Source organism: Esox lucius, chromosome 11 (genome assembly GCF_011004845.1).
Source record: "Esox lucius isolate fEsoLuc1 chromosome 11, fEsoLuc1.pri, whole genome shotgun sequence".
Taxonomy (NCBI): Eukaryota; Metazoa; Chordata; class Actinopteri; order Esociformes; family Esocidae; genus Esox; species Esox lucius.
The window spans coordinates 18,210,884-18,282,972 of record NC_047579.1 but is presented as its reverse complement, the minus strand read 5'-3'; the positions used below and the strand labels follow the sequence as shown (position 1 = coordinate 18,282,972).

The 72,089-nt window shown below is 40.1% G+C and overlaps 2 protein-coding genes across 5 annotated transcripts; one reads left to right on the top strand and one right to left on the bottom strand.

The window, feature by feature from the left end:
- Positions 1–6,179: 6,179 nt before the first annotated feature.
- On the top strand, positions 6,180–10,425 carry LOC114840392. Its single transcript, XM_034294954.1, has 7 exons — positions 6,180–6,219; positions 6,603–7,104; positions 7,190–7,275; positions 7,366–7,408; positions 7,545–7,664; positions 7,775–7,906; positions 10,302–10,425. Exons 1-7 carry the CDS (start codon positions 6,180–6,182, stop codon positions 10,423–10,425), a joined length of 1,047 nt encoding a protein of 348 aa, XP_034150845.1.
- A 5,592-nt stretch (positions 10,426–16,017) lies between these two features.
- LOC117595337 (nuclear GTPase SLIP-GC-like) lies at positions 16,018–66,702 on the bottom strand. 4 transcript variants are annotated; one of them, XM_034295621.1, is made up of 24 exons: positions 66,632–66,702; positions 65,090–65,635; positions 64,684–65,006; positions 58,328–58,364; positions 53,493–53,570; positions 51,606–51,699; positions 51,288–51,504; positions 41,703–41,927; positions 41,240–41,440; positions 38,553–38,813; positions 38,235–38,343; positions 33,360–33,511; positions 33,091–33,261; positions 31,332–31,495; positions 31,107–31,221; positions 30,814–30,922; positions 25,719–25,846; positions 25,445–25,529; positions 19,999–20,135; positions 19,842–19,888; positions 19,507–19,706; positions 19,079–19,329; positions 16,844–16,960; positions 16,018–16,609 (listed from the first exon to the last, which is right to left on the bottom strand). In XM_034295621.1, the coding sequence occupies exons 4-24, from the start codon at positions 58,359–58,361 to the stop codon at positions 16,454–16,456; spliced, it is 3,051 nt and encodes a 1,016-aa protein (XP_034151512.1). In that variant the 5' UTR covers positions 58,362–58,364; positions 64,684–65,006; positions 65,090–65,635; positions 66,632–66,702; the 3' UTR covers positions 16,018–16,453. The 4 variants fall into 4 exon arrangements, with proteins under 4 accessions (XP_034151512.1, XP_034151511.1, XP_034151510.1 ...); XM_034295620.1 differs by having other exon boundaries at positions 66,614–66,668; XM_034295619.1 differs by lacking the exons at positions 64,684–65,006; positions 65,090–65,635; positions 66,632–66,702 and adding an exon at positions 61,539–61,618.
- Positions 66,703–72,089: the final 5,387 nt, after the last annotated feature.

Here is a 72,089-nt window from a genome sequence, read left to right as displayed (position 1 = left end):
GGTAACCTATAAGGAGACAGACAGGGAGGACCAGAGGGAGGGGCGTATATGTCTCTCAATGCCTATTAGCTTCTAAGATGGGCTTCAAAAACATAAAAATTGCTGACAATGTTATCTTATATCCTGTTCACCCTGTTGGAGTTTTCCACATTTTTTATGTTAAAACATGAAATTAAAATGGATTTATTTAAAAGAAAAAATCCATGATGTCATAATGAAAAATACCAACTGCAAATTGTTTAATTGTAAATGGATTTTCCAAGAAGTCATCAAAACAAATATTGCTATGAGTTATTGTGTTGGACAGACAGCATGTCGGAGACTCTGAAACCAAGTGAAAGACGATTCTATGGTCTGATGACACTAAAATAAATATCAATAATTGAAACACTTCAGTACTGTTTAATGCTTGATGCTCTTATCTCAGCTTTATGTCTGACAAGAACAGTATAACATTGATGAATGAATGTCAAGCATATTTAGGCTTTTTATAAAAGTCTACTATTTTATCATTCATTAAGGTTTGTTAATTGCACTTACAGAAGTTCTTTAGTAGGTGTGGTTTACTGTGGTTTACATAGTGGAAATAAAACACATAATTTACATGAAGCTATAAATAATAGGGGAGGGGAAACAGGTGGGTTCTGGGAGACAACACTATTAGAATTAGAACATGTCCCTGGTGAATGACTCTGATAACTACAGATAGAAATCTGAAACCATCAGTTGGTCTTTGGTTGTGGGGTGAAACCAGTGGTATAGACAGCTGGGTTGTTGTAAAGTACATCATTATTGGTAGTCCTATGTGGACCTCTGGTGGACGTTCAGAGAACTGCAGTCTTTGGTCTGATCTTTTATGTCCTTCATGGTCTTTGCTTTTACGTTAGCTAGCTTATTTGAGCTAGCGGGTATGTAGATAGCTATCTTAAATGTTTGTTGCTGAACTGGCGTGCTTTTGCTATGATATATGTTGTTTATTTTTTAGTTCAAGAGGTGAAGAGATTGTGGAAAAATCTCTGCAACACTTACAGTGGGGAGAATAAGTATTTTGATACACGGCCGATTATGCAGGTTTTCCTGCTTACAAAGCATGTAAAGGTCTGTAATTTTTATCATAGGTACACTTCAACTGTGAGAAATGGAATCTAAAACAAAAATCCAGAAAATAACATTGTATGGTTTTTAAATAATTAATTTGCATTTTATTGCATGACATAAGTATTTGATCACCTACCAACCAGTAAGAATTCCGGCTCTCACAGACCTGTTAGTTTTTCTTTAAGAAGCCCCCCTGTTCTCCACTCATTACATGTATTAACTGCACCTGTTTGAATTTGTTACCTGTAAAAAGACACCTGTCAACACACACAATCAAACAGACTCCAACCTCTCCACAATGGCCAAGACCAGAGAGCTGTGTAAGGACATCAGGGATAAAATTGTAGACCTGCACAAGGCTGGGATGGGCTACAGGACAATAGGCAAGCAGCTTGGTGAAAAGGCAACAACTGTGGGCGCAATTATTAGAAAATGGAATAAGTTTCAGATGACGGTCAATCTCCCTCGGTCTGGGGCTCCATGCAAGATTTCACCTCGTGGGGCATCAATGATCATGAGGAAAGTGAGGGCTCAGCCCAGAACTACACGGCAGGACCTGGTCAATGACCTGAAGAGAGCTAGGACCACAGTCTCAAAGAAAACCATTAGTAACACACTATGCCGCCATGGATTAAAATCCTGCAGCGCAACGCAAGGTCTCACCGCTCAAGGCAGCACATGTCCAGGCCCATCTGAAGTTTGCCAATGACCATCTGGATGATCCAGAGGAGGAATGGGAGAAGGTCATGTGGTCTGATGAGACAAAAATAGAGCTTTTTGGTCTAAACTCCACTCGTCGTGTTTGGAGGAAAAAGAAGGATGAGTACAACCCCAAGAACACCATCCCAGGAGGTGGAAACATCATTCTTTGGGGATGCTTGTCTGCAAAGGGGACAGGACGACTGCACCGTATTGAGGAGAGGATGGATGGGGCCACGTATCGCGAGATCTTGGCCAACAACCTCCTTCCCTCAGTAAGAGCATTGAAGATGGGTCATGGCTGGGTATTCCAGCATGACAACGACCCGAAACACACAGCCAGGGCAACTAAAGAGTGGCTCCGTAAGAAGCATCTCAAGGTCCTGGAGTGGCCTAGCCAGTCTCCAGACCTGAACCCAATAGAAAATCTTTGGAGGGAGCTGAATGTCTGTATTGCCCAGCGACAGCCCTGAAACCTGAAGGATCTGGAGAAGGTCTGTATGGCCAAAATCCCTGCTGCAGTGTGTGAAAAGCTGGTCAAGAACTACAGGAAACGTATGACCTCTGTAATTGCAAACAAAGGTTTCTGTACCAAATAATAAGTTCTGCTTTTCTGATGTATCAAATAATTATGTTGTGCAATAAAATGCAAATAAATAACTTAAAAATCCTACAATGTGATTTTCTGGATTTTTGTTTTGGATTCCGTCACTCACAGATGAAGTGTACCTATAAAAATAATTACAGACGTCTACATGCTTTGTAAGTAGGAAAATCTGCACAATCGGCAGTGTATCAAATACTTGTTCTCCCCACTGTATGCATGTATTGAGTTGATGTAAATCGTTTTATTACACATACTCATACTATCTTTTTGATTTCAGAAAAAACAGCAAACCTTGAGAGGCTTCTTCATGAGAAATGCATCATGTACACCACAGCAAGCCACTGTCTTGACAGATAGTATCCTCAACATGCTCGTCATGAGGCCTCTGAATATGGCTGAAGATGACGGCTTCACTAAAATGATCCATACCTTGAACCCTGATTACACTCTGCCCTCCAGGACCCACCTCACAAAGCTCATGGAGAGAAAATATGAAGAAACATTCAAGGAAGTGAAATCTGCAATAAACACCAACAACAGCAAACTAGCTCTCACCTCTGATGTATGGACAAGTGTAGCAACTGAAGCCTACCTTGGCGTTACACGTTACATCACAGATGACTGGGTCATGCAGTCAATCTGCCTCACCACCATGCCACTGCAGGACAGACATACTGCATATAACATTGCAGAGTGGTTGGAGCAGGTAGTGGCCAGATTTCAAATTCTTCCTAGCAAAATCATTGCCATCGTCCATGACAACGGTGCTAATATTGTGGCTGCGGCAAATATCCTGAGGAGAAGCATGGGTGGTCCTCTGTCTGTTACACTGGCCATACTTTGCAACTTGTGATCAATGCTGCGTTGAAGCATCCAAGCATTGAAAAAGCTGTTGGGCTGCAAGATGTCTGGTAGAAAATTTTAAGTAAAGCGAGCTAGCCAGCAGTAAACTCAGAGAGAAACAACAACAAATGGCCACACCAGAGCAACGCCTTGTTCAAGACATAAGCACAAGGTGGAATAACACATTCTAAATGATAAGCCGACTGCTTGAGCAAAGGTGACCTGTAACAGCAACACTGTCCGACAGTTGAAGTCCACCCAGAGTGCTGCCTATGAGTCAGCCCCGCTGCAGGCTTTCCAAATCACTGCTGTGCAGCAGTTGCAGGAGAGATGGGAAAGGGAGACTGCTTTCTCAGATAGAGACCAAACACAGTGATTCTTACGATGGTCCTTGACCCAAGGTTTAGGAAACTGAACTGTCATTCACCTGATGTTCAAACAATGGCACTTGAAGTGAGAAGGAAGATGGATGTGTGACAGCATGGCATTTGCAGTGTTAACTCCACCAATACTACAGCTACTGAATCAACACCTCTAGCCACTCTACTTGACTCACTCCTTGGTTCTGATGGTAAAGAAGAAGATACAGTAGGCGAAGCTGAGGATGTCCACACCCAAGTGAGGAATGAAGTCCTCACATACTTTGGAAAAAAGAGCCTTGCCAAGGAAGAACCTCAACACCATCTGTGTGGCTGTTTTCTGAAGCAGGAAGCATAGCCTTAAAGAAAAGACCGAGCCTGAGCATGTGGACATGCTCACATATTCCGATTGAGGAGAAGAAATTGATTAGGTAACGAAAAAAAAATAAGTACTTTTAAAAAAAGAAAGGGGAATTGAATTTGTCTTCAAACAATAAGCAGCTTTGGTAAGTTTGATGGATTTTTATGGATTTTTACTAGCAGGGCCGGCGCCATGAGGGGTCTTAAGGGGGCTTTGTATTCAGTTGTGTTTAGAACTGAAACACAGCAGGAGGAGATCATTAAACAATTTCCATGTCAATTAAGTATTGAAAGGTTCCCCAGTTAAAGCCCCGTATTTTAATGATTACACATTAACTATAGTTAGGTTGGTAGTCGTTGTAGCCTCGTTTGAACGCAGCAGTTGGGGTAAATCTGTCTGGAACACGGTGAGTGTACTGTACATTCTGGATGGTTTCTGTCACTGTGTATTTATGTCTGGGCCTAGTGTTAAATCAGTTTATTCCACTCCAAAAAGGTCATTGTCACTTAATAAGGGGTGGATATGTTGAATGGCAATAGCCTATAGCCCTATAGTGTCATATGGTGAAATTATTAGAAAACGGTTTAATTACGTGAAAATAGTGCTGAAGGCCTAAGTGTAAAATGTACGGCCGCCACTGCTTATGGGTTATGTTGGAAAGGGTTTGTAAACCATGCTTTCAACATCAATAAGATTGTGATACATCTCTACAATACACCAGATATTCAGTCATTCCAATTAATCCAATAACCCTTGATCTTGGAGAATCTGTCTTTTTATCTGAACATAACCCAAAATCTAGGGATTTGTTTACCTATTTAGCTATTTGCGTTTTATTCATGTTTGTTATTGCTTCAATACATTGGAAAATGAACAGGAAAGGGGTATTGCCATTATTGTAAATAAAATCCAAGATATCCGTAGCTTTTCGCGCCTACACTAAATCTGCTGTAGTCTGATGTTTTGATCCACAACCACCAACATTGTCAAAACGTTGCAGAAACCCGAGCACGCGAATGCAAGTAACTTTATTAGAGTCACCATGTGGTGGATTTTCAAAACGCTAATTAAAGAAACAAACGGTGGTTATACACCTGCACTCCTAGCTTAAATTAGATGTCAATAGCCATGTGATAACCAATGAACGCAATTTTCTGAGATGCAAAGCAAGCAGAATCACATGGCCTACCTATGGAGTTGAAGTGGCTGCATCAAATACAAATAATCATCCTTAGGCAGAGTGCTTCCCGACACACCCTTTCTTCTCAAATATCGTGATGAATTCCATAGCCTATGTTTTATCTTGAAGGCACCGCCATGTTACAGCTAATCTAACAAATAGTTGCCAAATATTCTAAACAATACCTGGTGAAATTATATAAATTCAGGTAGGCATATTGCCTATCATTGTTCTGAGAAAGATGCATTGATAGTAGATAACTTAATCACATTTTATATGGATCGGCTAATATCGTAGATTATTTTTATCCAACAAAACCGGAGAAAATTAAACTAGCGCTCCATCGGTCTCTGATCTGGTTATGCGCGCCCACTTTTGCGCATGATGATCACATGCACACACAACTGAGGCGCGCAGTTGTTATTTGGGTTCAAATGACGATGTTTTTAAAACAATTTTGAATGTATGTAAAAAAATACATACATGTCGATGTACACGCTAGCGGCGTACACGTCTACATTTTCGTAATGCGCGATCGGAATTATATATGAATAGATCAGGAGCAATCTCTTTATTTTATTTGTATTTCTTTTTGTCAATTTTAGTTTCGGGGATATTCATAAAAATATCCCTGGACTAGCCCAGTCTTAAGGACGCCACTGATCTCAATTAACACATAAATAGCAAATACAAATAAATTCCAGCCTCTGTTAAATGTTCACAATCATGCAAGCAGAATGACCAGCAAGTTGGAGCTTGGGAAAGTTAAAACCATGGCTTTTATCAAATAAAACATTTTATGAAATAGCACAAACTATAAATACATATGAATTGATTACTTTCAAATTGTAGGTATGTAGTTGTTACCTGGTTACAGGCCACCCATGATGAATTCAACTTTGCCCAAATGGAACCAAAGGCATTATTATGTCAGATGACATCACAAAGTCAAATAAGCTATACGATGTTCAAAACAACCCATATTCTACAGAAACACTAAAATGGGAGGATTGTGCTGTTGTATGAAGGTACATGTCTAACTTGGACTTCAAGTATAGTTCTTACCTCAAAAGTAAACCTTGTTTTTTTGATTATGCATATTTGTGTCCCAACTGTTATGGTATCTTATACCCTTAACTCATGGGCACCACTTTTGACCAGAAATCTAGTGGCTAATAGTGTGCAATGGGACATAAGGTTGTAACTGTGGTGTTTGAATGGTTTCATTTGAGTTAATCTGTCTATTTGATATGTGTTTGCTGGTAAGGAAGAATGAAATAGTATCAGGCTATTAGTTATCAGGCTGTTAGTTATAAGTTCAGATCATAGTTTGACATTTGCTGTAAAGTAAAGTTAAAAAATATATATATATATATTTTGTAATATTCTACAATGTTTTCAAAACAGAAAAAGAAGAAACTTGTTTACCAATTCCACCTGAAGTGCTGCCATCAGATGCAAGTTTGGTGCCTGCACCCATTTTGGGAAACCAGAAGAAGAAAGACAGGAATCAAATCCAATGTGATTTGGTTTTCCTTCCTTCTTCCTCTTTGACACCACTTGCCCTGCTATCTGGCGGAACTCCACCCCTCTCAAACCCTGGATCCCCTGCCAAATCACACTCCAATCTGTCCTCCAGAGTCATCTCAATCTCCTCCTTCCACCTGTCTTCAGAGGAAGGATCACAACCCTCTCCCCCTGTGAGAGAGTTTTGTGTTTCCCTGACTGACTCCACCCTGTCATCTTCTGACTCCACCCAGACATCTTCTAATCCCACCCAGTCTTCCTCTGATCCCCCCTTTTCATCATCTGACTCCACCCACTCATGTCCTGCCACTCCCCCTGGTCTTCCCTGCCCTTCCTCCCCAGTACACCTATCTCCTTCTGCCCCCCGGTGCTGTTCTCCCAAGCCCCTGGACCACCATGGAGAGACCTTGAAAGACATTGAGAACACCAGGTACTGTCTGATATAACACTACCTGTCAATATTTAAATGAGAGTCAATTATAAGGATTAGTTAATACATGTCTGTGTCTTTACAGCCATCTGAAGAGCTTCCCAGTTAAAGAGGTGGGAGCAGTTCTTCCACAGGAGAAGACAGTGGTGCCTCAAATTGTTGCACCTGCTGGTCTGTAAACAGTTGACATTTGCTGGTGTTATTTTCCTCCAATTTTACAAAACAACTCTGTTACCACAGTGTCTCTGTCTCTCTCTGTAGAGGCCTCCATTGACCAGAGAGCCTCCTCTGTCTCCCTGGAAAGGTGAGTACTGTAGACAAGAACATTCTCAGAGATCCTATGTAGAAAAATAACTGCTGGTAATACTGTGGGGCTCAAGAGATATACTAAGGTTGAGCTACTTCTCATGCAATCTTTGGCTTTTCCATCTTTTCTTTAGGCTGTATGTCAGATCTGGGGGCCCCCTGGCCCATCTCTCCATCCTCTTCAACAGGAGGGGCACCCAGATAGAGAGGCAAAGATGCAAAGGCGATGTCAAAGACAACACCAAGCTTCTTGGGTAAAATAAACCACACACATTTATCTGTACGCCAAAAAAATGTATCCAAATATTTCTGTGGTTTTTAGAGGTATTGTGGTTTCATGCCTCACATACATTTTTTCTTCCAGGTTGCCCAACATCGGAAACACCTGTTTTATGAACTCTGCTCTGCAGTGCCTGTTGGAACTGCCTGCATTCTGCAGAGTCACCCTAAGACAGCAGGACATCCGGAGTTCCTACCCCTCTTCTAAACTGCTCCGGTACACTACAGAACAAAGTCCCTCCTCAAATATCATTACTGCAACTGTTTCTTGGACACCTTGGACACCTCAGCCAATTTCTGCAACACTTTTATGGAGTCTGCATGGCATTACTCTAACGTAGGAGCACATATCAACGAGTCGTCTACATACTGGATTAATGTTCCCTCTAAGGCAAGTTCCTCCAAATCTGCCTTCAGCACCTGGTTGAAAATGTGAGGCGAATGTTTGAAACCCTGGGGTAGGCATGTATATCTATATTGCTTCCCATTATAAGTGAAAGCAAACAGGTGTCTACACTCTTCTGCCAAGGGGACACAGATAAAGGCGCCACACAAATCTATCACTGTAAAGTACTTCGATTGGGATGTTTGTCAGTAGCGTGTGTGTTTGGAACATCCGCCTGGCAATCCTGCACAATCTAATTTATTAGTTGTAAATCGTGGACTGGCCTCCACTTCTTCTTATCTGCTTTCAGTCGGGTATTACAGTTACTTACTGTCTCTTCTAACACACTGGCTTCCGCCAGGCCTTCAATGGTTGGCTTAATGCCTGCTTCTGCTTCTGGCTTCATATAATACTGTTTTTTCCACACAGGCTTAGACCCTGACGTCACCTGGATATACACTGGATTTGCCGATTTAACCAATCCAACATCTGTGTCATGTTGTGACCATCCCTGCTCTGAAATCACCTGTTCCATCTCTTTCCATAACATGTCTTGTCTATTTATAGTTTCTCCTACTTGTATTTGCTGGCCTGTAGTGATCTCCACTTCCTGCGGTTCTTCAATCATTTCTCAAAAACAGAGAACCTTGATTAAATATTTTTCGGGGAGCAAAGGATGTGAGGGTTGTCTGTTTTTTCCCACTGTACCTGCTTTGCTCGTTTCATAATTGGACCCAGATCTTTAGGTTTGAAACCTTTATTTACCAATAGAGTGACGTGCGGGTCTGACCCAGGCGTATCAAACCATTTGGCTATCAATTCCGATCCCGTGCATAACATACTTCCATCGCTGCCCCTGGTTTCCCTATCACAAAATACTGTGATGTAATAAGAGCTGGTTTCCTATTTATGTTCATCAACCACAACTGTTCAAAAAATATGTCTTGGTATGGGTCATATCTTTATGTACAATGGTAATCCATTGAGGGCCGGCATCTTTGCTTCAATATACTTCCCCTATTTGGAAGTAACTTTTCTGACTACCTCCTCTATGTCTGCTAGAGATGCCTGTTGCATCATCATCTGCCTTTTGATCCCTGTTTCCTCTATTATTATTCCATCTGGTGAGCATTGAATCTGTAGTCCTAATTGACAAAATGGTTCTCTTCCCAGTAAGTTCATTGGGGTGTGTTCTGAAACTAATATGGGAAGTTCAGCCGAGCGTCCGCTTATGGCTAGATGTACTGGAGCGGTCATGGATATCAGCTGCGTTTGTCCCAAAAATCCTACTGTCTTAGCATATTTTCCTGACATAAGGAGGTGTGAGGCATAATTTGGACTTACACATGTGTAAGCGGCTCCAGTATCTACCATCATCGGTGTCCCTCTATTATTTACTTGAACCTGCAGCATTGGTTCCTTATCAGTTTGCAACATTATTGCTGTAAACTGACCATCCGCTTTAATGCTCTATACCAATTATTTTGGCCTTGGTTCGGCCCCGTTCTATCAGGCCATGGGTTTGTGGGACAGCTTCTTCCGGTGTGCTCTGCCTGGTTACATCCCCAGCACACATCAACTGGGCCCCTCCGCCCTCTATACTGATTTCTTAGCCCATTTTCTCATCCCAACCCTGCCCTGGGGGCTGAGTGAACACATTCACTACTGGTGTGGTGGGTGACCGGGGGGCCTGCAACTGTTGTGTTGGTTGTTGACCTTCCTGGAGGACGGGTGCCATGGTGCTTTCCTCTGTGCCCATTACCGTGGTCACTGGGGCTTAAGTCTTTTTCTTTTTTGTCATTTCACCCAGTTGCAGTTGGGTAAGCTTTCTCTGGATTTCTTTCCCCTGTTCAGCCATCTTCTTTTCATTTTTCCTGTATCATTCCACAGCGTGGATAAAATAGTCTCTGAATTCCTTGTGTGGCTTAGATTTCATCAGCGCCACTTCGTCTTGTAATTTAGTCTTTACTGGTCTGGACAGTGCATCTACCAGTGCCTTCCTGAACATGTAGATCATCAATCTCTGGGTCTCTCTCAGTCTCCACCTCTCCAACTGCTTCTTTAAATATACAGCTGGGTTTTCTGTCTCCCCCAGTGGTGTTCCTTTCAACACATCAGAGTTTATTACAGCCAGGTACTCTTCCCTTAAGGCCCTCTGCATCTGTTGTCGGGAATGTGTCTAAGGACTGTCCATCCCCCATGACTGTCCCTATCCGCCATCTCTCAGCACGGCCTCCATTTTGGTCGTTCCCACCACTCTGGCCAACTTGGCCTTTAGGTCCCCCACCGCCAGCAGTTTTCCCAAGGTCCATTCTTCCAGCATCCTTATCCATTTCCCAGCACCATTGTGAAGGATGGGTAATTTAGCAACCAACCCTTCCGGGTCCTGTGTAGCCCAAGGCAGATACTGTGGGTTTATCAGAATTGGGTGCATCTGTGAGGGCTGTTTATCTTCTAGGGCCTGTGCTTGTGTTTGACTTTGCAATCCATATCCTTTTGAGGCCACCTCTATTCCTTTCGCCCATGCTTCTCCTGCCTCTATTTCTTGATCCACCCTTAATAGCCGCTTCTTTACCCATTCTGTCATCCTTTGTCTTTCTTCACCCCTCAGTGCTCACGTGTTTCTTCTACTTCATTATTTTCTCATAGTGCTGACACTCCTCATCCCTTTGCTGCTGCAGCCTTGCAGCCTTTTCTCTCAATTCCTGTTCTTTACTCTGATGAAACCAATCTGCTTCTACCACCTCCTTTCCTGCCTTCCACTGATCCCCTTTTCCTTGCGCTCTTGGTTTCAATATCCCGATACACCCTTTATAACAATTCACATCTAGTGTAGGTTTTCCCTTCTCTTCTCTGTTTTTGACTGCCATGGAGGTCTTTGCAAGCCTATTTCCCTCATCTATCTCAACTTCTCCCTTGACTTTCCCTGTCCCTGTCACCATTGGATATTGTATCCCTTTATATGGCGGGGGGTTGTCAGGCCATTTTACCTTTTCCTCTGTCTTCTCCTCGTCTTTAGCATGCTCCTGGCTTTAGCTACACTAGCCTAGTGAGAGGTTCATCTAGGTTTGGGTGACTGGACCACACTCACCTACACAGCCACGACAACCAAATCACCTCAAATCACCTCTTGATCTTGCTTGCACTTCCTTGTGTCCTAATACCGTTGTTCATACACCTATTCCTTATATATTCTTGTCATAAACAGAGTAACCAAAAATGTTTCTCTTCAAGTCTGGTACGTTCTTTGAACCCATCTATCTTGGAGCGTCCTCCTTTCCAACACCTTTCTACACTCACCTAAAGGTTATTAGGAACACCTGTTCAATTTCTCATGAATGCAATTATCTAATCAACCAATTACATGGCAGTTGCTTCAATGCATTTAGGGGTGTGGTCCTGGTCAAAACAATCTCCTGAACTCCAAACTGAATGTCAGAATGGGAAAGAAAGGTGATTTAAGCAATTTTGAGCGTGGCATGGTTGTTGGTGCCAGACGGGCTGGTCTGAGTATTTCACAATCTGCTCAGTTACTGGGATTTTCACGCACAACCATTTCTAGGGTTTACAAAGAATGGTGTGAAAAGGGAAAACCATCCAGTATGCAGCAGTCCTGTGGGCGAAAATGCCTTGTTGATGCTAGAATGCTCCAAGAATATGTTGTGGAAAAATGTATCTTCTTGCCAAAAAGATGCTATGAATTAGGTATCAAAATAGACTTTTAATGAGCAATCATAAAAGCCGAGTTGACCTGCAGGAACAACTGTCTTGTCAACTACGGACTCACACATTTATACAGTGTTATCTTGCATAACCTTTCTGGCCATCCCCTTATGCTAATTCTTGGGCGGATCTTTCTCCCCATCCGCCACAATTGTTTCGCAAACTTCAAAGAGCCGTTCATTGTGAAATATTGGTGGCACAGACTCTAGAGACTTGAATTAAATAATAGAGCCATTAGGGCCCTTTACATTCATTGTTACTTGATTGTCCCCAGACAGTGATTGTTCTAATATACAATACTTTATATTTATCCTGATACATTGATTACATTCATACATTATTTGATTATACTGTTACCATATTAATTAATTGTGTTCTCAGGTGCTTGATCATACTAATATATTCTTAAAGGGTGATAGTCCAGAAACACTCCTATTTCAAACCTCTGTATATGAAAAAGACTGTATACTTCTATAGGCTCCACCAACTTCAGCACCACATTCTCTCCAAGGGTTTGCGTGGGTGGTCTGCTTTCATCCTTGCTGAAGTATGAGGTGCCGTTCAACAGGTACTTGCTGTCAACATCTGCTGCTAGCCAAAACTTTATGCCAAATGTATCCGCCTCGTTAGGCATATACTGCGTGAACCGGCACCTTGTTTGGGTCGGAAACATCTGATCGTCCACGGTAATGTCCGGCCCTGGTTTGTAGCATGCAATGCAGTTATGTCTGAATCTCTCCGACACTTGTCAGTTGTCAACAGGCATTGCCGGGTCTCCTTCCTATCAAAGCACAAGAAGTGCATGATCTCCTGAAATCGATTCCTCGACAACGTTGAGAGGAAAAATGAGTTGCTCCACTGCTCAGACCAGAAACTATCCATCACACAGACGTAAAAACTGACTGTTTTTCCCAAATGTTACACCTTGCATGTGGTGTGGCCTACTAACTCTGTGATAATATTTGGGACTTGATGTCGCCCTGTTCCTCTGCTAGACTCGATGGTAGTCCAGGCTGTACTCTCTTTCCCAATGTCTGGTAGGCCTAATGATGGCTCCGCAGCACACGCTAAGGAATAATAATAGAGAATTACTTTAGACTGAACCTATTAACTTCTCATTGTCATGTAAGCAAAGCTATATATATATATATACTTCTGCAAGTGCTGTCGTTGACCTGTCTTGAAGTGGAGGGTCGGTCCGCCTCACCTGTCAGATGAACAGTCATCCCAGGACACATCACTCAGTCCTGATATCTCTCCACCATCAGATGACCTGTCAGATGAAGAGCCATCCCAGGACACATCACTCAGTCCTGATATCTCTCCACCATCAGATGACCTGTCATATGAAGAGCCATCCCAGGACACATCACTCAGTCCTGATATCTCTCCACCATCAGATGACCTGTCAGATGAACAGTCATCCCAGGACACATCACTCAGTCCTGATATCTCTCCACCATCAGATGACCTGTCAGATGAAGAGCCATCCCAGGACACATCACTCAGTCCTGATATCTCTCCACCATCAGATTAACTTTCAGATGAACAGTCATCCCAGGACACATCACTCAGTCCTGATATCTCTCCAACATCAAATGAACTTTCAGATGAAGAGACATCCCAGGACACATCACTCAGTCCTGATATCTCTCCACCATCAGACTCACCATCCCTCATTTCCATTAGTAACTCTAATGCCATTTTGGCATCCATAAATCTCTGTCTCTTATCCATTGTAAATAGCTGTTAGGAATTACCTCAGATCACACACTAACTGTTAGACCATATATATAAATTAATTTCCGCACAGTTTATGATTAAACATAATAATTTTATGCCGTTGTCTAGTTAATTAGAATGTTTAAGCATAAACCGTGAAAATATATATTTTTTTATACAGGTAAAATTTACCCTGTGGCGGTTATAGGTATAAATGCCCATATTTTTTATCTGGATTAATCTTGACTATATTTAACAATAGGGAGTGCAACATAACACAATTTCAAGAAAAGTCAAAGGCTGGACGACTTCAATATTTTATTAAAACTTAGTTATGTACAATTGAAAAATGGCAACAGGTAAAATGTACCCCATGGCGGTTCTAGTGTTAAATATAATTGTTCCTATATTTTGTTTTTCAGTTATAGGGCTCAAAGGGCTTCCACTGGTTCATGGTGCTGAACTTTGTGAAGCTAAGTCTGTATGATCTCAGAATTGTAACATCTCAATGTATTTTATGTGAAAACCATGCTTCTCTGATCAACTTTGTCCAGGTTGCATGCTGTCACCCTTTATTTAGGTGGCCTCAAATCGATGATGGCAGATGGTTTTAATGTCGGCTATCAAAAAACTGCATTTGAAACTTTAGTTAAACCTTGTTATACTTCCTAAGCGCTCCACACCATTTACCCTCTCCTTAGAGCAGGAAAGTGTGTGGTTCTGCATGCTAAAGTTCCAGTTAGGGTTACGTTTAGAAGAAGGGTTTAGAATTAGGGCCCAATTTGGGGCTCGTTACAGGTTAGGGTCAGGGCTAGTTAGGTTTGGTCAATAATTAAAGCTGTTGTTGACAGTAAACAGCTAGAACCCATGTATAAACCATCTACTTTGGGTAATCTAATTGAAGTGCTGCAGCCCCTACCATGAATAACATACAATAAAGTAGCAGCCTTTCAATAACATGACATTACTTGCATTATTGGTTGGTTGAATTTGGAAACCTGGGAAAACATGAAAAAAAAGAACAAAGTATCTCATCTGTGTAAGTAGTGTGGAGAGAATCAAACAAAATGAAATCATGACATAAAATGTTAATTGCTATAGTCATTTTTTATTAAAAGTTTTGGCCTTCTGCAGGGGGATTTTGTGGTTCAAAATTCTTAACATACCATGAAATACATATTAAACATCCCATACTTTTTAATTAAAACTAAAAATAATAATGAAAGATATATTTCAATCACATTTTCGGTACAATCACCCCATGATTTGAATGAGAAATAAACCAATGAAGAGTACATGATTTTTAAATGTCCTACAAAATGTTTTAAAACGCTAACCTATAGTTGGTTAAAACAGTTATAACCTATAAAATTATAATCTACAGTAGACCTACAACATGATTGTTCACCCTTTGGTTAAATGGCTTTATTCTTTCTTTATTTAACCAACATAAATTTGGCCAACTACAGTAGCTATCTGACTAAAACACTGCCACCATGCAACCAAAACAAAGAACACAGAAATGTGTTTACAAATCAAAAAGAGAATATCAAAATATGCGTAGCAGTTAAGTAATGGCTGATTTTGACCTATTAGGTTATGAACTGAAAATATGTGACATAATGAATTACCTGTGTTGAAAACAAAGGGGTTCGAATGTGGCCTAGTTTCGAAATAAAACGTTAAACAATAAAACATTTATGACCTGCATTTCTACAGTAATCTCATTACTATTTATTTTTGGCCCGTGTTTATGTCCTAAATGTAAAATTCTGTCCCTGGCCCTTGGATTCCTGTCCGCGTCCCTTCCCAGAGATGATGCAGCCACCCCTGGAGAGTGGTTTACCGTCTCTTCTAGACCTTTGAACATTTCCAATGTGCGTGTCCCTTGTCTCTCCCTTTTACAAAAGAACAAAGCACATCTAACAATGTTCTTATTGTCACGATGCTGGCTCAAACAAGAACTGTATGCTGGACTCCATAAGTTTCTAAAGAACGCATTCCCTGGCCAACAACCATGACTCACATTTCCGTATTCATGACCCGTATTTGATGACTAACCCCTCAATCCCGGAAGGTGCCTTCCAATTTCTTTATCCTCAATGCGACCTAAGCTAATCTGCTAGCAGGAGATCTAGTTGGTCTTGCAGTTATTTTTTGTTTCTACTAGAAAACACAAATAACAGTGTGCAGACAAGTGTGTAGTACCTCACCTCTGCCCTCCCACAACCATCCTGCCCACCAACAAACAGGACAAGTGAAAGAGAAAGTGAATGAGAAATAAAGCAATGAAGAGTACATGATGTCCCCATCCTCAAAAAAACACAGAACAAAATGTTTTAAAACGCTAACCTATAGTTGTTTAAAACAGTTATAACCTATAACATTATAATCTACAGTAGACCTACAACACAAAATTTTCACCTTTTGGTTAAATGGTAAATTGAAAAGAAACACATCCAGATCCAAAATCATGTATAAAAATGTTAAGCCTTGAATTCATAAAATAAACCCTCAATACATGATTACTACAAGAGAAAAAGTAATAAAAAAGTAATATTCATTTAATAGCGTAACAATTTTGTAAATGTCAGTGTAATAAAGGACTATGAAATAAACAAGAGTAACTATACATCTAAAATGTAATATAATTTGCTACACTGATTTGATTTAATTAAATTCAAATAAAAAAAGTAAAGTACAGGAACAAACTAATGGAAACTTTGGTAAACAGCAATAACCAGAGTTTAACATAGAAGATTTTACCTCAGGATATGATGGCTGGACCAGAAAACAGTACAATGTGCAACTGTCTATCTGCATTTTAAATGTGCTTTACATGTTAAAGTTGAGAAGAAAGTTTAATCAGATGAATTTATCCCATGAGTTGAAAACAGTGGAAGGGGGCAACTTTCGTAACCAGCTGGCATTTTACTAACCGGTTTGAACTACACACTCCCAGACTTTCTGGTCATTATTCTCTCTGTCTATAAGAGTCAGGTTCATGTTCTTGGCATCTGAAATACATTCCAAATACACCTGAAATGTAGGTAGAAAGTTTGGGCTGTAGTCACCATCATACTGCACCCTCTGAAACATGACATGAAATAATATGTTAGCCCAATATAGACAGCCTCAGATTAAAACAAATACTGAAATTGGCCATTTCTTAAAAATTCCTTTTGTAACTTAGCGATATTAGAAACATGTAAATAAAACATTGTATCAATTTGAACAGACAAGCAATAACAATAAATATTCTATAAGCTAAATCACTCAAAAAATTTAAGTATGTACGGTTGTGTCTGTGATGTCCATGCTTACTTTTAGACTTATGTTATAGTCCACTAGCTCACAACAGAGACCATATTTTCTTCCAGTAATCAAAGTGCATTCAGAACTGGTTTTAATGACAGTACTCCCCTTCTGTTGATGTTCCACCTTCAAGGAAAATATAGGTGCATTAGTTTGAGGCAATCCTAGATTCGTTCTGAAACATTAACATGCCTTGGCAAAATTACTAAACTCCTGAGTAATTATTTTATACATAATACTGAATAAAACATTTGTACATTCACATTTCTTATTTTTTATTTAAAAACTCTGAAACCAAACTTAATATGAGGTGACATCTCTTGCTGCAAGTATTTTGTTGTAACTCCGGATTAGCTACACACACTGTGTCTAAGGTGTTTTTGGCCATTCTTCTTGGCAGATTTGCTCCAGGTTGTTCAAGTTGTTTCAACATGTGGACAACCAAAGGGTGCCACAGATCATCAGTGGGATTGAGATCAAGATTTTAACTGGGCCGCTGTAGGACATTCAACTTTTTGTACTTGAGGCACTTCAATGTTGCTTTGGGCTTGTGCTTGGAATCATTGTTCAGCAGAAAAAAACATCAGTTCTATTCAAGGCCATAATTACAATATATATTTGGCGGGGGTGACATATATTATTCGTAACGTCATAGTTGATTGTTTTCTTCAGTTGCACTACCAAGGACTGAAATGCTTCAGGAAAAGCTTGTTTCATGCTGAGCTAATCAAAATGACCACAGCTGATCACAGCTGAAAGTCAATTGGCTTTGTGTGCTATTGAGAAGGTGATTAGCTACACCTAGTCATTTTTAGGAGGGGGAGGATTCTACTCAGTGATTCTGTTTTTGAATTTGTAAAAAAAAATATTCTGACAAGTTGGTATTATATCTTTCACTTGGATGTTATAAGTTGTAAATACTGCTTAATAAAACAAAAATAGTTTTTGTCCGTTTTCATTTCAGGCTGCAAAGCAACAAAATGTGATTATTTTAAAGAGGGGTGTTCTTTTCTATACCCACTGTAGATCAGAATATCAATATTACATTGTGAAAAAAAGTTGTATTGGCACAGCACTAGTGATGAGGTGCGCATTTTCCTGACTGAGTCTGGGTCCCAACTCGCAGACCACCTGACAGATCCCAAATGGATGGTAAATCGTGTGTATATTCGACTAACTTAATGTACTTAACTCATCACTACAAGGCACAAATACAGTTTTGTCATTTTGGTTGTTTACCAAAATATATTAAAGTTACAGATAAATACTGAATGAGCAGTATCTCAGCTTTAATTTTAGGTGTGATGGAATTTTGGAGGTGAAGACCAGAATTTTGTTTTAATATTATTGCTACTTTATTAAATTGGCAGTTTTGTGTTTTTGTGTTCTACTGTCTTTTATATTCATTAATATACGGGTATATTTAGTATGCTGTGAAATGTTTACAAGTTACAATGAAAGAATAAGGGGTGGGTCTTAAGTGGCAGAAGAATGTATGTTTTGTTATTATAAGGTAATGAGTAGGGGGTTGCAAAGGAGAGGGTACTATAAAACTTGGTAGTAGGACTGGGGTAACTTAGATTTTTGCTCAATTTCCAACCACGTGTATGTGGTTGTATTTTCATGATAATCCCATGCATGTAAAAATAAAATAACAAAAGATAGAACTTGCGACTCAAGTATTTTGCATTTACAGAGGGTATTCACATCCAAATTGGATTTAGGAACTTTGCCAACTGCTACCTAGTTTTATAGATAGGCTTAAAGAACCACTCAGAACATCTAGAAAACATCTGATTTCCCCTGAAGAGAAATTCACATCACTAATTGCACTAAAGCCACACATAACAAGAGGATAGACGTGATCTGCCTATTTTAGTGGTACATTTTTTGTCAGAGAAGGACCTTAAGTGGAGCATTTGCGGAAGTCGAGTAGAAAAATGCTGTTTTAAAATTATTATAATAGTTTTATTTATGCCAAGTGTACAAAGCCCCTAATAACGTGAGGCCTTAGGCAGTTGCCTCATTTGCCTGATTATAATTCCAGCCCTGGCTGCAGAACAGTGATGCTGGTGTCATGAAGCCATACTTTTCTGGTATTGCTAAAACTCCATAATCAGGGTAAACTACAAAAATATTCAGTACCCGTTCAAAAGGCTGTGCGCCAGTTAAGACAATTGCGTAGTAATTAGCATTTGACCCTTGAAATAAACAAATTAATTCCTTCAAACTGTAGAATATTACCTCAAAGATCGGCACATTCTTGGGCAACAAAAAAACATTCAGTATCCCCTTTTGGTTTGTGTTCCCTTGCGGACAGAGGAACAGCAGCACCTGGCTTTGGACAGGGAGTGTAGACACACCACATCTGATGAGGCCAACTAGGGAAGGGTTTGGGATGTTTACAACCACATGTGAGGCAGTTGTCTTGAGTGGCTTCACAATCTCCATTGTGCCGCCAGTAAAATGAGCCACTGACAAGACTTCTTCCTCATCTGCAGAATAAAAAAAATGCTGTTATTGACTAGAAATAAATGTAATTTCTGGAAATGTGTATGTATTACTACTGAATGCATTATTCATTGGTAGGATCAGTCATTTTTCACTATATCATTAAAATTATATTTTATTTAATAAAAACAGTGAGTAAAATTAATTGATTCATCACGTACCGTCACACATACAGTGTGGGAGATGCAGTTGGGGGACTGCAGGGCAGTTGATGCTGAATAGGGGTCCCGCTGGAGTCATGGAGCCCATGTGGCTGGTGTACCATTGACTCATCTGGTAAAGCACATCTCCCTTCCCAGTCATCTCAAACACCAGTCCAGTTGAATCACACTGGAAAAGACCTGCCTCGGGGCATTGGAGGCTTCAAGGCAGATGTAGGGCAATGAAGATGGTTGCACACTTTTTTAAATAAAAATATGCTTGACAAAGTGTTTTAGTAAAATATGTCTGGTTAGTATGGCAATCCTGCAAAGCAGGTTATGTGATCAATGATTACCTATAGGTAGGCCTGAAGGTAGGTTGACTAGTTAAACCTCTTGACCCCTGTATGAGAAAAGGGATTTCAAGGCAAGTCGGGAACATGGGATGAAATGCTCTTAGCCTGAATTTCTATGATTTAGATGTGAAGGTTAATCCCCTCCCAACAAACGTACCTGCACATGCTTCTGTCCCTTTTCAGGCTGAGACTGAAATCCTGTGTTTTTTGTGTGAGGATCCAATATTGTGGGCACATGTCTTGTACTAAGGCAAACCATCAGCTCTTTAATCTTGTTAAAATCCTCAGTAACATCTGCATTATAGAAAAAAATCAGGACAAGCATAAGCTTTCAAAGGCAAAGTTCAAGGTTTTATAGTGATGTGTTATAGTCAAATCACTTGAAATCTACTTAATTCAACAATTTGGCTTCATATCACTTACAGGGGATTCTTCCATTTTGAGTTTGTACAGGCTGTTTATAGAAAACCAAACATGGATTGCAGTTTTCTTCAATATAGACTAATACAATATTGGGACCTTGAGGTTAGAAGGTTCTTGCTTTGCAGAGTGTACTGTAGTTCTGAGACATTGAGCATGAACGATGTCCCATCCCAGATCTCAAAAACGTTTTTCTTTAGGGATATCTTCTTTCATAACCGAATAAAGCTCTTACAGGACTAATCTCAAAATCCTGCAAAATTACTTAATGAGTACACTTGTAAATAGAACATTGTTGTTTTGGAATAAGGTTACAGTTAAATTTCAGCATGGGTTCAGCCATAATTTTCTACCGCACAGAATTGTATTTCAATAGATAGTGCAGCGCAAACATGCCTGCTGCATCAGCGTCACACCAAGTATCCCACTGGAGAAAGCTAGCAGGCTCAGCAAACCTGCTGAATGATGCCCCAGTAGAGCATGCTGGGAGAGAAGGGTTTATAAATGCCAAGGAGTATGTCGCCGAACCATGCTACCCTCAATAATGCACTATCCCAACAATGCATGAGATGGGGAGGAAGGATGAAGACAACAAGTAGAAGGGTGGAGAGACCACCGAGTATACAACCGCTCACGGCCATTCCTCCCAAACCACCACAGGGAGGCCGCCCCAGAGCAGTGACGCCGACAGGGGGGGACAACCATGAACGTTGCCCACGCCTGGGGGGCCCATTTGGTTGACTAAAATATAATTTAATACCGTTTTTTTATTGGGGGTGTGCAATTTTATTAGTGTTTGTGTTTTGCACTTCTGGGCCACCGTTATGAAGGGATTCATGCTGTTGCTGTTAGAGTGATATCCTAACACCAACAGCCAATCAGAGTGATACCCTAACACCAGCACCAACACAAATCTGTCAAAGCTGCACTAGGTAGGATCTCTTCAGTAAAAAACAGAAGTTCAGTGCCAGTGGAATGTCAATATATCATTTTTGGAGCATGCCGGAACTGTACTTCCCAGCCATTACAATTCCAGCAATCCTGTTCCAGCCAATCGCCTTCTGCAAGGCGAGCTTTCCTCCTTTGCTTATTTTGTGAATGTGCATTTTATCTGGATTATGTATATATAGCATAAGTACACCATAGGGAGCAAAGTTAACTTACTGTAAAAAACTATATTGGCAGCTTGAGACCAGGACGACAAACTGTAAATTCCTCCCTTGTCTACTACGGCATACACCACGAAATTGGCAAAGAAGCAAAAGAAGACTTAGACCAACTCTCTATAGCTATCTACCAGGAACTCAAAGATCGTCAAACTCTGAGTTTGGAACAGGTGAATATATTTGTATTCGTAATGTCATTCTCTATTGGGTATTGGTGCGGAACAGCTTTCTGACCGGAGAGTAATTGCAAAATTATGTAATTGTTTTTTTTTCTGAAAAAAGTCTACGTAGTGCAGCTTTATTTTGTCTTTATTTAACCAACATAAATTTGTCCAACTACAGTAGCTATCTGGCTAAAATACTGCACCATGCAACCAAAACAAAGAACACAGAAATGGAGGGACAAATCTAAAAGAGGATATCAAAATATGCGTAGCAGTTAAGTAATGGCTGATTTTGACCTATTAGGTTATGAACTGAAAATATGTGACATAATGAATTACCTGTGTTGAAAACAAAGGGGTTTGAATGTGGCCTAGTTTCGAAATAAAACATTAAACAATAAAACATTTATGACCTGCATTTCTACAGTAATCTCATAACTATTTATTTTTGGCCCGTGTTTATGTCCTAAATGTAAAATTCTGTCCCTGGCCCTTGGATTCCTGTCTGCGTCCCTGCCCAGAGATGATGCAGCCACCCCTGGAGAGTGGTTTACCGTCTCTTCTAGACCTTTGAACATTTCCAATGTGCATGTCCCTTGTCTCTCCCTTTTACAAAAGAACAAAGCACATCTAACAATGTTCTTATTGTCACGATGCTGGCTCAAACAAGAACTGTATGCTGGACTCCATAAGTGTCTAAAGAACGCATTCCCTGGCCAACAACCATGACTCACATTTCCGTATTCATGACCCGTATTTGATGACTAACCCCCCAATCCCGGAAGGTGCCTTCAAATTTCTTTATCCTCAATGCGACCTAAGCCAATCTGCTAGCAGGAGATCTAGTTGGTCTTGCAGTTATTTTTTGTTTCTACTAGAAAACACAAATAACAATGTGCAGACAAGTGTGTAGTACCTCACCTCTGCCCTCCCACAACCATACTGCCCACCAACAAACAGGACAAGTGAAAGTGAATAAGTAGGTTTGACAGTAGATCATTGCCGCATGCCCGAGCTTCTCACCCTATCTCTAAGGGATCGCCCGGCCACCCTGCGGAGAAAGCTCATTTCGGCCGCCTGTATCCGGGATCTTGTCCTTTCGGTCATGACCCAAAGCTCATGACCATAGGTGAGAGTAGGAACGTAGATTGACTGGTAAATCGAGAGCTTCGCCTTGAGGCTCAGCTCTTTCTTCACCACGACAGACCGATACATCGACCGCATTACTGCAGAAGCTGCACCGATCCGTCTGTCAATCTCCCGTTCCATCCTTCCCTCACTCGTGAACAAGATTCCTAGATACTTAAACTCCTCCACTTGAGGCAAGCACTCTCCACCAACCTGAAGTGGGCAAGCCACCCTTTTCCGACTGAGGACCATGGCCTCGGATTTGGAGGTACTGATTCTCATCCCCACCGCTTCACACTCGGCTGCAAACCGTCCCAGCGCATGCTGAAGGTCCTGGTTTGAAGGGGCCAACACGACAACATCATCCGCAAAGAGCAAAGACGAAATCGTGTGGTCCCCAAACCTGACACCCTCCGGCCCCTGGCTGCGCCTAGAAATTCTGTCCATAAAAATTATGAACAGAACCGGTGACAAAGGGCAGCCCTGCCGGAGTCCAACATGCACTGGGAACAAGTCTGACTTACTGCCGGCAATGCGGACCAAGCTCCTGCTTCGGTCGTATAGGGACCTGACAGCCCTTAGCAAAGGACCCAGGACCCCATATTCCCGAAGCACCCTCCACAGGACGCCGCGAGGGACACAGTCGAATGCCTTCTCCAAATCCACAAAACACATGTGGACTGGTTGGGCATACTCCCATGAACCCTCCAACACCCCGTAGAGGGTATAGAGCTGGTCCAGTGTTCCACGGCCCGGACGAAAACCACACTGTTCCTCCTGAATCCGAGGTTCAACTATCGGCCGTATTCTCCTCTCCAGAACCCTGGCATAGACTTTCCCGGGGAGGCTGAGAAGTGTGATCCCCCTATAGTTGGAACACACCCTCCGGTCCCCCTTCTTAAAAAGAGGGACCACCACCCCGGTCTGCCATCCCAAAGGCACTGTCCCCGACCGCCACGCGATGTTGAACAGGCGTGTCAACCAAGACAGCCCCACAACATCCAGAGACTTGAGGTACTCAGGGCGGATCTCATCCACCCCCGGTGCCTTGCCACCGAGGAGTTTCTTGACCACCTCAGTGACTTCAGCCCGGGTGATGGACGAGTCCACCTCTGAGCCATCATCCTCTGCTTCCTCAATGGAAGACGTGACTGCGGGATTGACTGCCGCCCGATCCTCTCTGCACCGACCCCTTATGGTCCCTCCTGTGGGTGGTGAGCCCACGGGAAGGCGGCCCCACGTCGCTCGTTCGGGCTGAGCCCGGCCAGGCCCCATGGGGAAAGGCCCGGCCACCAGGCGCTCGCGTACGAGCCCCAACCCCGGGCCTGGCTCCAGGGTGGGGCCCCGGCTGCGCCATACCGGGCGACGTCACGGAACTCAAGAACATTTTCATCATTAAGGGGTGTTTTGAACCGCTCTTAGTCTGACCCGTCGCCTAGGACCTGTTTGCCCTGGGAGACCCTACCAGGGGCATATAGCCCCAGACAACATAGCTCCTAGGGTCACTCGGGTACTCAAACCCCTCCACCACGTTAAGGTGGCAGTTCAAGGAGGGGAGAGTCTATTCATGTTTGAAAAACTTCTAAGTCAATGAAGTACTGACTATTTTTATTCACAAGATTCCCTGTGCCTTTAGAGCTCACACACCCCCAGAACATCAATGAGCAACCACCATGCTTCACAGTGGGGATGGTATTCTGTTACCTATAGGCCTTGTTGAACCCTCTCCAAACATAGCGCTTATGGTTGTGACCATAAAGCACTATTTTGGTCTCGTCACTCCAAATTACAGTGTGCCAGAAGCTGTGAGGTGTGTCAAGGTGTTGTCGGGCATATTGTAACCAGGCTTTTTTGTGGCCTTGGCGCAGTAAAGGCTTCTTTCTGGCAACTTGACCTTGCAGCTATTTTTTTTCCAATTGTCGTTGTATTGTGCTCCTTGAAATAACCAAACCATCTTTTTCCAGAGCATCATGTATTTCTCCTGAGGTTACCTGTGGGTTTTTCTTTATATCCCAAACAATTCTTCTGGCAGTTTTATCTGAAATGTTTCTTGGTCTACCTGACTTTGCCTTGGTATCAAGTGATCCCAGAATTTGACACTTCTTAATTAGTGATTGAACAGTACTGACTGGCATTTGCGAGGCTTTGGATATCTTTTTATATCCTTTTCCATCTTTATAAAGTTCCATTACCTTGTTACGTAGGTCTTTTGACAGTTCTTTTCTGCTCCCCATGGCTCAGTATCTAGCCTGCTCAGTGCATGCACGTGAGAGCTAACAAACCCATTGATGATTTACACACAGACAGTAATTGCAATTTAAAAAGCCACAGGTGTGGAAAATTCACCCTTAATTGCCATTTTCACCTGTGTGTCACACAGGTGAAACATTCAAGTGTATGTAAACTTTTGATCAGGGTCATTTGGGTGACATCTGTTATCATTATGATTTTAAAAGGAGCCAAACAACTATGTGATAATATATGGCTTCATATGATCACTATCCTTAAATACTGTATACATATTAACATTTTCGGAGCGCACAGCAACCAAATTGTATTACTTACACCCAGTTCTAGCCAATTGCAACACCTTCCGCGGGACTCTACAACTACACGGCAGTATTTGAACCCTGGTCTCCCAGTGATACACAACTGTAATGATGTGACTTGTACTTTAGTTAAACAATATTAGAATATGCAATGAAATGAAGTTCCCTTTATTTACCTGGGAGGAGCGAGCTGTCGGGAGTCTTCAATGAGATGTTGATTGATTCTTCTAATTTACGCTCCAGTTCTTCCCTAATGTGCTCCTAATACAGGAAAAAATATTTAGTCCACTTTTGTCAGAAATTTGCATTTACTGTGTTAGGGGTTCATACAGTAAGATCTATGCTTTTTAAATGTATTGTGGTGTAGAAAGTGACATTTAGGAGTTTACTGAATACATGCATAACACTGTACATCCTTTCAATGCCAACACACTACTGTATGTGTCAAACCTTCAGGTCAGTTAATCCTTTGAGCATCTCTTTCTTGGCCTTCTGGAAAATATTCGCTTTCTCCAAGTGCTGATGTAGCTCATTTTTCATATTTTTCAGAGAATCTTCTCCTGTATATTTTGATGCACCTAAAACAAAGTCATATCTTTTCAATAACCATTCAAATGCTATTTATACATTCCACATTTATAAGAAAATATGTTCTCCAAATATTCGTTTAAAGGGCTACTTGATGGCATGTATAATGCCATATTTAACTGTTATTCTTGTTGGATTTTTATATTTTGTTGTTAGGGGTCCTGGCCACAAAGGGGCTCAAGCAGCCCTATTATTCTTTGTTAGGGTTATTATTATTATTCCTTTTTTGGACGCATACTCCAGTGAGATGGCATGCGCTACAGACACACCACTTGGCCCATAGGTGTTTACCATCTGCCAAATTAATCTATTAGACTATGGGTCCAATTGAAGCCTAGGTGGCGCTATCTAACTCTCTCCAAAAGCTCCACTGGCATTTCCACCCCGTTTGACCTATCGGCCCCTCTGTCCACAGGTCACTCTTCACCTAAGGAACAAATCTGCCTCAAGAACCCATAATGTCTGCCATCTTGGATTTTCCGCCATTTTTTATTTTGTCAAAAATGTCTGCCGCTTATCCACTGCATAGTACTGGCTCGACTCTACTCCCCTCTACTTGCTTTGGGAGATTTTTCCCCCGCCTAGTATAAGCTCGACTCGGCTCTACATGCCTCACCTCAGTTTGTTTTCCACTGCAGATTTCAGTTTCTGTACACGCCCATAGTGACATCACAGGAAAACTGCCGTGACGGCACCTCCAATGTAGACAGTCATCACACACGGGAACAACAATGGAGATATCGTACACCTGATACCGGCTAAAAGCCAGCATTTAAAAAAACCTACATAACCCCTCTAACTCGATTAAAAGGTATAAATAATTGCCTTATTATTTGCCAGCTATAATACCACGCCGACTGACTCAAGAGTAGCCTACTGTAGACAGGGCGCCGTTTATACCCGTAGTAACGAGGAAGCACGCGTGTGCAGTAACTTTTGTCGTAATACATTGCAGACTGCAAAAATGGTTAGAGAGCTTGGTAGGCTGCTTCTGTTTGTCTTGACATTACTACTTTGACCAGTGGAATGTATGCCAGTTAACCTATAGAAAAACCAAGAGGAAAAAGACAACCCTAAGTGGTCCGAGGGAATTTCAGACGGATTTTACTACTTGGACATTTTGGGTCCTAGATTCATTTCTGTAACAGATATAACAGATTCAAACCTATTATGATGTATCCTGGTAATCACAACCCCCTTGGCTACAATAAAACACATAAAAAGACTTCTGGGTCACCATTTAGAAAACTCATCTATTGGAAAGGCAAAAAAATATTTTTCAGAAAACATTTCTGCCATTCAGCATAATGTATTTTTTTTGAAAGCATCATAATGTTTTGTGTCAATGGTATTCCCTCATATTTTCATGCCTTTACTGTCAAATTACACTGTATTGGGTTGAAACTAATGAAAAAATAAAATAATAGAAGGTAAAAAATATAGGCACCCCAAAAAAATGTGGTTCTTCTACCTAGAAATAAAACACAATAAAATAAATAAGAATGAATTTATATCACTTCTTTTTGGGTGTAATGACGCAGCACTAGATCGCTAGTGAAGTTTGGACGTTCTTCTATAATATATAAACTCAGAAAAATTACCAACTTCTTCCCAAAAACTCAAGAACACCCCCATACTATGTTGACAGATTTTTTTATATCATATTTATAATACAAACGATGTATTACGGTTTAAAACATCATAGATAGTGATGTATACCCTTGTAATCCCTACAGTCTTGTCTACACATAGCCTTTTTATAAGATGCATGGTCAATGTCGTTGCCTGGTATAACGTTTTCTTCCTGCAGGCTGTGGTTCCCAAAGCAACCCAAATTATACACAGACAACCCAAATTATACGCGGAACACTTCACGAAGGTGGCTACAAGAAATATACCATTGAAACCTGACGATTTTGGCATAAATATTTTTGCAAATGAGCACAGTCCGCGGATCCGCGGATTGAGACCTGGGAGGGTTTTAACTACACAACAGCGGGTCTTTGTGGGTCTCATGGGGATAAGTTAATTTCAACGCCAGTGCATAGGTCCAAACCGAGAGGGGTTTTGGGAAAATATGATTAAATTACGAGTCTGGTCCTATAAACTGGCACTGAAATTAACCCATTTCAATGCAAGGAGTTCTGGGACAGACCCACAAAGACGCGCCGTTCTCGTCTCATAAAACCATTCTCTGAAATTGGATGGCTAACAGCAGAACAGCTTGTTTGCTTTGATGCACGCTTTAATTCACTCTAGTCCAATCAGAAGTCTTCCATGTTTTCACATCACCTTTTGGTATTGCCTCAACTCGCTTGGAACCTTGACGGAGCAAGTACTAAAAAAAAGTATCTGGTACTAGGTACTAACCTAGCTTTTGTCCAGTGGAAAAGCAAAAAAGGCAAGGTGTGTAGAGCCGAGTCGAGCTGGTACTATGCAGTGGAAAAGCACCACAGTATTAAGAACTAAGGTTATGCAGACTTTTGAACAGGGGTCAGGGGTTTCTTTGTTGCCAATTTTTGTTTTATGATTGTACGATTCTGTTATAACCTACAGTTGAATATGAATCCCATAAGAAATAAAAGAAACGTGTTTTGCCTGCTCACTCATGTTTTCTTTACAAATGGTACATACAGTATCTCACAAAAGTGAGTACACCCCTCACATTTTTGCAAATATTTCATTATATCTTTTCATGCGACAACACTTCAGAAATGACACTTTGCTACAGTGTAAATAAGTGAGTGTACAGCTTGTATAACTGTGTAAATTTGCTATCCCCTCAAAATAACACACAGTCTAAACCGCTGGCAATAAAAGTGAGTATGCCAGTCCATCACCTTAACTCTCAGCTTCTTTAGCAAGGCAGTGGAGATGTGTTTGGGGTCGTTATCATGTTGGAATACTGCCCTGCGGCCCAGGCTCTGAAGGGAGGGGTTCATGCTCCGCGTCAGTATGTCACAGTACCTGTTGGCATTCATGTCTTTGTACTCCTCACCTGGTTGCCGCCACACACGCTTGACACCATCTGAACCAAATATGTTTATCTTGGTCTCATCAGACCACAGGACATGGTTCCAGTAATCCATGTCCTTAGTCTGCTTGTCTTAAGCAAACTGTTTGAGGGCTTTCTTGTGTGAGCATGTGCACTCAACTTCTTTGGTCTACCATGGCGAGGCCTGTTCTGCGTGGAACCTGTCCTGTTAAACAGTTGTATTGTCTTGGCCACTGTGCTGCAGCTCAGATTCAGGGTCTTGGCAATCTTCTTATAGCCTAGACTATCTTTATGTAGAGCAACAATACTTTTTTTCAGAACCTCAGAGAGTTCTTTGCCATGAGATGCCATGTTGAACTTCCAGTGACCAGAGTGTGAGAGCGATAACACCAAATTTAACACACCTGCTTCCCATTCACACCTGAGACCTTGTAACACTTGCCTTCATTGCATATCTATACATTCCACTCGTAATATGCATATACTCAATACCTGAAATAAATGTTCTGCCCTCTTCTATTAAACCTCTGGTTAGATGCTAACTGCATTTTGTTGTACTGTACTTGTACTGTACAATGACAAAGTTGAATCTAATTTTAAAAAAACTACCAACAGTTCCAAAGAGTGTAGAAAAGGGGTATATGGACAATATGAAATAAATATTACATTTGTGTAATAGTGCCTATGAACAGAACATTAAAATATGATAATGTACATTGAATATGCATAGAAAGTCATAGCAATACTGTAGAAGGGTGTGTCATGTTGCCATATTGAAATAAAGATATTCAAAATGTAGGCCAAATGTCACTGATTAAACATGAAACCAGTAATAATTGACTGACTAGTCAAGATATGTTCAGCTAATTGTCATCCTTCTTCATGTCTGGCAGCTCGTAAAAAAATGTGCGTTCATCTCTCGATGGTACAATAATTCATGCAATCGTGTCCCATCTATAGCACCAACTACACAAGCTATGGCCATGAAGTTGGCTTTGTTTCTTTGTAGTTGGCAAAGATCATGAGGAAACCGAATGATTTGTCTCAGGATATTGGGTCTCAGGAGGGCATTTATTGTTTGATGTAATATTCTACTGACAGAGGACTGAGATATACATAGTTCATCTGCACTGCATGCCTGCATTTTCCCTGTAGCCAAGTAGCATAGTGTTGTCACAACCTTGATCTCTGATGTAATTGGGTTGTTTCTGTTTGTTGATGAAGTGATTGCATCCCTGACTGGCTCTAATATGATCATAATACCCTCTCGATTAAGGCAATACCTTGTTAAAAGCTCAATAGGCGGGGCTATAAATGTTTTTATCTAAAACTATAACCTGATTACGAGGTGGATTGCCGGCAGCAATTGTGACTTGGTCTTAGTGACTTAGGAGTCCTCTTGACTACCCCTACATTTCACAGATTTAGGAGCTGGGTTTAGCGCTAAAATGCTTTTTGAAATCCTCTTAGACCAAAAAGTCCAAAAATTAGGAATAACACAACCATTTTTCTAAAACCTAGGAATGACACACCCATTTAGCCATAAAATGTTTTGTGAATACAGCCCCTGAATTGTAAATGAGATCTGTCTGAGTTGACACATTTTCAATGGAAAGAAAATGAGTATTTCTTTTTTTCTTTAACTCTGTGATTTCTAATTTGTTAGTATGACCATACCTTGTGGAAAAAATACCACTGCAGGTGCAGGATAACGAAATAAGACGATTCCTCCAAGCACATCTGGCCAAACATTCTGATTCTAATCACACTGGTCATCTAATCAAAATAAAATTCCCTAGTACACGTGCTTAAGGGGTCAAGCGTTCTGCTGCTGTATGCTGATACCAGGATTCAAACATGGCAATGACGTTGCTGTACTGCAAGGCAGTCTCTTAGACTACTGCATCTAGGGCCCTACATTGTCACTTTATATTCAAAAATACATTTGAACAAAATCCTTACTTTCATAGGCCACATGCATGGAGTCCTTGATTGACTCGGTTAGAGTCAAGTAGATCTCCTTCTTTCTCTTAAGGAGGTCACAGATTAGTTGTGTCTTCAACTCATTTTCCTTTAAGACACAAAGCATTTTTCAAAAAGCCCACTTATAATTCAGTTAATGCTTCAGTTCACCCAAAATAATAAATAACCCAGTAAACCGTACTTGCATAAGATATTACTGTAATCCATTATTTTAGGTTCTGTTTATATGCATTCAAATGCTAACTATTTCAATTATTTTGTGAAAACTGTACCTCTGTCTTAAGGAATGTCAGATGCAGAGACACACTCATGTTCTTCTCAACCAAGTTGTTTGTGTCAAGTGTGAAGTTCTCAATCATCTTCTTGATTGGGCCACTTTTGTCATTTCTGAAACAATAGGGATACAACATATGGTTAAGACTTAACTGTGACTTGTCATTCCACATTGATTGACCTTTAGTGCTTTTTATTGGATTTATTTTAATTAAATAACTTACGGGAAGTAATGTGTAAATGTTTTACCAATACAACTTCTCATGCATGAGCTTAAACTCTCATTAATGTTCTTTTCCTTTTTATTTTTCCCTTTTGGTCTGTGAATGCCATCATTCTGGCATAAACACTTCACTACTCTATGATATCCACGACCTGTTTTCCCGACCTGAAAAAAATTGTAAAATAAGAAGTTATTTTAGGGCACAGAAAAGAAAATACAGTAAGGTCCGGAAATATTTGGACACTTACACAATTTACATTGTTTTAGTTCTGTACACAACCACAATGGATTTGAAATGAAACAACCGAGATGCAATTGAAATGCAGACCTTCAGCTTTAATTCTAGGTGTTTAACAAAAATATTGTATGAAAGGTTTAGGAATTGCAACCATCTGCATGTCCCCATATTTCAGGGCTGAAATGTAATTGGACAAATTAACACAATCATGAATAAAATGTTTATTTTTAAAACTTTGTTGAGAGTCCTTTGCAGGCACTGATTGTTTGAAGTTTAGAACGCATGGACATCACCAAATGCTGGGTTTCTTCATTTGGGATGCTTTGCCAGGCTTTTACTTCAGCTGTCTTTGGTTGTTTGTGGGTCTTTCTGCCTTAAGTTTTGTCTTCAGCAAGTGAAATGCTTGCTCAATCGGATTGAGATAAGGTGATTGACCCGGCCATTGCAGAAAATTCTACTTCTTAGCCTTAAAAAGCTCCTGGGTTGCTTTCACAAAATGTTTTGGGTCATTGTCCATTTGTAAAGTGAAGCCCCATCCAATCAACTTTCACTTTTCACAATTTGGCTGAATCTGAGCAGACAATATATCCCTATAAACTTCAGAATTCATCTGGCTGCTTCACATGATCAATAAACACATTGGCAGCCATGCAGGCCAAGCTATCACACTTTCTCCACCGTGTATAACAGATGATGTGGTATGCTTCGAATCATGAGCCGTTCCAAACCTTCTCCATACTTTTTTCTTCCCATCATTCTGGTACAGGTTGATCTCAGTTTCATCTGTCCAAAGAATGCTGTTCCAGAATCATTTTAAGATGTTTTTTTGGTGAAGACTAATCTGTCCTTTCTTGAAAGGCCAGATTAGAATGATTTGCACCTTGTAGTGAACCCCTCGGTATTTACTCTCATATAGTCTTCTCTTTATAGTAGACTTGGGTAATGATATAGACTGGAGAGTGTTCTTCACATGGCTGGATGTTGTGAAGGGGTTTTTCTTTACCATGGAAAGTATACTACGATAATCCACCACTGTTGTTTTACGTGGATATCCAGGCCTTTTTGCGTTGCAGAGCTCATTAGTGCGTTCCTTTTTTCTCAGAATGTACCAAACTGTTGATTTGGCCACTCCTAATGTTCCTGCTATCTCCCTAATGGAAATTGTTTTTGCAGCCTAAAGATGCCCTGTTTCACTGGCATTGAGGGCTTCTTTGACCGCATTTTGTTGGTTCACAGCGACAGCTTTCAAATGTGAATGCCTCACCTGGAATCAACTCCAGGGCTTTTACCTGCTTAACTGATGAAGAAATAATGAAGGAATAGCCCACACCTGTCCATGAAACAGCTTTTCAGTCAATTGTCCAATTACTTTTGGTCCCTTGAAAAAGAGGGTGCTACATTTTTAAGAGCTGTAATTCCTCAACCCTTTTTCCAATTTGGATGTAAATACCCTCACATTAAACCCGAGAGACTGCACTTCAAGCCCATACTCATTATTATATATATCTTTTGATCAGCTTACTGGTTGGATTTCATTATTCAATAGTTTCTTGCAGGACTTTTCTGAAACTTCAACTCCATCAGTGAGGCATTTATCAAAAGCCTCATAAGTCTTGTCCATGTATTTAACAATGGAATTAAGGTTTTCCTCCAGCCTCTCTTCCAAAAGCAGGCACACTTTTTTGTTGTCCGTCTGAAATCCAACTCAACAGAGTCAGTATAATACACACTTTTTTACATAAAGTAGTATGTTGTTTAGGAGGACAGTTGATATTCTGAAAGGTACAATACCTTGTCGCTGTTTCTGGCTGCCTGTATCAGAGAGAGAATCCCATCCACTCTACAAATATAATCTGATGTCCTTTTGTGATGATCATTGAGATTTCTAAGAACATCCTGAAGGCGAGGTATTTCTGTATCATTAAGAGCCTTCGTCCACTGTTCTAGAATATAATGAAAAAGAGGGTGCTCAAAACATAGTTGTCTTTGTCTTGTATTACATCCAATATCACATCATTATTAATATGATTTTTTTATTTACAATATTATAACATTAACTGACTTACTCATTTACTTTTTGGATGAAATAATAATATACATTTAAATAAATGTATTGTGACCGTTGCTGGCTTAGACTGATCCTTTCTCTTGGTTGTATCTCTCGCATATTTGTTAACTTTAAATATTTTCCTTATTGTTTTCATTTACTTTAACCCTACCCTATCTCGTTACATTTCTTAAATGCATGGACACACAGAAATGTTTTGTAAAATTAGACCTACAGTTTGTTTGTTATCCTTAAAAATATAAAAGATTACAGTGATAGTACAATGGCCAGTTTTGAAATTTGGTAAACCTAGTTTGGCATTTGAGGGTCTAAGTAGAAACATTTCTGGCATTACAGCAATAGCAGACCACACAAGAAATTACTTGTAGTATTAGCACTGTGATTGTTTGGTACCACCAAACTACTATGTTACTAGTTATAGGGGATCATGTCAGCAGACCAACACCTGGGCAGAAGGTCCCTTGCTCTTACAAGCATGAGGAAAATTCGAGGAAAATTCTGTAACTAATGTTAGTCATGGCGGCTTAGTAATGACCGATGTAGAATTTGAGGACAATACCTACAACATACAGCTTCGGAAAAAATTAAGAGACCACTGCACCTTTTTCTTTCCTTTCCAAAAAATTCAAAAAGGAAGTTTTTGAGTGAGGAACAGAAGGGTTAAAGTTAAGAGACCAATGCAAATTGAACGCTTCTGTTCCTCACTCAAAACCTTCCTTTTCGACTTTTTTGGAAAGGAAAGAAAAAGGTGCAGTAGTCTCTTAATTTTTTCAGGAGCTGTATTTAATTTTGATTTGTTTGTAATTATGGACAGTGACATCAACTAAAATACATCTCTAATACTTAATGGATAAAAATTTACAGTTTAAGTCGGATGTTTACACACTTAGGTTGAAGTCATTTCTCAACCACTCCAGAGATTTAATGTTAACTTTTACAGTTTTGACAAGTCAGTTAGGACATCTACTTTGTGTGTGACACAAGACATTTTTCCAACAACTGTTTGCAGACTGATTATATCAATTAAAATTCACAATATCACAATTCCTATGGGCCAGAAGTTTACATAAACACACATACAGTCAAGCTGACTGTGTGGTTAAACAGCATGTAACATTTCAGAAAATTATGACATGGCTTTCGTTTCTGAAAGGCTAATTGACATAATTTGAGTCAATTGGAAGTATACCTGTGGATTTATTTCATGGCCTACCTCCAAACTCAATGCCTATTTGCTTGGCATCATGGGAAAATAAAAATTGTAGACCTTCATAAGTCTGGTTGAGACGCGTTGCACATGGAGACAAAGATCATAGTTCTTGGAGAAATCTCCTCTGGTCTGATGAACAAACATTTTACTCTTTGGCCATAATGACCATTGTTATGTTTGGAGGAAAAAGGGGGAGGCTTGCAAGCCAAAGAACACCATCCCAACCGTGAAGCACCATGTTGTGGGGGTGCGTTGCTGCAGGAGGGACTAGTGCACTTCACAAAATAAATGGCATGATGAGGAAGGAAAATTAGGTGGATACAGTTGTGCTAAAAATTTGCATACCTTTGGAGAATTGGTAAAATATAGTTCTGGAAAAAATTAAGAGACCACTAATTATACTTAAATCAGCATCTGTACATGTATGGCAGCCATTCCATTCCAGTGTCTGTTCAATTCCAACACATGCACACCTAATTTGACTTAATGAGGTACTGATTAGGTGATTACCTGAACCAAATCTAATTAAATGAGGAAAGGTATAAAAACCACTGCTGTGGTCATTACTATCCTCTTGCATTAGGACCAACTGGATGGCAAAAACAGTGCAAGTAGTATCTCAAAGGTAATAATAATTAAAAAAAAACTATTCATCATGACAAAAAAGTTGAAATGAAAAGCTTTGAGTGATGAAAAGAAGGGTTAAATTCGGGCTTTACTGGCAGAGGGATACAGTGAGCGTCAGGTTGCTTCCATCCTGAACATTTCAATGACAGCAGTTCATAAGAACAAGGTGAAGAAACAGACATTGGAGACAACAAAGCTACAGAGTGACAGAGGGCAAAAACTGTCCACTGACCGAGATGTGACCGTCAACTCTTTTGAATGTTACTCAACAACCGTAGGATAACATCAAGTGACCTGCAAAAAGAATGGCAAACAGCAGCTGGGGTGAAGTGCACGGCGAGGACTGGTCGATACAGGCTCCTATGGGTAGGGCTGAAGTCGTGCAATGCTAGAAAAAGCCCTTTATCAATGAGAAGCAAAGAAGCGCCAGGCTAAAGTTTGCAAAAGACCATAAGGATTGGACCATAGAGCAATGGAGTAAGGTCATTTTCTCTGATGAGTCAAATTCTCAGCTTTGCCCAACACCTGGTTGTCAAATGGTTAGACGGAGACCTGGAGAGGCCTACAAGCCACAATGTCTCACACCCACTGTGAAATTTGGTGGAGGATCGGTGATGATCTGGGGATGCTTCAGCAAGGCTGGAATAGGGCAGATTTGTCTTTGTGAAGGACAAATTAATCAAGCCAAGTACCAGGTTATCCTAGAAGAACACCTGCTTCTTTCTGCTCTGACAATGTCCCACAACTCAGAGAATAGTTTTTTTCCAGCAGGACAAAATCCTCCTGCTGGAATTGTGCAAGTTTTCCAACTTAAAAAGATGAGAGAGGCCTGTAATTTTCATCATAGGTACACTTCAACTATGAGAGACAAAATGAGAAAAAAAAAATCCAGAAATTCACATTGGAGGATTTTTAATGAATGTATTGGTAAATTCCTTGGTAAAATAAGTATTTGGTCACCTACAAACAAGCAAGATTTCTGTCTCCCACAGGACTGTAACTTATTTAAGAGGCTCCTCTGTTACCTGTATTAATGGCACCTGTTTGAACTTATCAGTATACAACCTCAAACAGTCACACTCCAAACTCCACTATGGCCAAGACCAAAGGTCAAAGGACATCAGAAACAAAATTGTAGACCTGCACCAGGCTGGGAAGACTGAATCTGCCATAGCTAAGCAGCTTGGTGTGAAGAAATCAACTGTGGGAGCAATTATAAGAAAATGGAAGACATACAAGACCACTGATAATCTCCCTCGCTCCGGGGCTCCACACAAGATCTCACCCTGTGGGGTCAAAATGATCACAAGAAAGGTGAGCAAAAATCCCAGAACCACACGGGGGGACCTAGTGAATGACCTTGCAGAGAGCTGGGACCAAAGTAACAAAGGCTACCATCAGGTAACACTACGCCGCCAGGGACTCAAATCCTGCAGTTCCAGACGTGTCCCCCTGCTTAAGCCAGTATATGTCCAGGCCTGTCTGAGATTTGCTAGAGAGCATTTGGATGATCCAGAAGAGGATGGAGAGAATGTCATATGGTCAGATGAAACCAAAATATAATAACTTTTTGGTAAAAACTCAACTTGTCATGTTTGGAGGAGAAAGAATGCTGAGTTGCATCCAAAGAACCCCATACCTACTATGAAGGGGCATTGAAGATGAACGTGGGTGGGTCTTTCAGCATGACAATGACCCCAAAAACAGGAAGGAGTGGCTTCGTAAGAAGCATTTCAAGATCCTGGAGTGGCCTAGCCAGTCAACAGATCTCAACCCCATAGAAAATCTTTGGAGGGAGTTGAAAGTCCATGTTGCCCAGCAACTAGCCCACCAGCATTTGTTTTAGAAATGTATGGAGGTTAAAAAAAATAATTTGAGATCTTAAAAATGTCTTGTCTGGAAATTGTTTAGACAAGTTGCAATTTGTGAAAGAAGTCATGTAATATTAAAGGGATTAGCCTTTTTTTTCTTTACCGGAAGGCAAGAAAGCTAAATTCAACTTTCTAGTGGACACTTCAGAGAAGACTAAAATGTCTCAATTGTAATACAAATTAAAAGCAATTATAATGTAATTCAACAAAATAGTAAGGTGGCCAACAATTGGGCATGGTGGCCGATAATAAGGGCTCATCTTTTTTTAGCTATGTCACTAACCAACTACTGAAAATATTAATTTCCCCAGATATTTCAAAAATGAACATTGATGACATGCTAGCTAAAATTTGTATGTCACTAATAATCATAATAAAATGTCGGACAGCTGAAATCCTATATCAATCAAGAATAGAAAAACCTTTCCCTTTCAAAACTACAGCAGTTGGTATCCTCAGTTCCTAGACACTAACAGAGTTTTGTTAAAAGAATAGGAGATGCAACACAACAATAAACATGCCATCAACTTATTTCAAAAAAAGTTGGAACAGGGGCATCAAATTCAAAATAGGCATATATTTTTCCAAAAACAGCATTTCTCTGGATCAACACTTGACAAGTTGTCTTTGTACTATTTTCAATTAAATATGGGGATTAAATTATTTGCATTATACACAGCGTCACAACATTATTAAGAAATATGATAACCTGCCTATAATGTGCACTACATCATCATCCTCGTTTTCATAAGTCTGGTGGGAAAATATGTATACTGCTTGTTATTGACGATAATTTTAGAATATTCTCCTAAAGCTGTTTTTAAAACCGGACGGACCATCATAACCTTGAATATGTTGTAGAATTAAAAAAACATGTTCACTTATTGCACCTGTTTTTGCACCTGCTTTTTCATCTGGTTCACTCTGCTTTTCCATGTTGTATTTCTTGGAACTTACAGTAAACACCTTAAAGACACCCTCTGCGTCACTGAAGTGATTCTGAAACATGATCATAAAACAGAGGAAATGAAGTCCAGGCACCTTTTGCAATTAGAAATATAATTTTTCTTCATGCAAATGTTTGTACTTTGACTAATGTTAAAACTGTCTTACATACATAAAAATGACATATTAAACAACTATTGTTTGTTTATAAAACAATAAATACTTCCAAAGAGTTTAGGATTCCAACATCTCTCCAGACTTACCTTTATATTTGTTTGTTTTTTGAAAATTTCTTTAACCTTTTTTTTGGTTCTTATATTTCTGGCCAAAATACGGGTGCATGCATCATCCTTTTGACTCTCCTCAATGTCGTCTGTCTTGGTGCAGATGAAGTTGATGCTTCTGCCTTCTCCTCCTGGTCCAAAGAGGCTAACAGTGCTGTTTAAAATCTCCCAAGGTTCCTTTTCTGAAGTTGCTCGTGAAATGTCGCTCAAAATCCAAACAGCAGAGCATTTTCCTATAAACTGAAATGTCAAGCAAACGGTTCAACTGAAAATATTTACATAGCGGGTATAGAAAGTCACCACGCCCTTGCAAAATGTACACCCTACAGTATGTTGCCTTACAGTCTGAAATTAAACTACAATAAATCAGACCTTTTACTTTTATTTACACAAAGTCACCCACAATATCACAATAAGTGAAAATACAATTCTAATAAAGTCTGAAAATGTAATAATAATAAAATAATACATTTAATTAGTAATTAAATTAAAACAGAAAAATACCCAATTTGAAAAAATATTAACCCCCCTTAGAATTGCAATTGCAAACTGGCTGAGGTATAACCACCCACCTTCTAGATTACAAACCACTTACTAATGTAATTTAAAGCAAAGAAATCCTTAATGACGAAACGGTACTTTAAAAAGATCTATGAGATAAAGGCAGGGGATGGATATGAAAAGATTTCAGATGCTTTGTTTATCCCTTGAAGCCCAATAAAGATCATTATTAAGAACTGGAAGGCCTATGGCACCACCCAGACCCTGCATAGATCAGGCCACCCTCTGAACTGGATGACCAGGCTAGGAGGAGTCTGATCAGATATGCTACCAAAAAGCCAGTGGCAACTTTGAAGGAGCTTAAGGCCTGGTCATTGTGTGCATGTGACCACAATTTGGCAGGGTGGCAAGAAAAAAACAGGCAGGCATTGTTCAGATCCAGGATTAGAAGGGATGCATGTTGTTGCCCTGGCTGGACTTGATCGGCTGTGTCCTATGTGACAGACTGTGTCTTTAAACACTATGCTATTTAAACAGCAGATGTTGTTTCATGTGATACTTGTGTAGAGATCTGGGGTCTGTTTACTTCCTGCATTGCCAAACCAATTAGTAAAAAATCCACGGTTCTCAAACTAGTTCCCTGCATTTAGTGTTAACAGGGTTACTAAACTAGCTTTTGTGTTGAATGACTGATTACACATTCTGACATAGCACAGTGGTTGGAGATGTATGACTGTGACATGGTAGACTAGAAATCAAATCGGACTGGGGACACAATTCTGTTGCTAAGGATAAGCTGGCTCTGTATGCCACCACAATGGATTTGAAATTAAACAACTGAGATGCAATTGAAGTAAAGACTTTCAAATTAAATTCAAGGGGTTGAACAAAAATATCATATGAAAAGTTTAGGAATTGCAACCATTTTCACACACAGTCCCATTTTTTCAGAAGCTCAAATGTAATTGGACAAATTAACACAATCATAAATAAAAAAAATTATATGTTGTCGAGAATCCTGCGAGGCAGTGACTGCTTGAAGTCTAGAACGCATGGACATCACCAAACGCTGGGTTTCCTCCTTTGTGATGCTTTGCCAGGCCTTTACTGCAGCTCTCTTCAGTTGTTTTTTTTCGTGGGTCTTTTTGTTTTGTCTTCAGCAAGTGAAATGCATGCTCGATCGTGTTGAGATCAGGTAATTGACTCGGCCATTGCAGAATCTTCCACTTCTTAGCCTTAAAAAACTCCTGAGTTGCTTTCACAGTGTTTTTGCATTTGGGTCATTTTCCATCTGTAAAGTGAAGCGCCGTCCAATTAACATCGCTGAATTTGGCTGAATCTGAGCAGATATTAAATCCTTATACACTTCAGAATTCATCCGGTGGCTTCTGTCTTCTGTCACATCATCTCTAAACAATAGTGACCCAGTGTCATTGGAAGCCATGCATGCCCATGCCATCACACTGCCTCAACCGTGTTTTACCAGATCCAGTCCTTCGGTTCATGAGCCGTTCCGAGCCTTCTCTGCCCTGTAAGGACAGCTTGTTAACTGTTGTTACCAGACAGATTGCTGGTGATATTTGGATCCAGTCCATTCAACAAATGCTGCTAGGTTATAGCTGCTATCAACATTCACTAGCTTTTGAGCAACAGGGTTACTAGACTAGCTTTTGTGTTATACTGTTATTGAAGTAATCTTTTTGCCGGGCCGCGTAACGGAGACCACCAAGAAAAACGAATGTCTCCCCTAACATTCTCTGTTCCCATTTTTTCATTTGAAATCTTGCAGTTCTTAACATTCTTTGGAAATTGGTTTTCACCGGAGTGGGCAAAAAACATTTTTGAATGACTGATTACACATTCTGACATAGCACAGTGGTTGGAGATGTATGACTGTGACATGGTAGACTAGAAATCAAATCGGACTGGGGACACAATTTTGTTGCTAAGGATAAGCTTGCTACAACCATCCGTATAGTGGCTTGTTTTTTTTTTTTAAGTAAATTCTAGTCAAGGCTGATGAGAATTTCCACCAAAGCTGTGGCCAGATAATTAAACCTATGTGTACCTGTGAAGTGGATATAACATCAATCAAATAGAATATAGCATGAATACAATGCTAATCAGTACATTGGATCATCATGAAAATAATTGTAAATAATTACCGATTTCCACATCAAGTCTCTGCTTTTGTTACAGTCTCCATTGCCTGGCAGATCCACCAGCACAACATGCTCCAGTAGGTCTTTAGAGTTTGGCACCTTGATTGTTAAACATTTCACAAGTGGCCAATACATTTGTTCAAATGTATCACTGTTTGAGTCACTCAATGTGAAACAAGCTATCTTTTTAGAGAGTTCTTCAGCCTGCAATTGTAACAAGGCATCACATTACATGCATCAACACAAAGAAATATCCCTCTCAAAATAATAATAGGTCGTGCTGGGTCTGCTGAAAATATTTTAAAGACTGGTAAAGGTTGATAAAATACTGTGAAGTATCAGAAAATGTTGGCCAGAAAGATTAAAACAACTGAAAGTAATATGTATAATTTAAAGGTCTGTGAGGTTTAATAAAATGCTGCTGAAATATTTTTATAGCTAGTGCAGTTTGTAAAAAGTAACTTACTGTGTCATAATTAAAAGTTTTTTTACGTGATAAATTAAATTCTGGAATTTCTCGGAAATACTTTTTATCCATTAGTTGATCTAAATCTTTTCCATGTCCGTCTTTTCCATAAAAAGCATTTATCTTTTCATCATCATCATCCTTGTCATCCATTTCCTTGTCTTCATCGTCTTTCTCCTGAAAAGATCTGCGTTCTATGATGTACGATAGCTCATCTTTCCAATCCTAAAAAATAGAAAAACATTACAAATGCTTAACACATACTGTATCAAAGGCTCTCATTAGCTTGCACTTTCTTGCTTAACTATATTTTTATTTTATTTTTAGTGAACTGACCCTTTAACTGCAGATTTGGGCCATAGAGATGTTTAAAGATCACAACCTATCAGTTTTCAATTACACTAGTGGTCTCCATAAATATCTATGCTCATTCCTGGAACTAGATCCATATTAAAATACCTGATGTTTGTTTCATTTTGGTTTAGTTTCAAACAATATCTGCAATTGAAATGTTCACCAAAAATGTATGAGTTTAAGTTTGTTTCCAATTAAAAATGTGAGAAACAAATGAATAAACACAAATTATTATTATCTTGTGTGAATAGATGCTAATTTTAATACCCATTCTCGTAAATATAGTGAAAATGCGTGGACGTCACTTTTGTGGAGTCATATGAATAAATGTTTCATTGGAAGCTAAATGGGCCTAGATAATGAGAACAACAGAAACACCTGTTTTTAGACTCTCTCTGTAGGTCATGCTCCGCCAACCTCAGGAATGTGAAATGTGTACATGGACCATTTGGCATGGGGTGTCTTGTGGAAATGTGAACTGTGCTAGGTTGACACTCCCTTCATTGTATATACCGGCTAGCAACACTCTTTACAGTGAGATTGAGTTGATAAATTATGAAAATACAGTGAGATTGAGTTGATAAATAATGAAAATACAGTGAGATTGAGTTGATAAATTATGAGAATACATGTACTGCGATACAATTCAATAAACACATTGAATTGCTCTCTCCCTTGACTCTTGATGGGTGCGTGCTTAATGAAAGTGACCACTCTACAAACAGTTGTATTCTTACAGTTATGGTGCAGTGACCTGATGGACAAGTTTCACCAATTCTACTGAAAATCGACTGTAGAGCTAACAGGCTCATTTTTGCAATCGCGATGAAGAACTTTTCCTAGTTACTAGTTGCTGAAAACAACTGAACAGTGACTCGTAAAACTACACCATATAAATGAATTGTGTCAAGATCACTATAGTATTTGTTAGTCTAACAAGCCCTAATAATAACCTTGTCTAGGTCATGTAAAGCAATTACATGTGAACCTCACTTTGAGCGATAATACTTATTACACTACTTATTATAAGAGGGATAATAAGTAGTGTGTAGAAGCTTAAGAGTAAGACCTAGTAATTCTCCTGTCTAGGCCACATTGAGTAGTGTGTAGAGGCTTAAGAGTAAGACCTAGTAATTCTCCTGTCTAGGCCACATTGAGTAGTGTGTAGAAGCTTAACATTGTTAGTCATGCAAGGTCAAAATGTGATATTGTGTTTTCGGCGGTTATACAGTGACTTGTACAAGTAAAATATAATGCCTTCAGTTGTACAAATACGACAGGAGAAGGGGAACTGCAGCCTCTGACGCACATGTAGTCATGTTTTAAAATCATAGCGCGAAAAGGACCATTATGAAAAGGATCATTACCAATTAGGCCTGTAATCGGAATTGACAGAAAGAAACAAAGTTTTCCGGCTAAGCAAGATGGATTCTGAGGAAGTTGTGCTTGGAGGACCGATGGAAGATGTGTTACAGACAAAGAACAAAGGCAGAGAGAGAACAAAAGTCAAGATGACTGAGAGGAGACAAAGAAGAAAATTGGACGAAGATCCATTTTGTTTGTCCACTTCACCAAATGACGGCAGTCACAAGATGGCGTCCCTTTCATGGGACACCGGAATCATGGACGATACAAGGAACATTACGTAAGGTTTCATAATCTTTGATTCAGAGTTCTAAATGTTTATTTCCAAAAATGTATCATACCTAAACATTCAAGAAAGCTGGAACCTTTCAAGGAAACCTGATCACTTTCCTCATTAATGGCCTGGCTTATCCAATTGAATATTCATTTGAAAATAACTTTGATGGTAAATATCATGTTCTAATAGGCATTAATGAAATAGCCTGTTTTTTTTTTCATGCTTGAAATGGCATGTTTTATTGTGCTTTGTCATGTTTGATGTAATTTAGAGCTGAACGTATTTACTGCGTCTACAATGTTTATTCTGTGAGGTGTCCTGGAATTTCTTTCACAGATGTATTCTAAATTCTATGAATGTATAAAGGAGTTCTTGATTAATGTACTGTGTCCCCATGTTTAGATAAGAAAAGGAATGTGTGAAAGGGAGATCTGGTCTCTGTTTATGGTCATCATTGAATGGTATCAGAAGATCATTGAGTCCTCTGTCATTCTGTTTATCTGTTCTAACCATCAGTGTATCTGTTCATTGTCCAGATGATGTGGGTCCCTTCTGAGTTGAAAAGGTTGCCTACACTGTCCTTAGTTCCCTGGGGTAAGGTGGGGGGACAGCCTGCCTCTTTGAGTGAGACCTAGGTATTGACACTGGCCTGGGAACGCCTCAGGATCCCCCAGTCAGAGCTGGCAAATGTGGCTCGGGAAAGGGAAGTTTGGGGTCCCCTGCTGGAGCTGCTGCCCCGCGACCCGATACGGATAAGCGGATGAAGATGAGATGAGACAAATCAGCCATGGAGTGATTGGAGTCATTGTTTTCGTTATAAGTAGGATGTATAGCTATTAGCTATATAGTCTCTGTGCAAGACTACTCGTTAATAAATGTTATTTTGTCCACGTTATTTCAGCAAAAATGTTATGGCTGAGGTAAAAGTTGCATTCTGCTATTTAAATAGTGTAATGATTAAAGACAGTCTGCCACATAGAAAACCAGGGATTAAAATCTGCCAGCGACAACAATATTCATCCCTCCTAATTGGCTGAACTATGATGACCCTTTCCCATTAAATCAGGGTAGACCATTACTAAGGGTTAAATATGAGTGTTCAGACTCAAATGTGGTAATGTCCTCAACATGAGCATATTCAGTTTTTGGTATAATCAAACACTAAGTAAAAGCTAAATATATTCTCCTCTCAACAGCTTTAACGTTGAAATTTACGGTTTGGAAACAAACTGAAGTGAGGGTAGAGACCTAAAGTCTACCCTGAAGACCTGAAGACTGACTAGGATGACCCCAACTATTGTTTCCCATTAAATCAGGGTAGCTTATTACTAATGCCTCGTTTCCATCGTGGGCTGTGACAGAACCAACTAAAACGATATAAAGGAAATAAAGGAATTAATTAATTACCTGAGGTTTATTGTGTTGGTGTTTGTTTCTTTGAGTGTTTTTAGGTTTTCCAGTGGCTGGCGTTTTCGTTCGGTGACGGATGAGCGGCCTTTCACGCTGGTTGGAGGATTATGGCTGAGTTGTCGTATGGAAGTTACAGAAGGTATAATATGAGGTTGTTTGGAAGGCGTAGGCTACGGTGTGTAGAATGTGGTGATTGATGGAAGCTTTGGGAAAGTTTGTGTAGGGTGTATTGATCTGTGTGTTGTAGTCCTTTTGGCTCAGGTTAGAAGGATCGTCCCCTCTGACCGCCCTCACCCTCCCGCTGAGTTTCCGCTGATTGCTGGGACTCCTTGGGGTTTTGCATCGTCCCATCAAGCCCGGCGACACTGCGTCGTTGGAGACCATTTCCCTGCAATCTTTTGTATACAAAGTTCTATAGACCTTTTCGTTGTGAACGTGGTAATGCTGTAGGCCGTCTGGAGGCCGTTTCTGCTCTGCTTTGGAAGCGTTGAGCGTGTCTACGTGGATCAAGAAAAGGTCCAAAAGTGGGGAGTAGTACACACCAGATCCGTAATCTCCAGTGTTTGCAGCGACTGAGAACAAAGAAGACTACAGACCCGGGGTTGAGGAAGAGACTATGCTAACCGCTACGTTCAAATTTATGGAGCTTCCACTAGACATTTGACTGGACATTGGATCTGGGAAGATACCAGTGCAAATCAAGACAACGCCTGTTGAGATGTATTGTTCACGCAAGCACAGAGACAGTTTTGGCTGCCTCTTTGGCCTCGCCGCGAGCGATCCAACGGGAACACGCAGGAACGATGAACCGCCTGGGGGAGTGGTGCTGACGGTCAGAGGAGACGGATCAGAGAGCATCTACCGGTGAGCATATATTGATGTTGTTACACTTAATGTACAAGCATTTAGGGAACACGTAGAGTACTGAGTAAAACACAATGTTTCTTACGAATCATGATGAACAGATTAGATTTTTGGTTTACTTTCTGTTTTTCAATTGTTGTCCAGTTAATTTGTTAGCTAGGAAATTTATGACACAGTTGGGGATCACGCAAGAATGTTCAGACAAAGGTATACGATTTAAACGTCTTGTTTTACAAGCAGTGGGCAGCCTGTTGATTATTGTTATTCATGGGATTTAGAAAGAACAGTGCCTAGAGCTGTTTCCCATGGGTTGTTAAATAAGGCGTTTCATAGAGTAGAAACGGGTTCGGCCCGGTTTATGGACGTGGGCGACTTGCGTTGCTTGGCGAAAGTTTCAGTAAGTCATGATGTTGGTTTTGAGAAAGTGTGGTTAGAAGATGGTAAAAGTGATTATTTGACGGGTGAATATGTGTAGCTCCCGTGTTTAATTAATTGTTGGAGAACGGCATATTTGTTCCATGTCCGAACAGCCTCTGTCGCATTCCCATTTTTCCAGTAAAGATCTAAAATAAGTTGGCCTGCGGTATTTGGACTGCGAGATGAAGCAGGGATTGCTCCTGTACAATGCCAAAATTGTTGGTCACCTTATGGTTTGAATCAGTAGTTATGCTACTGAAGTTGTGTAGGCGCGCACGCCACTTGTGTTTGTTTTGTATGAGATTGTGGCCCAGGTCACGGGCATTTGTCGATATCTGTTTGTGGTCGACACATAGTAAATGCATTTGTCCATTTTGGTATTCCCTGTGCACGAGGGTTCCGATTGGCTGCATTGTGTGTTCCTTGGTGTACTTTTTGTGTATTTGTTCGAGATTGATGTTAGCCAGGAAGTGTTGCCTTTGCCAGGTTTTGTTTTGTTGGATGTACAATGGGGTTTACATTTTAGCCTGGTTAACTGATAAATGGGGTTGATTGATGTGACTGTGTTTAGAGATCTAGGTTGGAGTATCCTGGGGATCACTCACTGATTGTTCCTTGATTTTAGTGACGTCATCAACTGTTTTCTGTCTACAATGACATTCTTCAGAGTTTTTCTTACTCTCCACCCTAATGTTGAGTTGTGTGGATAATGATAAGCACATTTTTATGAACTGTAAAACTATTAGATGGGTTGGACACTAAATCAAAATTGTCCAGTTAACGAACAATTTAGGCTAAATTGATAGTATAGTCTGAGGACCATAAACAACCATTTGGCCTTTTTAATGGCTCACCATAAATGTGTTGAGCTCAAAGCTTCAGGAAGGGAGGCAGATCCACTGGGATGGCCTCTGCCAACCTTAAAATTGGATCAAAGTAGCCTATTACTAAGGGTTACATTCCAATGTTCAGTCTGGTCTCATCTATGGTAATTTTACCAACACCAGCATATTCAGTTTTGGGACAAAACATTAAGGGGGGGGGGGGGGGGGGGGGGGGGGGGGGGGGGGGTCATGATCTATGACAGGATTACAGAGTGTCTGATAATAAGAAGAGACTTGGAGAGTTTCGTCTTGTACCGAAATTAGGCTAAATAACAGTTATGTTACCTGACCTTCAAGATGGTGTGACACGTTTTGATTTGCAATAAGGTATTTGATCGTTTATGTGAAACAATGGGGAATTTTATTGTAGTCCCGATACAACACAATCAGATGTAAATTATATAGCAACTGTGATCTGGTTGGATGGTGAACTGAGAATTGTTCATGAACTACTCTTTGAGAGTGATACTTCAATGTAAGCAAACTATCTTAACTGATGAGTAATTGAAACAGTAATGAGAAATGAGAAATTATGTTCTTCTGTTCTTTGTGTTGGTTGTTAAACCAAACATAGAAAAGAGTGGAATTGTTATTTTGCTACACAAGCAGAACAGAAGCACGAGAAATGTTAATGTTAACGATACTGTTACTGATTACAACTGTTCTAATCTATGTAGACAAAGGAAGTAGAAAGACATTGGAAATATAGGGTTTGAGTGTTTGATAGTGTGTGGTTGTAATGCACCAGCGAGATGCAACAAGCTAATGTAATGGACATATTTGAGATGGTGTACTGTGCAGTTGCAACTAATCTTCTCAAAGAGAATTCACGGACAGGTACAGAGCGATTCAGCGATAGAGGACTGGTTGGAACTTTGGCTTTAAGGACAACTGTGAGGTGGGCTGAGATTAGGTGGATCTCATGGACACAGACTGTCCTACAGCTACGAGCGGACTCTACCCTGGGGGCGCCGCACGTCTACAGTGATGTTTGGTTCCTGTGAGCTGAACTAATTCTAGTCCTGACGATTCTGCCATGTGATGGAGAAGGCAACCTCCAACCGAGAGGATGGAGGCAAAGGAAAGCTCCAGTTCTGGACAACGTTTAAGGGGGCGCGGTAAGACCAACTACACGACATCATGCCACGCTGATTGGGTCCATACCAGGTACATCTCATCTGCTGTCCAGGTAGCTGAGAGAGGAACCTGGGGTCGACGACACGCTACAGGTGGGCTTCGGTGTTTAAAGGTTAGGCACAGTGAATTAAAGTCACTGAGGGAAAAGTGAATTTTCTGGTGCTAGTAACCATCACTTCCGACCCGGCCTGCAGCTATAGAGCCTTTAGCTAAAACTGGTCATCTTGGCGTTCACAAAGGAGAACACACAAATTCTCTACAACTACAGCTGTGTCTACATTTGAGCTATGAAGGACAACACCTTGGAATATACATCTGACTTTTATGTTCTGTTACACCGGCCTGCCAAGAAATGGTTCAATACTGACTGTCTGATGTTTGGAGGAGCAGAACATCTGTGATGACTTTGGAAGTACATCTAATTGGAACCACGAAGAGGACTTATCAGTAAATGAAGCAATTGGCATGAGAAGACTTTGTAACAGTGATAAATTGAAGGATGTATTCAGTGATGGGTGTTTATGATCATTTTAACATAAAAGGTTTTACTGTACTATGTTATAATTCTGTATAATGAAATTGTGTGATCTTGGAGTTAATACGAAGGTAATGATCTAGAAGAATGTAAATGAGGATCCAGACATTTCAGATTTGTTCCGTTCTCTAATCATTGGGGTAAAAATATTGACTGGGTCATGTTGTTCAAGAGTACTGTTTTGTTGCGGCCTATATCTTAATGAGTGAACTGTCTAAGGTTTGATGCCAAGGTTTGACTTGGAATCAAGAGGATGGATTGTTGTGGAAATTCTTGAACTGATGTATTCTTGGTCCTATGCATGTATGAATGAGTTACCAGTTAAAGTACTGAGTACCCATGTTTGGATAAGGAAAGGAATGTAGGAGAAGGATATCTGGTGTTTAGGGTCATTATTGACTGGTATCAGCAGATTATAGGGTTCTCTATCTGTTGTTTGTCCAGATGCTGTGAGTTTTCTCCTACAGTTGAAAAGGTTACCCATGTGGGGGAGGATAGCTTGACCCTTGTGTGAAGCCTAGGTAGTAAGTGAGGTCAGTTGGCCCCTTTAGGTAAACACAACATTAAACATTATTGCAGGAAGGATAAAGTGGGGGGACAGCCCGCCCTTTGGGTAAAAACCTATGTGACACAAGACAGATGGGCAACAACTTACCACACCCCTTTTAACTGTAATAAATACAGATTGTTCATGTTTTGAGTCAGAGACTCCTCGGACGATTATGTTTGTAAGCGTTTGATGCTTCTCTCTTATTTGCAAATAATTAATAAACTGTTAAATTGTGCCAAGAGAATTTTGTCTCTGTTTCTTACTCCTTTAATAGTGTCGATCGATGGAATTACCATCACAATAGCGTAATGGTTAAAGAAACAGTCTTCTCCATAGAAAACTGCAAATCAAAATCAGCCAGGGACAACAACATTCATCCTTTCAAATTGCGGGCCGGCCAAACTAGGCTTGCCTAGTTCTTTTTCTGATTTACTTGGACTAACTGCACTAAAATATTAGACTAAAATAATTGTTCCTTTCTAGATTTCAACCTTCCAAACAAATTTATGCAAATGTATGTGTTCACAGTTTTTTCATGCATGGGCAGAGCAAACCCTTTGAAAAAACACACTGTTACATTGTATTGTTGTTGCCGGTCCGCATAAGCAGGGCCGACTAAGAAGAGCTAATGTCACTGAGTGACTGACTGACTGAGTACCCCAGGTTAAATAGGGTAGTGGTTAGAGAAGCAGATAAGCAACCTATAGGTCTCGTGTTTGAATCTCCTCACATTCAAAACAAATTATGCATTAGGATTTGTTCCGGATAGACAAAAACATTTTGTCTATAACCTTCAGTATCTACGTTATAGTTAGCCTAAAAGAAAACTGTTTTCGGTTATATTTTGACTGTTTCTGATGGAATTTTGAAGTATACTTCCATGCATGCTTCTTGGGTCAGGAAAGACAAAAACTTACCTCGCTTCAACATTCAGTATCTACGTTGTAGTAAGCCTAAAATAAAACTGTTTACGGTTATATAGCATTGCAACTATTTCTGGTAGATCCGTGCATGTTTTTGGGGTAATATAGGCTAGATCAAATCCATTTGGGTAACAAAATGTAGGGGTTTCCACGATTCCCTCATATTTTCACTTGACGAGAAAGTCAGTTATCTTCACCTATGTTGATTGTTATTGTATCAATGTCATTCACGAATGAATAAAAAACAAATGTTTTTGTGCCATGAAATGAAATAGCTTTGGCAGGGAAAAGTTAATCTTCAGTCTCGCTAAATTCTTATGACTATTCCAAGTATTATGTTAGTAGATATTAGTAAGTCTATTACTGGCTAATAAGCTGTTAAAACAGCCAGTGGCAAAAGCCACATAGATGCTATTTGTGGTGGAGTTAAGTCAGTTTAACCCAATTCTTAATGGAGTCTAGCGACTGGGCAAATGTATAACACTGTGGCGTAGTGGTTAAAGATGCACCCTCTCATGTGGGAGACCAGGGTATGAATCCAGTGAGGGCAAACACATTTATCATTTTTAATTGCGGGCCGGCTGAACTAAGCTTGCCTGGTTCCTTTTCTGATTTCTTCAACTGTCCCCTTTGCTCCTTATATTGCAAATTGTACATTGGACTTTAGTCGCAGACATTAATTTAGATTATATTGATTAAACTTTGTCATTGAACAGCGCAAGTACAGTACTACGAAATGCCTTTAGACTTTGGCTTTCAGTAGGTACCCTAATGTTTCAAAGTCTATTACCAATTGTACTATTCCCCATGACCTGTCATCTTGAAACATTGTGCGATAGGACAAAAACACAAGGAACATATACTATTACCTGAACTGAAATGAACTCAATCTCTGCGATGTATTTCTCATTAGTCATATTGGCCTCCACCTGAATCATCACTGAGGTACACGCCCCTTCGTTTCCAGAAGGAAGCAGTTTCGTCTCGTCCAAGATGGCGTTTATTAAGGAGCTCTTACCAGCTCCAGTCTTCCCAAAAACACCCACCATCTCTTTTCTATCCTTATCCAACATATCAATTTTATTTCTGTTAGAAATGAACAACAAACATTATTAAAGCAATTGAAGACATGGTCTATATGCAACTGTCCATGTGTTGTCGCAAAATTTGAAAATAAATAGGTCTACCTGAGGAATTCAATAAGTTTTGTAGAACTCATTCCATAAAGCTTGGATCTGACACTTTGCATTATCTTCTTCACCTCCGCCTTATTTTCAGTGTCTGGAAGAAGATTACCAACAGATATCAATTGGTTGTATATCAATTGTTAACCTTTATACAACAGGAATGCACAGGTATGCTGCTGCCATGTGCAAGGTAATCAGCCCATTTACCTACATACCTATGTCTGGTTTAAAGTTATAAAAACCTTGCATAATTGAACCTTTATTTGTCTGCATGATTTTGCCATCTAAGATGCCACCATTAGCATTTTAGTGGACTGTACAATTAAGAGAGATGGGACTTCCCTCAACACATCCCAAATGATCAATTCTACTTGCACGAGGGGCTAAACACTCTCTACCAATGTTGTTCATTAGCAGACAAGCTGCAAAGGGTGTAAGGGAGGAAGTTTGCCAAGGCACTGACGTTTCACTCATTCCTTACTTAACTAGACCAATCATACATTTCAATATGCTGCAGATCGCAGTACATCAACACTTTGACCAGAAATTACAGGAATGCAGTTGTGATCCTGCCACGAGTATAAGGTTACATTCACATATGTTTTAATATCTTGCAAGGTTGATTCATTATGTCTATTTACATTTTCACCTTGTTGAACAAAGTACACTATATGAACAAAAGTATGTGGACACCTGACCATCACACCTATATGAGCTTGTTGGACATCCCATTCCAAACCTATGGGCATTAATATGGAGTTGGTCCCCACTTTTCAGCTTTAACAACCGCCACTCTTCTATCAAGGCTTTACACAGAATTTTGGAGAGTCTCTGGGGAAATCTGTGCCCATTCAGCCAAAAGAGGTCAGACACTGATGTTGGACTGATGCCTGGCTCGCAATCGCCATTCCAATTCACCTCAAATGTGTTCAATGTGGTTGATGTCAGGGCTCGACCAACCTTGTCAAACCATGTCGTTATGGACCCCGCTTTGGGCATGCTGGAACAGAAAAGGGCATTCCCCAAACGTTTGCCACAAAGTTGGAAGCACCCAATTGTCTAAAAGGTCTTTGTAACCTGTAGCATTAAGATTACTCTTCATTGGAACTTAAAGGCCTAGCCCCAGACCATTATCCCTCCTCCACCAAACTTAGAGTAGGCATTATTCATCCATCTAACTGCCAGAAAGAGAAGCGTGATTCAACAATCCAGAGAACACTTTTCCACTGCTCCAGAGTTCATTGGTGGCGTGCTTTACTCTATTTCAGCCGAAGATTGGCATTGCACATGTTGATGTGAGGCTTGCGTACAGTTGGTCGACCATGGAAACCCATTTCGTCCAGCTCCCAACTCAAATTTCTTTTGCTTATGTTCCTTCCAGAGGCAGTTTGGAACTCAGTTGTGGGTGATACAACAGATCATAGGCAATTTCTAAGTGTGACGCACTTCAGCACTTGTCAGCCAGGCTCTGTGAGTTTGCGTGGTCTACTTCTTTGTAGCTGGGCTGTTGTTGCTCCTTGAAACTTTCACTTAACAATTATAGCCCTTATATTTGACACATGCAGATGTAGTAAGGCAGATATTTTATGAACTGACTTGTGGCAAAGGTGGCATCCAATGACAGTGCCATGTTTAAAGTCACTGAGTACTTCAGTACGACCCATGGTACTGCAAACATTTGTCGATTGGAGATTTAATGGATATGCGCCTGATTTTATGTACATGTGAGCAATGGCCGCGGCTGAAACACCTGAACTCATTTTAGTAGGGGTGTCCACATGCACTAAATGGCCAAAAGTATCTGCCAGATACCTTCAAGAGAAAAATATATTCATAAAATATAGTACATTTGATTAATAGAGGTCAATATAAAAAACATCTACCTACCAAGCTTTTCAGTTGTAGGACTACATTTCTGCTTCTTTTTTTCTTTGTTAGCATCAACCACATCATGTTTCCTTTTCTCTGGAAACATTTGAAAAAAAAATTATATTAATACACAAATCAGTCCAGCAGCATTCAAAGATGGTTATTGAGAACAATGTCATAGGGCTGTGATAAATATTTCTGAGGCTGACATTTGTCTAAGAAAATCTCTTGGAGATCCACTCTCGTTATTGAAGAATGGGGTTATGGGAGTTCCAGTCAAAAATATTACTATTAACTGCGACCATCAAGCAATTTCATTATAGTTTCCCAATCGGTTTGTCTCAAGGATAATTATTTTCAAAACAGTAGGTTCCAATCTTTGAACAATTAGGTTATTGCTAACACCACATTAGATTTTCTTGTTAATGTAAGCAATTGCTCTTGTTTTGGCATGTGTTCAAAAGAGTAAGTACAGTAAGCACAGGGCTTGCTCATATAAACTGTTGATTCTCACTGAAATTGTCATACTCTTCACAACTTCTAAACATTCTATCATCATTTGAGCCATCACATGCAAAATTATCCATTCAATTATTAAAATCTGTCAGGCCATGTATATAAATATCTATGACATGGAATGTTTTTGATGTCTGCTAAATTGGCAAATCAACTACCAGGTGACATAGTTATGAAATATGTATCGCAACGAGATTTGATGTTGACGAAAATCTCTTGCCACACCAACAAGTGCTGCAGGATGTCCAACAAGAAGATGGAAACTTGTAGAGTTACGTCCCATGATGATGTACAATTGATAGTTTTTTACAGAACTACCACAGGTTTTTTCATTGTTGTTGCAGTTTTTTTCTTGGATGTCATTTTGTGGCACATTTTCTGATTACTGTCTATGATCTATATGTACGAAATATGTAGAAATTGACATGCACATGTACATTTTCTGTTTACATGTAACACATTGCTAATGTTACTGTATACAGTCGTCCTTGGAGAATTGGTAATACATCTCTGGAAAAAATTAAGAGAACACTGCAAAATAATCAGTTCCTCTGGTTTTACTATTCATAGGTATGTGAGTAAAATTAACATTTTTGTTTTATTGTATAAACCACTGAAAACATTACTCAAAAATTCCAGTATTTATTTGTAGAAAATAACAACTGGTCAAAATAACCATAATAAGAAGCATTGTTTTCAGACAAATAATTCAAAGAAAAAAAATTTTATATTATTAACAACAACAGAAATACTAATGTTTTAACTTAGGAAGTGATCAGAAATCAATATTTGGTGGAATAACTCTGATTTTTATACACAGCTTTCATGCGTCTTGGCATGCTCTCCACCAGTCTGTCACATTGCTGTTGGGTGACTTTATGCCACTCCTGGGACAAAAATTCAAGTAGCTCAGCTTTGTTTGATGGCTTGTGACCATTCATCTTCCTTTTCATCCAATTCCAGAGGTTTTCAATGGGGTTCAGGTCTGGAGATTGACCTGGCTGTGTGGCATGGAGGATTGTCCTGTTGGAAAAAAATATTCTTAGAGTTGGGGAACATTCTCAGAGCAGAAGGAAGCAGGTGTTCTTCCAGAATAACCTTGTACTTGGCTTGATTTATGCATCCTTCCCAAAGACAAACCAGCCTAGCTGAAGCATCCCCAGATCATCACCTAATTTCACAGTGGGTGCGAGACACTGTGGCTTGTAGGCCTCTCCAGGTCTCCGTCTAACCATTAGACGACCAGGTGTTGGGCAAAGCTGAACATTTTACTCATCAGAAAAGAAGACCTTACTCCATTCCTCTATGGTCCAATCCTTCAGCCTGGGTCTTCTTTGCTTTTCAATGATGAAAAGTTTTTTTCTAGCTGTGCATGAATTCCGCCCTGCCCCTAGAAGCCTCTTTCGAACCGTCCTCGCCGTGCACTTCACCCCAGCTGCTGTTTGCCATTCTTTTTGTAGGTCACTTTAAAAATTAGGAGTGGTATATACATTTTTTCCAGAGCTGTATATATGCACCACTTGTGAAGAAAACATGTGAGCAGGCAAAACAAATGCCTTTTATTTCTTATGGTATTCACATTCAGCTGTAGGTCATAAAAGAATGGCACAATCATAAAACAAAACATGGCAACAAAGAAAAAAATTAAGTCAAAGTTCAAAAGTCTGCAAAACCTTAACTCTTAATACTGTGTACAGCCCCCTTTAGCATCAATGACAGCATGCAATCTTTAGTGATAGTTGTCTATGAGGGCCCAAATTCTTGCAGGTGGTATAGGTGCCCATTCGTCTTGGCAAAATGCCTCCAGGTCATGCAAAGTCTTTGGTCGTCTTGCATGAACCGCACGTTTGAGATCTCCCCATAGTGGCTCGATGATATTAAGGTCAGAAGACTGTGTTAGCCACTCCAGAACCTTCACATTTTCTGCTGAATCCACTGGAGGGTCAACTTGGCCTTGTGCTTAGGGTCATTGCCGTGCTGGAAAGTCATGGAGAAGAATGCAAATTGTCTTCCAGTATTTTCTGATAACATGCTGCAATCATCTTGCCATCAATTTTCACAAGATTCCCGAGCTCACACACCCCCAAAACATCAGTGAGCCACCAACATGCTTCGCAGTGGGGGTGGTATTCTGTTCACTATAGCCCTTGTTGCCCTCTCTCCAAACAGCGCTTATGGTTGTGACCATAAAGCTCTATTTTGGTCTCGTCACTCCAAATTACAGTGTGCCAGAAGCCATGAGGTGTGTCAAGGTGTTGTCAGGCATATTGTAATCAGGCTTTTTTGTGGCATTGGCTCAGTAAAGGCTTCTTTCTGGCAATTTGACCATGCAGCTCATTTTTGTTCACGTATCGTCTTATTGTGCTCCTTGAAACAACCTCACTGTCTTTTTCCAGAGCAGCCTGTATTTCTCCTGAGGTTACCTGTGGGTTTTTTTTTTGCATCCCAAATAAGTCTTCTGGCAGTTTTGGCTGAAATCTTTCTTGGTCTACCTGACTTTGGTTTGGTATTTAGAGATCCCAGAATTTTTCACTTCTTAGTAAGTGATTGAAAAGCACTGATTGGCCTTTCCAAGGCATTGGATATCTTTATATCCTTTTCCATCTTTATAAAGTTCCATTACCTTGTTACGCAGGTCTTTTGACAGTTGTTTTCTGCTCCCCATGGCTCTGTATCTAGCCTGCTTTGTGCATCCATGTAAGAGCTAACAAACTCATTGACTATTTATACACAGACACTAATTGCAATTTGAAAAGCCACAGTAGTGGGAAATTCACCTTTAATTGCTATTTTCACGTGTGTCACCTTGTGTGTCTGTAACAAGGCCAAACATTCAAGGGGGAGGGAAACTTTTGATCAGGGCCATTTGGGTGATTTCTGTTATCATTATGATTAAAAAGAAGCCAAACAACTATGTGAAAATAAATGATCAATATCTTTAAATAACATTTATTTTTTTGCATGTTAAGTCATATTTTCTAAATCAATCCTAAAATGTCACAATTTCTGTCAGGGTATGCAAACTTATGAGCACAACTGTACATATAAATGTGAATATCTTTGTTCTGTGTACTACAGTATTGTACAGTAATGACTTTTGCCAGTGAACTTTTCCCAGTGAAATCGGTATCTAAAAAGATCTGTGTGATACACAATAGCATTCAGCTAGACAAAACTAATGTTCTTGTGCAGTGCAGTAAGCAGTCAGTGTCAACAAAAAAGTAGAATGAAACAGACATTTGTAGATAACAAACATTTCCAGGGTTGACTGCCATGGTGAAAAAACATCTAAACATTTTGACCAGTATGGCTCACACGATGATGAAAAAACATTTAATGTTGGTGGCAATGGCAAATTTACTGACACTTCATGCTTTTGAAGAATGAAGTAAATGTTTTGAGTGAGTTCCTACATTTTGCAGACATGCAATAGAGTTGTGATGTCCCATAAAACAGTAATGACAAATGCACTTACAGTTTAGAGAATGTAAAAAAAAAAAAGCCAAAGCGATTAAGAAAAACTGTAATCTTATTCATGATTTAGGACACTTGGGAGTATCGTGAAAAATCTTCATTAATCTGACATCACTATTGTTTTGTTATAGCACTGGATATATAAAATCAGGTAATGGCCAAATTCACTGTGAAGACATACACTTATATTGAAATCCATCAAATAGGGAAACAAGAGAAATTCAGGGAAACAAGACATAATAATGCCACAATTAATGTTGGTTAGGAGTGTTTGTGTAGAATCAATTAATTTCCCTCAGTTAATGTTATTCGTTGGAGATTCATTACTCTCTGCTAATTAATAACTGGAAACAGAAGACACCTACAGTACATCTACCTGTTTCTGACAGCAATACACAGAGATGTGGTAATACAAATAACTGTTTAAAATCTAGATCAAAAATCATAAAATGTTTGTTTTCATGATGTGCCAGAAGTCTTAAAACTGCATTTACTAATCTTTAGGTCCCTGCCATTAAGGTTTTCATGTTGTCATTAAGGTTTTCAATGTGGAAACAGATGTGGGGAAACCAAAAATGTATTTGGAAAGCTGAAACATATGTGCCCTTTTCACATGGTGGTTTGCGGTAGTTTGGCAGAAGATAGCCCCACCCCGTTTGGTTGGCAATCTTCTGCCATGTTTTCCCTATCCGGGGTACTTTCGCACAGGGCCATAGCGTCTACAGACTCCCTCACCTAGGGTCAGTCAGAATTATATGCTTGCTCTTTGGGGATTTCTGCTGGGTATTTGGACAAGCGCTTTTTGACAACTGCTGATGTGAAAAGGGATTCCTAAAATAAAATTGAATGAACGTGCATTTTACCTGAAAGAGGTTGCTCCACAATGGTTGAGGCCATGCTCTGAAGAAACACATAAATAATCATTATGGTTAAGGCATCATTTTACAAAACATACAACACTAACTAAAGTTAGTGAATGGAACTTGACTGATGTCATCTCAACAGTGGCTAGCAATGAGGAAAAAGTTAATAAGATATATTGGTTACAAAATATCAAGCCCTTGAGTAGGTGAATCAGTTTAGCTAGATTGAAGCTATAACACAATTGTGAAATGTCTGGAGGTCCCAGGGAAATGGTTTAAGAACCACTGCCCTAGGCTATAGATAGCCAATTGTGGACTGATGTTGGCCACAGTATAAGTTATTCACATCTCATGCAAGATGCCGCTCGTTAAATGGCAGCTACACAAACTTGGCAGGCCACTTTTATATCTCTGGTGGTTATCACAATTCAAAGGACTGATATCAGCCATATGCGAGACCACAAGTCATAAGTTAATTTAAAAGGCAATACTAACAAGGAACTACTACTACTACTATTTAGGTACCCTGAATGTGTATTCATGTTTTTCCACTCCTTCTGCCCTAAACACAGGTATCCCTTATGTTCCTGATTGTTGTCATTGGTGTGTCCCACCTGACAGTCATCAAAGCATCTCCTGACTGCTGAGGTGGACCAATCAGTGGACACTCCTCCTGATTGCACCACCTGTTCCTTTTATCCATTAACCAATCACATCACACATCTCTGGTTTAAAAACCCAGTCAGTTGTTTCTCCCCCTTACTCTTTTTGCTTGATCACTCATGAGATTATATAGACACAAACTCTTGATACGTAACTTTTGGATAGAAAGACCTTTGTTCATCCATACACCACATAGTCTTAGTGCATACATCTCACTTTGTCCTGTTTCATGTGTTGCTGAGGTGTCTTGTTTGCTGTTGTCTAGTCAATTGTGTGACTAGTTTGGAGATGGACAGTTTTCACACAATATTCACACCACCATAACCTGAGTGCAATTGACCTTGTACAAAACATGTTTGTTCAAGGCAAATGTAGTAGAACTATTAACTTGAACAAAAATTACCTCATCTTGTTTAAAAACCCCCATGACAATCAGCAGATTAGTATTTTATGCAGACAGATTTACCTTTCTCAGTTCTTCATGGAAAGTTTTAAATACGCAACACATCCACCCTTTGGTTATTTACTTATTAGCTTTAAATCTACAACACCAGAAGACTACTGTCTCAGAATGGGGTTGATTTCCAGCAATTGGCTGGAGTTTGATCATGTCTAAATGCATTCATAGAAATGTACCACTTTTGAAGATGCTAATGAAGCCACAGACGAGTCAACAAAAAGTTATTTTAGAATCAGCTTTCACCGACCTCATTCTATCAATCTGTAAAATAGCTCTTAATCTAAGGCGCAGAAATGGACCCTTTACAGAATCGCAGCTCCGAAACATACAGAGACAAAAGGCAACATTATATACATGACTAGAAAGAACACTTCAGTCACAAACAAAATCTCAAGGTTTTCCACAACTGTTACTAAGCATTGCAGTTCCATTCCTAACCAGTCTAATTGCATCAAGAAATGGTTAAACACCATGGATCATGCTCAGAAAAGGTCTGCACACTTATGCAACCAGGTTAATGTGTGAATGCCAGCTTCTAAACCAATTACCATATTCTTGTACAGAGTAGGGATTGATAAATAATCCCCTGATTTATGTACTTAATTTTGACAAGCAGCTTTTTGAGACATTGTTTTATGTATGCACATGAAACAAAAGGTCATTATATTATGAGTCATAACAATAAGGCTTACTACCTTTAATAATTTGAACTGGCATGTTTTGGTCGCTTACGATAACGACTATATACAGATTCGGTCAAAAGAGGCTATCCAGGGTAATGTTGTTGGTAGTAACATCAGCCCATCGAGCCAAAGTAGAGATAAATGCATCCTATTAAAAGAGCTTAATCATGCTTAAGGCTACAGGAGATGGGTATCGAGATACAATGGTCCATACTCAGTGGCACCTATTTAAATGTATTTACATGAGATAGAGTATCTCACAAAAGTGAGTACACCCCTCACATTTTTGCAAATATTTGATTATATCTTTTCATGTGACAACACTGAGGAAATGACACTTTGATGCAATGTAAAGTAGTGAGTGTACAGTTTGTATAACAGTGTACATTTTCTATCCCCTCAAAATAACTCAGCACACAGCCATTAATGTCTAAACCACTGGCAACACAATTGAGTACACCCCTAAGTGAAAATGTCCAAATTGGGCCCAATTAGCCATTTTCCCTCCCCGGTGTCATGTGACTCGTTAGTGTTACCAGAAGATTGCCAAGACCCTGAAACTGAGCTGCAGCACGGTGGCCAAGACCATACAGTGGTTTAACAGGACAGGTTCCACTCAGAACAGGCCTCGCCCATGGTCGACCAAAGAAGTTGAGTGCACGTGCTAAACGTCATATTTATAGGTTGTCTTTGTGAAATAGATAGTATGAGTGCTGCCAGCATTGCTGCAGAATTTGAAGGGGTGGGGGGTCAGCCTGGGGTGGGGGTACCCTTACAATAACAAGTCAGTACCAATACGTACATTTGTTTGCAAAAGAACTAGAGCAGTCGGATTCCAGTTACTGGATTAACCAGGCACACCTATTGACCTAATGAACACTCCATTTAGTTAACAACAATAGAACCGATCCAAAAACGTGTTACAACACAACAGATCTGCAGCCGGCCACATAGCGGTGCAAGCAAGTTGCAACACATCAAAACAAAGTCATTGTATTGTATATCCAAACATTTCTTACAGGTGATTTCATCAAACCCAGACCTTTTGTTTGGAGAAAATGCAGGTATGGTACGTATTATGTTGGCTCAAATGCTGCAAATCTCACATTCTGGATGAATGCAAAACCCTGTCTATGGGCATCCTGATATTATTTTTACAAACCAATAACAGTGTCCAAATCCTTATCCTGTCACTAGTGTTGTTCTTAATGGAAACAATAATAAGACCCTATTACATGACGTGTCATACCAGAAAGACTTTTGAAACATTGCCAGTAGAACAGAAACAATAGAACAGCTATGCGATTTTTTGTTGATTAAGTCAAATCAGTGTAACAAAAGGAAACTGCTTACAAAAATGTAAAAATTGAACATAGAAATGGAAGAGGATGCTGTTTCTACTTACATTGACAATAAGTGTTCTCGATAACAATAATGATGTCGGTCCGTGTATGTCATGGACAAACTAAACAAGACCGATCATTGTCCGACTATTTGTAGTTTGCTGTAACTTTCAGTTTCCATTTCAAGGAAGTGGAGGAGAGTCTGTCCTGTGGTTAGTAGGAGCGGACAAGGGAGTTCCCGTATTTTCTTTTCCTCTACATATTTCCTCTACAAATGTTTTAAGTTGGTCAATAATGTAGAATAGTAGGATAATGTAGGATATGTGCAGCCAGATTACTGATTAAAACATTGTGTGCTTTTATTCAATGAATGCGACAAACTAATCAAATCCCCTTGGCCCAATTTTTTTTCAATTTGTAATATGTTGACTGAAATGGGATAATGTGTGCAATTCCCAGTAAGTGCGTGATTCCCTATAGGACTGATTTATTGGCGGATATAGAATTACATCAGATGCTTAATTTAGATTTTCAACAGCAAAGTTGTTAATATTCTCCTTTACAAATTTGGATCTCAGGAGTGCATAAAACCTCATGCGTTTCTGAGAGGGAGACAAATACTATGGACATATCATTTCTTCTAAATTATTGCAAATGTGCAGACCACATATTACAATATGTAAACAGAAAATACAATTTACAAATTAATGTTGCATCCACAAACATTCCAAACGTCTCTAAAAACAGCTGCCATTAAGCCCTTATTAAAAAAGAGAACACTGGATGCATCTGTAATGAACAACTACAGACCTGTATCAAATCTCCCTTTCATAGCCAAGATCATTGAGAAGGTTGTCTTCAATCAATTCAGCATTTTTGTGAACTCATGCAGAGTTCCCCAGGGATCAGTTCTCAGACTGCTTCTGCTCAATCTCTACATGCTACCTCTGGGCCAAATTCTACAGAACAACAACATTAACTACCACAGCTATGCTGATGATACTCAAATACATATGGCTCTTGAACAATATGACAACTGCTCAATAGACTCAATAGACTGGATGAACCAATATTGTCTACAATAAAACCAAGATAAAACAGAGATTATTGTGCTTGGCAACAAAAATAAAAGAACAAGTATTAGTAAAGAGCTGGATTCTCGGGCCTTTAAAACCAGGGATCGTAATTTTGGTGTTCTGATAGACTCAGACCTCACAATAAACAGTCATATCAAAGCGGTCACCGAAACAGCATTCTATCATATTAAAAATGTAGCTAGAATCAAAGGCTTGGTGTCCCAAAAAGACTAAGAGAAGCTCATCCACGCTTTTATCTCTAGTAGGGTTGACTACTGTAATGGCCTCTTAACTGGACACCCGAAAAAGACTGTAAAACAACTGCAGCTCATTCAGAATGCTGCTGCTAGAATGTTAACCAGGACCAAGAGAACAGAGCACATCACTCCGGTTCTTAAATCTTTGCACTGGCTTCCAGTCAGTTGCAGAATAGATTTTAAAGTGGTGCTTTTAGTTTATAAATCTCTGAATGGTTTAGGACCCGAATACATTTCTGATATGTTTGAAGAATATAAACCGAGCAGGGCTCTTAGATCCATGAACACAGTCCAAACTAAACATGGAGAAGCTGCATTTAGCACTTATGCTGTACACAACTGGAATAAACTACCAGAAGATCTTAGACGGGCCCCAAACGTATACATTTTTAAATCCAGGTTAAAGTCACTTCTGTTTAATGTGCCTATGACTGAGCATTTAAACTTAACCACACGGTTTAGCCTTATAGCTTTTACAGCTTCCTATGTTTTTATCCCGTCTTTTTATATTTTCTTATTCTATTTTATATTATTATTATGTTGTTTGGATGTTTTCATTTGAGTATTTGTTTTTATGCTATTGTATTTTTATGTTTTTTATTATTATTTGTAAAGCACATTAACAGAAAATGCAATTTACAAATTAATGTAACATCCACAAACTAATGTCTCATGATCTGCAAATACACAAATATAGTTCACTACCCATAAATAAACTCCTTTCTACATGTACCTCAAAGCAAGGATTTGAATATATGGAAAATTATTTGCAATAATCCCCCACACCTTTTAACAGTACATTTCCTGTTTGTGGATCACATTATATTTGTGGATTGTTTCATATTTGTTTGTAACATTTTATCTCAAGTTTTGCTATGTTATATACTACATAAAAATCTACAATTGATGAGGCTATTAGGGTTCTCTTCGCTTGCTTTCATTTCACCATCTTGGCCTGTGTTCCAGCCAATCAGGCACTTGGTAGGTTTTGAGTGAGGAACAGAAGCGTTCAATTTGCAGTGGTCTTCTTATTTTTTCCTTTTCTACTTTTTTTGGAAAAGAAAGAAAAAGGTGTAGTGGTCTCTTAATTTTTTCCGGAGCTGTATTTTATTTTAATCCTTCAGTGAAGTTAAAACAATAGTTTTCTGCCACTCTCGGTCTTCCCACTAAAAGGCTCACACATCCTATGTTCTTGTCACACCCTGATGTGTTTCACCTGTTGTCTTGTCCCCGCCCCTCACCAGGTGTTCCCGGTTCCCTATTAGTCCTGTGTATTTAAACCCTGTTCTCTGTTCGGCAGTTGCCAGATCGTCTTGTCTTGTACAGTCGTTTCCAGCGTTCTATGTGTGCATCATCCATCATCCTTTCTACCTGTCCTTCCATTCCCCGGATTACGACCCTTGCCTGTTTTTCTAATTACGAGCCTGCCTGCCCTCTCCTGTACCTTCAACCATCTGACCGCCCGACAACGAACACTGCCTGTCCCCCACTACGAGCCTGCCTGCCCTCTCCTGTACCTTCAACCATCTGACCGCCCGACAACAAACACTGCCTGTCACCCACTACGAGCCTGCTTGCCCTCCCCTGTACCTACGACCATCTGATCTTCCAATAACGACCCATGCCTGTCCACCACTACAAGCCTGCCCACTCCCTGTTTGTTCAAAAAAACTTTGGACCGCCCTCCTCTGCCTCTGTGTCCGCATTTGGGTCCCCTCTCGTTCATCATCGTGTCAGTTCTTTAATTAATTAGCAGTTACACACAAAACTGCAATTATTGTGGATCGTCAGATAAATTGAAAACTTTGACTTAAATGTTGAAATGATCTGAAAAGTGCAACATAAAGCCCAAGATAGAAATGCTGACCACTCACCCGGCCGGTCCTGGCAGTATGACCTCACGAACCTACCCACTTCCTGGTTCACACTTCCTGGTTCACTACACCTGCCCATTGGACGTGGGATGGAACCCGGAGGTCAGACTGACCGTGGCCCCTAAACATTCCATGAATGCTTTCCAGACCCTTGAGATTAACTGGGGCCCACGGTCAGACACTATGTACTCCGGAATCCCATAGTGCTGGAAGACATGGGTAAAAAGTGCTTTAGTTTGCAGGGCCGTGGGGCTACCAGGCAGAGGGAGGAGCTGGCAGGTTTTTGAGAACCGGTCCACAACAACCAGGATGGTGGTGAAACCCTGGGAGGGAGGAAGATCACAGAGAAAATCAACGCAAAGATGTGACCATGGTTGTTGTGGAACTGGCAGGGGATGTATTTTACCTGAGGGGAGGTGTCTTGGCGCCTTACTCTGGGCACATACTGAGCAGGAGGAGACATACACCCTCCCATCCTTAGCCAAGGTGGGCCACCAGAATAAGGCGGTGAGACAACAAACAAAGTATGCTCAATACCAGGATGACCGGAGGAGGATGTTGTGTGGGCCCAATTGATGAGCCTGTCCCGCACAGTGGCAGGCACATACTGGAGACCAGCTGGACATAGAGCAGGGGATGGTTCACGGCACCTGGCCTGCTGGATCTTGTTATCCAGCTCCCATACCACAGGTGCCACTTTGCAGGAGTCAGGCAGATTGGGGCTGTCATCTAGTGGCCTCTCCTCCGTGTCATACAAGCGGGATAGGGGCTCTGCCCTTACATTCTTGCACCCAGGAATGTAGGACAACGTCAAAAGAACAGGGCCCACCTGGCAAGGCAAGGGTTCAGCCTCCTCATTGACCGGATGTACTCCAGGAAACGGTGTTTAGCCCCCCTTGGCCAGGGCCTCCATCTTTTAGGGCTTAAACAACGGGCAGCAGCTCACCATCACCTATGTGGAAGATGGAAAATGTTCACGATTTATTACAATAAAAAATTCTCAGAGTCTGGTATAAAAGTTGATTCTTTTTTTGTATTATTATGTGACACCACAGGAACAACCATCATGACAAAAAGAGTACAAGTACAGAGACAACACAGAGTAAGTCATGACAGAATGTTCTGCTTGTGCATTTCAAGTTTCAAGCTTATATCCTCCTCCAACAGTACAGATGACGGAATTAGCATGTACATACAAGGCGTAGTAGCCACTACACCACTTCCAGATATGGCACATGTAGGGAATTCCAAAGGAAATAAAGGCATCCCTTATTCAAGACACCCCATAAAAAATAAAAGTTCATAAATGTTCAAAAATAAAGGGACTGCTATCTAGTGGTGGCTTTTGGAAGTACAATATGACAGAATAAGTTCAGTGGGCATTTTTCAATGATTATAAGAATTTGGGGGGAAAAAAAGAAATATGTGGATGAGAGTAAAAAAAATGCCACGTTCATTTTATTATTTTATAAATTCAAAACCATTCAACTTGACATTATTCTGAACCCCTGGGGGTTTCCAAATGTAATGTGAAACACGCTACCTATTATATTTTACTACTTGGTTTCAATATAAAACCAAAATATGTGCACTCGCGTTTTGACACTTTTCTGACTATTTCACATTATTACTCATGTAAGTATCTAAAAAATGTGTTTTCAATACATCCTTCATGTAGCTGAGGGTCTATAAAGAACTTCCTTCTACTATAAAGGATGACCATTTTAGAAGCCAAAGTGTCAAGATAGTGAGAGGCGGATTTTGTCAGAGGGTTAATGGTCTTACAACAAACATTTTTATTTAATTAAGTGTTTCAACAGAAATAATCCATGATGTCAAAGTGAAAATGACATGCTGCAAATCTTTTTCCAAATATAACAAATGTATTTCCAAATATAAAACAGAAACATTTCTTTCATAAGTATACAACCTCTCTGCTATGAGACACCTGAATGAGTTGTGGTTCAGACAGTGTTCTTTAGAAGTCCTGTAATTAGTTGAATGGAGTCCACCAGTATGCAGGTAAGGTCCATGTTAAATAAACCGTCTCTGGGAGGTCTACATAATGAAAAAGAAACGACATAATGAAGATGAAGGATCACAGTGAAGTCCACTATTAAGAAATGGAGAGAATATGAAACAACAGAGAATCTGTCTAGAACAGGCCGTCCTCCAAAAGTGAATATCAGGACAGGAGGGGCACTTTTTAGAAAGGCCACCAACAGGCCTGATATTCTGAGTCTGTCCGTGTGATGGAGAAGCACTGTCAGCAGCATTCTTAAGCAACATGTTTTTTGTATTTGCTGCTTTTCTTACCTTTGTTGTTAAAATGGAGAGGAAGGGGAAAGGTGGTGCTGAGAAAGTAAGAGAAAAACAACAACAGTCTCTTTAAAACGACTCAACTCTAAAGGATATATCTGTCTTCAATAGAAACACTGTTCGTACTGCAAAAATAGCCTGGGTGCTTCACAAAACTGGCCTTCTTTGGAGATACATTAATATCTGTTCCAATTATTGACATCATCAAAACAAATATTGGCTAGATTTGGACAGACAGCTTGTGGGAGACTCTGAAACAAAGTGGAAGACGATTCTATGGTCTGATGACATCAATATCAATATTTAAAACATTTCAGTTCTGTTTAATGATTGAACAAGGACAGTATAACATTGATAAATGAATGTCAAGCATATTTTTGCTTTTTATAAAAGTCTACTATGTTATCATTCATTGAGTTGTTTGTTAATTGTTGTTAATTCCACTTACAGAAGTTCTTTAGTAGGTGTGGTTTACTGTGGTTTACTTAGTGGAAATAAAACACATAATTTAAATAAAGCTATAAATAATAGGGGAGGGGAAACAGGTGTATCCTGGGAGACAACACTATTAGAGTTAGAACATGTCCCTGGTGAATGACTCGGATAACTACAGATAGAAATCTGAAACCATCAGTTAGTCTTTGGATGGGAGTGAAACCAGTGGTATAGGAACAGCTGTGCCTGTTTAGAAGTACCTGTATTTCTTACATCATTATTGGTGGTCCTACGTGGACATTCACAGAACTGCATCCTATATTTTTCTCTCTGATATGACACTAAAAGGATTTAGAGTTGATTAACACATTGACATGACCAGTATAATACATGTAGATTCAGATTGATTAACAGGTTTGATTCCATGTTAGTGCAGAATTGTAAAGAGTCCTCTGGGACAGATGGCTGGTTGTTGAGAGCCACAACACAGGGAAAGAAACTGTTCAGGTGGCATAATGTTGTGGTCTTGATTGATGTTTACTGCCTGCCTGTTATCTGTCTTTTGGAGGTGATGTTTAGGAAAGGTAGGTGACCAGGATGGGAGGGGTCAGTAATGATATTTAATGCAGTCTTCCTTGTCCTGGTGTCAGTAGGACCTTGATGGGGGCATTAGGTAGCTGATGTCCCTTTCTGTAGACTATTGACTGTATTACAGATGCAGTAGCCTCCCAAAGACACCTGATCCTGTGATCTTACATTTAAACACTGATATCTGTGTAGTATTTACATTTTAATGTACACTCTTATGATCAGGTTGATTTGCAAGGCAACAGGCACAGACACAAACCAGGGAGTGATGGAAGAGGTGAGGATGGACTCCAACATTGATGTGTAGAGGTAGAAACAGAGTCTAACTCTACTGGTGTTCCCCAAAGCTCTGTTCTTGCCCCTCTCCTCTTCTCTCTACATACCAAGTCTCTTGGCTCTGTGATATCCTCACATGGTCTTTCCTATCATATTTATGCAGATGACATTCAGCTTCTTTTCTCCTTCGCCGTTCCGACGCCCAAGTGTCAACACGCATCTCCACGCACCTGGTCAACATCTCCACGCACCTGGTCAACATCTCCACGCACCTGGTCAACATCTCCACGCACCTGGTCAACATCTCCACTTGGATGTCGCCCACCAACTACCTGAGTGAGCTGAATGAGTGAGGCTGTGAGACAGTGAGCTCCTGTACATTTTTTAAATATTTTATAGTTTTATTCGTTTTTAGTAAGAGAATCTTTTTATGGTTCAAATCCCTAAATGAGCATATATTACGTCTGAGTTATTATTGGTTTTCTTCACATAGCTCTTTTAAAATGAACGCCCTTACAGTCAGATGATCTGGATAAGAGGACTCTGGATGAAAGATGCTCTGTAAGATGCTCTGGATAAAATTACTAAAATGTCAATTAAATGAGTGATGCTGAGTGATAAACATTCAGACCTTGGCCACAGCAAAGGGAAAGAAACTGTTCAGGTGGCAGAATGTCTTGGTCATGATTGACCTTTACTCCCTGCCTGCCATCTGCCCTCCAGAGCAATTTTAGGAACGATGGGTTTGAGTAAATGTTGAATTTAGTCAAATAAAAGATGTATTGCAAATTTCTATACTTGACAATACTTACGTTGCTACAAGTTAACTGATGTGTGATACACAAGACATCTCAGCAACTTTTGATCTGATATCTGACCGCAGTACATTCTGGGTAAGTAAATTACAGTGCACACATTCAAGGAAGGAAAGAGAGTCAATGAAGCCCGAGCCACAGCCATGAAGTCTAAGATCCGTGTCTCCCTCTGGGGCTCACCTCTCTCCCCAGCACAACACACAGGCACCTGACCACGCCCACTCTGGCAGATCTCATTCCTGGAATTCTGATTGGTCCCCTGGTGCTGGTTCTCTCATTCCAGCCACAGTACTTAAGCCAGCAGTCTCCACCAGGCCTCGTCAGAGATTGATTGTTTGTGCGTGCCATACTCTATCGTTGCAGCTGCTTTTTGATTTTTGACTACGACCCCTGCCTTGGAGACTCACCGACTACGTTTTAAGCCTTCGCCCCTCCTGTACCTTCGCCTGGTTACACAGTCTTCCCCCGTGTCTGAACCTGCCTGTCCTCCACCTAGTTACTGCCTCACCCTACTGGAACTATTGCCTGCTGTGTGTGACCCTGCTTGACCTCCATTACTGCATTACCCCTAGTGGGTCCAGAATTAAACATAGTGCGCTCTGCACTTAAATCTTATTCGCTTGATTATTTACAGAAACATTTATTGCTCTTTAGTTTTTATTTTGATTCGTGTTATTACTGCCTGGCTACCTAAACTCCTTGCTCTGGCCAAGAAGCAAGTAAAGCAACATTTAGAAATGTGTCATTGGTTTTAATAGTCTAGTTTGTTTAGAGACAATTTTGACATCACCTAAATGACTGCATTAGACAGAGTTTCTGCTGATCACCAACTGTGACTTGATAGTAGAAGTAGAACATTGTGAGAAACAAATGTCTTCGGTTTTTCTGTAAAGAAATGTTTGATTGACAAATGGCTATTATCAATTAACATGAATATTGTTTTTTAAACCTTTATATCAACAAGGAACGCAGACTCAGACCAAGGTCTCTTTTACACCTGGGCCTTGTATATACATGTTTACACATACAGTTTAAATTCAATGACTAAAAACAAACAGTAAAAAACTCAGAGAGCAGACAAAACAAGACACTTATAGAAGACAAAGTACATTACTTAAAACGCCTGTGTTATTTCCTCAGTGGTCTCAGGTTTTTGGTGGATATTGGGCCTTACGAGGTCTGCAGTGTCCCTTAGGTGTAGTAACCTAAACAAATGGAGCACACTTGTCTTCACACAGTGGCAACAATATACAAAGCATACATACAGATCTGGATAAAATTAAGAGCCCATTATTTCTTAAATCAGTATCTCTACATTCCATTACAGTGTCTGGTAAATTCCAACACAGGCACACCTCATTTTACTGAATGAGGTACTGATTAGGTGATTACCTGAACCAAATCTAATTTAACAAGGAAAAGTATAAAAACCACTGCTGTGGTCATCACTATCCTCTTGCAATTTGAATACAAAAATAACTATTCAGCATGACAAAAGAGTTGAAAAGAAAAGCTTTGAGTGATGAAAAGAAGGGTTCAATTCTGGCGTTACTGGCAGAGGCATACAGTGAGCGTCAGGTTGCTTCCATCCTGAAAATTTCAAAGATGGCGGTTCATAAGAACAAGGTCAAGCAACAGACATTGGGGACAACAAAGATAAAGACTGGCAGAGGGCGAAAACGACTGTCCACTGTCCGAGATGACTGTCAACTCATTTGAATGTCACTCAACAACCGTAGGATGACATCAAGTGACCAACAAAATGAATGGCAAACAGCAGCTGGGGTGAAGTGAACAGCAAGGACGGTTCAAAACAGGCTCCTAGGGGCAGGGCTGAAGTCGTCATCAATGAGAAGCAAAGAAGAGCCAGGCTGAAGTTTGCAAAAGACCATAAGGATTGGACTGTAGAGGAATGGAGTGAGGTCATCTTCTCTGACGAGTAACATTTTCAGCTTTGCTCAACACCTGGTCTCATGGTTAGACCTGGAGAGGCCTAGAAGACACAGTGTGTCGCACCCACTGAGATATTTGGGTGGAAATTTGGGAGGATCAGTGATGATCTGGGGATGCTTCAGCAAGGCTGGAATCGGTCAGATATGTCTTTATGAAAGACAGATGAATCAAGCCAAGTACAAGGTTATCCTGGAAGAACACCTGCTTCCTTCTGCTCTGACTATGTTCCCCAACTCTGAGAATTGTTTTTTTCCAATTTTTGAGCCAGGAGTAGCATAAAGTCACACCACAGTAATGTGACAGACTGGTAGAGAGCATGTCAAGACGCACGAAAGCTGTGATTAAAAACCAGGGATATTCCACCAAATATTGATTTCTGAACTCTTTCTAAGTTTTGTTGTTGAAAAATGAATATTAATTTGTTTTCTTTGCATTGTTTGAGGTCTGAAAACAATGCATATTTTTTTGGTTATTTTGACCAGTTGTTGTTTTCTACAAATAAATACTCTCAATGACAATATTTTTTGGGGGAATTTGGGAGTAAAGTTGTCAGTAGTTTATAGAATACTCAAACACATACCTATGAATTAAAGACCCGTAACGTTGTTCTGAAACACATGGCGGAGGCAGAGAAATCAGTACGACCTAAGTCATCCAAGGTGTGGGAGCATTTCACAATAAATACATCGAAAAAGTGTGTTAATTGCAAGATATGCAAAAGCGACATGGCATGGCACGGGAGCACCACGGTGATGATTCAGCATCTAAAACGTAAACATGTTGGAGTCCATGATGAGGAGGGAGTTCACCAGCAGGGTAAGTCACTGCAGAATCCTACTTTAGTTCCGTTTTGAAGTGAGGAACGTAACATCCAGTAGTTCTTCTGGTGCTGGTGTTTACTCGTTATCCAGCTTGACAAACATGACAAGTTAGCTTAGCGTTAGCTCGTTAATAACAGCAGTAAAGCAGGGGTAGTATAGTTGGCAGGACTAAAGACCATTAATTTTTCAATCTGTTGTC

Coding starts and splice junctions, on each gene's coding strand:
- LOC114840392 (XM_034294954.1), top strand. CDS start 6,180: ATGTCTAACTTGGACTTCAAGTATAGTTCTTACCTCAAAA. Junction 6,220..6,602: donor GTATAGTTCTTACCTCAAAA/GTAAACCTTGTT, acceptor TGCTGCCATCAG/ATGCAAGTTTGGTGCCTGCA. Junction 7,409..7,544: donor TCCTCTGTCTCCCTGGAAAG/GTGAGTACTGTA, acceptor TCTTTTCTTTAG/GCTGTATGTCAGATCTGGGG.
- LOC117595337 (XM_034295621.1), bottom strand. CDS start 58,361: ATGGCCTCAACCATTGTGGAGCAACCTCTTTCAG. Junction 51,700..53,492: donor TCCTACAACTGAAAAGCTTG/GTAGGTAGATGT, acceptor ATCTTCTTCCAG/ACACTGAAAATAAGGCGGAG. Junction 19,889..19,998: donor AGGGACAGAAGCATGTGCAG/GTACGTTTGTTG, acceptor TTTCTCATACAG/GGGTCAAGAGGTTTAACTAG.